Genomic DNA, 69,158 nt, shown 5'->3' with positions numbered 1-69,158 from the left:
GGGGCGTTCCCAGTGCAGGGCTCTGAGAAACGGCAGTTCAGACAGGGTTTGTTTGTTAAAAGCAGTTTTAACGGCGAGGAGGGAACCCACGGGAGTATTCCCTGCGGGATGGCCGCAGTCTGACCCCGGGGCTCTCCTGGGACCCACAGAGTCACAAAGAACCGCGGGATCCCTGGAAAAGGCCTCCAGTGGCAACAATCCCAACCATTCCATCACACGGCCTTGGTTTTACAGCAGGCTGATGAGTGAAATCCCGCATTTCCCGTTCATTTCCATCTCCTAAGCCCTAAAAAAGCCCCTTGGCAAAAGCCCCAGCGGCTCCTTTTCTTGCAGAACAAAGGGCTGAGGTGAACCCAGCCCAAAACCATCCTCGGGAAAAGCAAACCTGCCAGGGCTGAGGTGAACCCAGCCCAAAACCATCCTCGGGAAAAGCAAACCTGCCAGGGCTGACACGTGTGCTGCGGGAGCACGCCGCCCACCGTCCTCAAACGCTCTCATGAAAGTAAACACAGAACCGGAGAGGGGCAGACCTGGGTGGTTCGAAGAAAGCAAACCCCGCTGCGTTTGTGTCACAGAGAGGGAGGGCTGGCCCCGGCTGTTGGTTTGTGAATTTTCCCATTATCGGCAAAAATTGGCCTTCCCCTTCTCATCTCCCGCAGAAAGTGAGGCAGGAGCGCTCAGTGAAACGGGAAAGAGCAAAACCAACCTGCAAACCAACCTGGAGGGGTTTGGCAGTGGAAAAGGCCAGGGGATCCCAAACAATTCCAGGATGTTTCCAAAGCTGAGCGATCCAAGGAAACGTGGACTGCTCCGTCCCAAACATACAAAGCTACAGTTACGCTCCACTCTCTAAAGAATATCCCACACACTCACCTTAGCTGGAAAAAAATTATTACAGAATTTCCCAAAGGTCAGTTAAATAAATAAAGCTTTAGTTAAATGAAATTATTCTGATTTCATTAATGGTGGGGCTGAAGAAGACTCAGCCAGGAGAGCTGACTCCTGTTGAGCTGCGGGTCTGTGAGCACAGGGCTGAGGGTGAACGAGAGCCACAAACACTCCTGGGTTTATCCCAGGAAAACCAGGGAAAAGCGGAGCCAAGTCCCGGCCCTGTGGGAGCTTCCTCACAGCTGAATGCTCGCCTGAATTCATCACAAATCCAAGAATAATCACAAAATCATGGAATGCTTTGTGTTGGGAGGGACCTCAGAGCCCATCCAGTTCCTCTTCCCTGCTCCTCCCTCTGTCCCAGGCTGCTCCAAGCCCTGCCCAGCCTGGCCTTGGACACTTCCAGGGATCCTGGGGCAGCCACAGCTCCTCTGGATAATCAGCCTGGAAGTGTTTCAGTAAAATGTGCAATTCTCACGATTCCAGAGCCATAATTCCATCACATTCTGGGCGATGCCCACCCCCCATCCCTGCCAAAACCCCTCTTCCAGCCCAACATCCGTTTTCTGTTTGGAAAGATCAGCTCCTGCATTTGTCTCCTGGCTTGTTTACAGCTGACAGCAGCACAAGCCGAGCGCATCCAAGGAAATCAAATCCCTGGCAGTGCCCTGGTCACCCCTGCACGGCTGCAGAAATCCATTCCCGCGGCTGGGGCCGCTCCAACTGCATCAAATTCCACTTAAACTCCATCAGTCAGCAGCAGGAACACGTTCCCAGAGCTCCTGGCAGGGCTGGTGGAGCAGAGCCAGCTCCCACCTCGGCTCCAGAGGCACCTGGGGCCGGGAATTCCTCATCCACCCAAGCCAAGGCTGGGAACGTGTGCCCATCCCTCTGTCAGCCCGACAATCCAGCATGGGGCTGGGTCCCAGGGAGGCCTTCAGCCTCATCCTCATCCCCAGGGATAGCTTCATCGTCCTCATCCCCAGGGAGGATTTCATCCTTGTTCCCAGGGAGGATCTGTTGATCCTTTTTCCCAGTAAGGATTTGATCCTCACCCCAGCAAGGATTTGATCCTCATTCCAGTGAGGGTTTCATCCTCAGTCCCAGAAAGGAATTGATCCACATTCCAGTGAGGATTTGATCCTCATTCCCAGAAAGGAATTGTTCCTCACTCCAATAAAGATTTGATCCTCACTCCAGTGAAGATTTGAACCTCATTCCAGTAAGGAATTGATCCTCATTCCAGTCAGGATTTGATCCTTGTTCCCAGTAAGGATTTGATCCTTGTTCCCAGCAAGGATTTGATCCTCACTCCAGTAAGGATTTGATCCTCATTCCCAGAAAGGAATTGATCCTCACTCCAGTGAGGTTATGATCCTTGTTCCCAGCAAGGATTTGATCCTCACTCCAGTGAGGATTTGATCCTTGTTCCCAGCAAGGATTTGATCCTCACTCCATTGAGGATTTGATCCTCGCTCCAGTGGATTTGGCTCCGTGGGAGGAAGCTGTGGGTGCAGAACCCCTGAGCTGCCTCTCCCTGCGGGACCCCTCGGAGAAGACAAAGCCATTTAACCCGGTAAATGCACAAACAACGGGAGATGTTGAGTCCCTTTCCCCCCATCCCCTCTGGCTCTGTCCAGGATTGTATTTTATTCCCAGATCGGGTTGCAGGTTGCACATTGTGTTACGATTAGCAAAAGGATAATTCTATATAGATAAATAAAATTATATATTTTACTCTTTTTTATTCATTTCTAAACGAATCCCCTCGGGATGCCAGGGCACGGTGAGGATTTTCGTTTTTCAAAAACGTGGTTTACAGTGACTAAACCCAACGGATGCCTTATTCCGGAGGATGGCAGGAGGCTTTGGGAGAGGAACCAGCCCCTTCTCCCGGCTCCCTGCGGGAATGCCGGCGGGCAGGGATGCCCGAGGCAGGGAGGGGTTTCTGCCAAAGCCAACCGGGCAGCAGGGCGGGGCCAGGCAGAGGAGCTGGGCTCTGGGACGCTGTTGGATTATCTCTTTTTCTCACCTAGACACGGGGCTCTCGAGAGGTGTTTTAAAAGATTTTATTCCGTTTTCAGTCTCATTGAGAAGGGTGAGACGGTACAGGTGTCACAATTCGCGCCATCACAATCAGAAGCCAAACCCTTTCCTAATTACGATCCATCGTTAGCGTTTTCTGGCCACACAATGCTGTAAATGCTGCTAAGCCGATCATCTAAAATTCCTCTACGTGGGTCTCGGGAGAGGCAATTTCTCTCCCAACAGCATCTTCTCCATCCCGCGGCCTTTCTCAGTCGGCACACCTTATCTCAGAGTTTGCACACAGATGGACGGGACTGTGCGAGCCTTCTGCCAGGCTTTGGGAATTCCCTGTAAATCCATTTGCCACAAGAGGCACCCTGAGATCCCAGGCTTGGGCTGACATTCCCGACCCCTCCGAGCCCTCAGGGAGTGGCTGGTGCCTTTTTGGGAGGTCTCAAGGCGAGGCAGAGCGTCACAAGCCCAATGCTGCAGCACACAGAGCGTCTGTGTCCACGTCCCACAGATCTCCCTCCTCGCAATTCCATTAAAATCCTCTTGAAAACACACGGAGATTTTTCCCAAAGCCACTCCTTGACTTCTCCTCACTGCTGTACAGTGGGCAGGGAGGAAAATCCTGTCCCCAGGAGTTCTCCCTTAGGTTAAGAGCAGAACTTCTCCCAGGATTAAACCACGGTGACGTTTCCTTTCCCTCCGTTCCTTTAATTCATTTCACCCGAGGCTGACAGAGTCCAGAGTTCACTCCAGTTTCACTCCAGCCTGTAGGGATGAGTGCATTTAGTGGATCTGTTCTCTGGTCATTTACTGGATCTGTTCTCTGGCCATTTATTGAATCTGTTCTCTGGTCATTTACTGGATCTGTTCTCTGGCCATTTATTGGATCTGTTCTCTGGTCATTTACTGGATCTGTTCTCTGGCCATTTATTGAATCTGTTCTCTGGTCATTTACTGGATCTGTCCTCCGGCCATTTATTGGATCTGTCCTCCGGCCATTTATTGAATCTGTTCTCTGGTCATTTACTGGATCTGTTCTCTGGTCATTTACTGGATCTGTCCTCCAAATCCAATCCCAAAACGATCCCAAGGGAGCGGTTCCTGGTGGGGCTGGGCAGCTCCTGCAGAGCCTCCCGGTGATCCAGAGCTGTTCCCACTCCGGATCCAGGCAGGCTCCTTTGGGATAACACCTTTTCCCCTCCTGGGGTTTGTCCTGATGGCCAGGGCACCCAGCACCACTGCAGGACCGCTCTGCATGGCGAGACTTCCATCGATGCCCGTGGATCCAGAATTCCGCTGGAATTGGGGCAGCTGTGGAATCACCCCCCCAGTGGTGCTACACCCCAAAACCCCCTTGCCCTGGCATCAGGAACATCCCAGGAGGGTTTTCCTGGCAGCTGAACCCCGGGAAGAGCCGCCAGAGCCGCGCTCACCCCCGCCCCAAAGCTCCTTCTTCTAACCCCAAAAACCCGCCGACCCCAAAATCCCGCCGACCCCCAAAAGCTGGAGCGGGAGCCAGCCCGGCCCCGGCAGCAGCCCAGAGTTCAGGATGCAGCAGAGTTCCCGCAGCCACAGCCCTTGGGAGCAGCCCAGGGTGTCTCGCTTCGATGTGCTCGTGTGTGGGGTGGAGAAGGTGGCCCCGTCGTGCGTTGTTCGTGAGCTGTTCTTCCCCAGAGAGGTGTCCCATGTAAAATACGTCAGTGCAAAGTGTATATTTTATGTGAGAGGAAAAAAAAATTACATTTTAATAAAGGTAAAGCTTTGTTTAGCTGTAAAAAAAAAAAAAAATTAAAAAAAAATTTAAAAAAAATGGCAACCGTTCAAGTGTACAGTAACTTCTTACTAATGTATGAAAATCTGTGATATTTTTGATTTGATTGTATTTGTATTGCCCAAATAAAACATTTTGGCTGTATTGTTCCTAACTCTTACCTTTCCTTCTTGAGGGGGGAGCTGTGTTTCTTTCACAATGATTGACTTTATTCGGGCACAGAGGAAGAGGAATGACCAGATTTTCCGCAGTGAATTGCCAGCTGCCCTGAGTGAACATCCCTCTCGTGCTGCAATGAATTCCTGGATGGATTTTCCCGCACCTCGCTGTTTATTGGTAAGAAAGGAGCAATCCTTCAGCTCAGGCAGAGCTTGGGGAGAGCCCCGGAGGACTCTGAGGGGGGAACCCTGAGCTGTGACATCCCTGGGGACGGTGGCATTTCAGCCTTAGGACAGAAAGGGGAGAATTCCCAGTGCCGGAGGGCAGGGCTGGATGGGATTTTGGGAAGGAATCCTTCCCTGGGAGGGTGAGCAGGGGCTGGGCTGGAATTCCCAGAGGAGCCGTGGCTGCCCCTGGATCCCTGGCCGTGCCCAAGGCCGGGCTGGACAGGGTTTGGAGCAGCCTGGGACAGAGGAAAGTGGCGCCGGGTGGGATTTGATCCTCTCAACCCAGTCCGGGATCCTGGGATCCTCCCAGGCCCGGCAGTTCTGCAGAGCTGAGCAGGAAAAGCCCAGAGGAAAATCAGAGGCGTCCTGGTGATCCATAAATCCCTGCAGGGCAGCTCCGGGGGGCAGGAGCCGCCGTCCGAAGGGAGCAGAGCCGGTGCAGGGTCTGCCGTGCCCCAAAACCCGAGCGCGGGCACAAAGACACCTCAGAGCATCCGCCGCGTTTCCACGGCAACGCCGCCGAGACAAGGCTCCGCTCGGAACGGTTCTGTGGCAGGAGAATAATCAGGGAAAAACAGGGCTCGGAAATCAGGGGAAAACAGGGCTCGGAAATCAGGGGAAAACAGGGCTCGGAAATCAGGGGAAAACAGGGCCCGGAAATCAGGGGAAAACAGGGCCCGGAAATCAGGGGAAAACAGGGCTCGGAAATCAGGGAAAAACAGGGCTCGGAAATCAGGGAAAAACAGGGCTCGGAAATCAGGGGAAAACAGGGCTCGGAAATCAGGGGAAAACAGGGCCCGGAAATCAGGGAAAAACAGGGCTCGGAAATCAGGGGAAAACAGGGCTCGGAAATCAGGGGAAAACAGGGCTCGGAAATCAGGGGAAAACAGGGCTCGGAAATCAGGGAAAAACAGGGCTCAGAAATCAGGGGAAAACAGGGCCCGGAAATCAAGGGAAAACAGGGCTCGGAAATCAGGGAAAAACAGGGCTCAGAAATCAGGGGAAAACAGGGCTCGGAAATCAGGGAAAAACAGGGCTCAGAAATCAGGGGAAAACAGGGCTCGGAAATCAAGGGAAAAACAGGGCTCAGAGAGGCGCCTCCATTTCCGAAGGGCCTGGAAACATCACAGGAACATCGGCGCCCTCCCGAACCACTTCGCCGGGGCTGTCGGGGGTGGGAGCACACGGAGCCGGGATGGGGAATATCCTGGGAATATCCCGGTGCCTCATGCTGCTGCAGCGGGAGCCGGGATCAGGAATATCCCAGGAATATCCTGGTGTCTGTGCTGCTGGGATCGGGAATATCCCGGTGCCCCTAGTGCTGCAGTGGGAGCTTGGATCAGGATGGGGAACAGAGAACCAGCTAAGATCTGGGAAAATCCCGGACCCTGAAATCTCCCAACCCCGAAAATCTGCTGAACCCCAAAAATCTGCCAACCCCAAAAATCTGCTGAATCAAAAAATCTGCTGAACCCAAAAATCTGCTGAACCCCAAAAATCTGCCGACCCCAAAAATCTGCCGACCCCAAAAATCTGCCAACCCCAAAAATCTGCTGAATCAAAAAATCTGCTGAACCCAAAAATCTGCTGAACCCCAAAAATCTGCCGACCCCAAAAATCTGCCGACCCCAAAAATCTGCTGAATCAAAAAATCTGCTGAACCCAAAAATCTGCTGAACCCCAAAAATCTGCCGACCCCAAAAATCTGCCGACCCCAAAAATCTGCTGAATCAAAAAATCTGCTGAGTCCAAAAATCTGCTGAGCCCCAAAAATCTGCTGGCTCCAAAAATTTGCTGAGCCCCAAAAATCTCCCAACCCCAGTGGGCACAGCCGTGCCTGGAACACTCCCAGTCATGGCACTGCAGCATTCCCAGGGAATTGTTCTTTTCTCTCCTCAGGTTCGTGAGTACAAACCCAAAACAAACGTTTTTAGGCAAAACCATCGAGGACATTTCTCTACACCGCCCAAATCCCTGCAGCTGCGGGATTGATTTCACCCTTCCCAGGCTGCTCATCACCAGGAGCAGCCCCAGCCCCGTGCTCCGGGCTCCAGAGGGGTGATTCCCTCCTGGAATTCCCTTCGATTTTCCCGGAGCGCAGCCTGAATTCCCTTCCCCTGCCCGTCGGAGCCTCCTCCACGAAACCCGGGGAATTTTAATCACGGGGTTCCTATTCTGGTCACCGCCGCTCCACACGGCTTTGGAGCTCCAATAAAGCCCTGAAGAGAGTCCCAGGCCGGCTCTATTTTGATGGATTGCACCTGCCCGCCCTCTCGCATTTGAAGGTGCCTCATTACCGGGCGTTGAAGGATTTGATTTCTGAGCATGTGTCATAAACCTCCTTCTCTGGCCACTTAATTGGTGCAGTGGCGCTGCCGCGCCCGGGCTGCAAAGCCAATAAAAGGCAGCAGGAAAAAGGAGAATCTGAACAGCCCTGACTTTGAGATAAGCTCAGCAGACGGGTCATGCTTTAATTAATACGTGGAGAGCAAAGCCTCAAAGAGAGATTAAAGAATTCCTCGTGGTTATTTGTTTGTTTATTGCTTGTTGTGCCCCGCTCACATTTAAGCGTCTTGCAGGATCTGCAGCTCTGAGTTCATGCACTCCGAGGAAAAGGCGCTTTGTGCATTCAGTTCTGCAGGAGTGCAAAGTGCCCAGGAACTCTTTAATCATCACCTTTATCAGAGGGTTAATTAATTATTCTTTTTATTAATTTAATCTCTTTATTAATTATCCTTACTTAGGGTTAAAGTGACCAAGAGTTACATTTATTGAGCAATTTCTCCCACCAAAGGTCTTTGCAGATGGATCTCAAAGAGAAACGGGTGGGGTTGGGTGCTCTGAGGGTCCCAGTGGGGACAACAAAAGTGAGGTTGGAGTAGCTCGGCCTGCAGGGAGTTAAATGGGGGTCATGTATAGATATTGTACACATATATTGAGAATATCATAAATTACTTTATTATATTATATTTATAATATAACAAATTATATAATAATATAATAGAATAAATTTTATTTTAAATAGATATATTATAAATATAATATAATATAATATTGTATTGTATTATATTATATTATATTATATTATATTATATTATATTATATTATATTATATTATATTATATTACCTTGAGAGTAACTTCTAGTTAGTTACTAGTTTTCTTGTTAATTATTCTATTAGTTAGTAAAAGGTGTCTTACTCGTCCGTCAAATCTAGCTATCCTTAAATTATTGACATATTTTCTTTACTAGTTCTCACGGGACAAATCCCTTGTTACTACAGGTGTATTAATTATTTTTACCCTCAGAACGGATTGTTGCGTTGAAGGAACTTCTCATTCCCAAAACAGCTTCACGTAAGAACTCACAGATTACTTGTTAACTACATTTTAAAAAGTAACAAAACAAACCAAAAACTTTAAAAAAATTAAAAAAAAAAAAAAAAGCTTTTTACCCTATTCTTACTGAGAGGGAATGGCCTCAGGCTGAGCCAGGGGAGGCTCAGGGTGGATTTTGGGGACAGTTCCTGCATGGAAAAGTTGTCCAGCCCTGGTGGCCGTGTGAGAGCTGGGGAATGGTTCGGCTCAGTGGCCTGAGGGGCTTTTCCAGCCTGAACCCCCCCCAGGATCCATCATCCCTGCCGGGAACACGCAGAGCACTGACCCTGCAGGAACAGGGTAAAGATCCAGCCTGACGTTTCTCCGAAGTGCAGCCAACAAGGAATCTGCGAGTTCCCACTGAAGCTGTTCTGAGAACGAGAAGTCCCTTTAACACAACAATCCGTTCTGGGGGTGAAAAATCTGTAACAACAAGGGATTTGCGCCATGGGAATCAGTGAAGAAACTACGTAAACGCTCCAGGAATAGAGAGATTTGATGGACAGTTAAAATGTCTTTTACCAACCAGTAGAATAATTAACAAGAAAGCCGTTAACCAATTCGGAGTTGCCCTGGAGGTTTGTAAGAACTGTATGAAAGAGAGCATGGGGCCGTAATAAAGAGTCTTCCGAACTTTTGCGGTGTCGCTCTGTGTCGTGAGGATCCCAAAAGCATGACCCCACCCCAATCTGTGCCCACTGGGGGATCCCTCACACCCCAAGCCCTCCCCTGGGGGCAGCCCCAGCTCCTCCTGTCCCTTTGCTCCCGACAAACAGCCCAGGAAAACGCATTTCCCTGATTTTCCTACCCGCAAACGCCGGCAGGAATTCCAGCAGGATCTTTTGACGGCTCAAACAAACACCGCCTCCGCTGGTTGTTATTTTTCCTGGCGCTGGGCAGAGGCAAATCCCACACCAGACTTTTGTGGCTGTGTCTAATAAACGTTGCCTGGAGGCCCGGCGCTGTCTTTAATAAGCACAAATCTCGCTGCTGTGCTGCTTTTCGTGGCCTTTCTTCCCCCAAAGCACTCACTGCTGCTGCCTCACGCTCCCCATCCTGCCTTTGCTGGCAGACAGGATCCTTTCTCCCAAGGTTCTCCACGGAGGTTGTTTTCTACACTCAAAAAATAAAATTTAAAAAAAGGACCAAAACGACACCAAAAAATCCCCCTTTGTCTTTATTTGCTGCCTCTTTCCTCAGGAAAAGGAAAAGCCAGCGAGATTTGGAGTGCTGGGGAAGCCCAGAAGCATTCTGTGCACGTGTGGAAGAAGGAAATGCATCCCCATGTTGGCTGCAATCACCTCCCGCCCTCCCTGAACCTCCTTTATGCTCTTTTTATAAAACCTTTTTTTTTTTTTTTGCCCAAAGCCCAAAATTCGAGCCCAAGGTCACCCAGGCAGCTCTGTCTCTGTGAGAGCTACACCAGGAAAACCTGATTCAGTCATTGATGGGCACTCGTAAACCAAAGTCCGGCTTGTGGATGCAGCGTTGTTTATTTATGGCGCTGGGGCGTCACTGCTCACAGCCATAAATCCAGCACGGGGCCCTGGGGAACGATGGAGAGGCAGTCAATCCTCAGGAGCAGCAGGTGGGAATGATTCTGCCTTTCCTGGAATCCCCACTGGCCGTGCTGAGCTGCAGGGACCCACCGGGATCCAGGACCATCTCCCGGCCCCGCACAGACGCCCAACAGCCCCACCCCGTGCTGGGAGCCGTGTCCAAACCCTCCTGCAGCAGGGACTCTCGGAGCACCTTTTGTCATTTCTGGGTGCGGGCAGCTCCTCTGCCTCTCCCCCTCGTGGCATTTTTATAGGATCCAGGCAGTTTTCCCGGATTTCGGGCCGGATGGTGCTGCCCAGGCAGGCTCTGGGTGAGCAGGATCCCGGGAAAAGGCGCCCGTGGTGCGTTCCCGGTGAGCCGTGAGCAGGGGAACGGTTCCCCCTGCTGCCCCGAGCAGACAAACCCTCCCGGGCCGCGGGGACATCCCGGGAATGGCCCTGCCCTGGGAATGGCCCTGCCCTGGGAATGGCCCTGCCCTGGGAATGGCCCTGCCCCGGGAATGTCCCTGCCCCGGGAATGGCCCTGCCCTGGGAATGGCCCTGCCATGGGAATGGCCCTGCCCTGGGAATGGCCCTGCCATGGGAATGGCCCTGCAATGGGAATGGCCCTGCAATGGGAATGGCCCTGCCCTGGGAATGGCCCTGCCCATGGGAATGGCCCTGCCCTGGGAATGGCCCTGCCATGGGAATGGCCCTGCCCTGGGAATGGCCCTGCCATGGGAATGTCCCTGCCCTGGGAATGGCCCTGCCCTGGGAATGGCCCTGCCCATGGGAATGTCCCTGCCCTGGGAATGGCCCTGCCCTGGGAATGGCCCTGCCCTGGGAATGGCCCTGCCCATGGGAATGGCCCTGCCCTGGGAATGGCCCTGCCCTGGGAATGGCCCTGCCCTGGGAATGGCCCTGCAATGGGAATGGCCCTGCCCTGGGAATGGCCCTGCCCTGGGAATGGCCCTGCCTTGGGAATGGCCCTGCCCTGGGAATGGCCCTGCCATGGGAATGTCCCTGCCCTGGGAATGGCCCTGCAATGGGAATGTCCCTGCCCCGGGAATGGCCCTGCGCTCACCCGAGCAGTCCCAGGGAATGTCCCTGCCCCGGGAATGGCCCTGCGCTCACCCGAGCAGTCCCAGGGAATGTCCCTGCCCCGGGAATGTCCCTGCGCTCACCCGAGCAGTCCCAGGGAATGTCCCTGCCCCGGGAATGTCCCTGCGCTCACCCGAGCAGTCCCAGGGAATGTCCCTGCCCCGGGAATGTCCCTGCGCTCACCCGAGCAGTCCCAGCCGCAGGCGCTGGCCCCTGGGCAGTCCCCCCTGCAGCTCCCTCGGCGCTGCCCTTGTCACAGACTGCGGTGACAGGAACAGCCCTGCTGGCTTTGGCCGTGCCTTGGGTTTCCTCTTTAACCCCTCGGGCCCTTTTCCCTCCGGTTTCCCCAGTAAATCCCATTTGTCCCCAGTCCCAGGCCCCTGCCGGGAATGCCTCACGAACAGGAGCTGATTCACCCGCCCTGACCAAGCACAGCAAACGCGGATCCTGCAAACAACCAACCTGGGCTCCTCAAAAACCCAGAACTTCCCCAACTGGGGCACAGAGCCCCAAATACCCCCCAGCACTTCCCAGCAGGACAATCAGACAGTGCCCAGGAATTCCAGGAGCCCCAGTGGGGCCGTGTCCTGTCCCCAAACCCAGCAGAGCCATTCCCAGCCTGTCCTTGCGTCCCTTGAACCTTCCCATTTGTCTGACTGGGAAAGAAACCCCCAGGAAACCACCCCCAAGCCCTTCTCCCCTGGGATACTGAGGATCAAGCCTGGAAAGCAGGAGAGGGGAAGAGCCCAGGGCAGGCTCTGCCTCAGGCAGAGATTCCTCCCCTGGGGCAGACCCTGCTCTGATCGATCCGGGAGTTTCCAGCCCCTTCCCTGCCCCGGGGTGATCCCACATTCCCCCGGCAGTGGCAGCCAGCTTCCAGCAGGGAATGCAGCTGCGCTCCCAGGAAGGGGCAGGGAGCGCCTTGGGTCCAGACAGGTGAAGGTTCTGGGGTCCAAATAAAAGTTCATTGTTTAAAATCAGCTTTGAGAGCTCCAAGGGGGGAAAAAAAAAAATGGAATTTTGTTCCTTCTCCCTCCTGCAGAGGATTAAGTTTTACAGAAATTGTCCAAGGATCAGCCAAACACAAATACAGGATTTCTGACTGCACTGAGTCTCTCCAGGAAACACCTCCCACAATTAAATATTCCCATTTTCCGTCTGGCTCCTGGCTTTGGAGCGTCCTTTCAGAGCCTGGGGAGGTGCTTTCCTCCCCCCCCCCATTATTTTTTTCCCTTCCTTCTTTTATCAATACATTTCTCTTTGGCAGTCTGAAATCTCTATTTTTATCTGCCCAAGCCAGCCTTGCCGGGACGTGCCGGGCTGGGAGTGGAAGCGATAAACCCACGGAAACCAGAGATAACAGCAAAATTCTCCTCCCGTATTTTTATTCTTCTCCCTCTGCCAAGTCGGAAATGCAAATGGCAGGGACCTGTGGTGTGGCGCTTAAAGCCGAACAAATGCAGCTTCGAGTCAAAAAAAACCAACTTGTAAAGAGCCAGAAGAGGCTCCGAGGATTTCCAGGCTGGAAATGCCACGGGAGGCACATTTCACCTGGAATGTGACGTGTCAGGACAACCCAGGCAGCAAATTCATTCCCGGGCTGGTTCGGTGACGTTTATCTCGGTGCCCGCTTGCTCACTGGCACTTTCTGCCCCTCCTTGTTGTCCCCTGCTCAGCCCTGATAAAATCCCCGCTGGTTGTCGTGTCCTGCCTCTGCTTTTGTCTCGGCCACCAGGAATTCCCATCAGTGGTTGTTTTTCCCGAGGTTCCAGGGGAACGGGAGCCCTCCCCTCGCTCCCCCAGGCACATCCTCCGCTCTGGGAGAGGGGACAGGAACCTCCCGGGGCTGGGGACGCAGCGGGGGGGACACTTCTCCTGCCAAAACTTGGATGGCTTGGCTCCAGAGGAGCCTTTGGAGCTGGTTTATCCAGGTTCATCCATTGCTGAAGGATTCCCTGGCCAGGGCAGTGCTGGGACATCTCCAGTCCTGGGGCACAGCTGGGATCTTCAGGACAAGGGAGACCCCGAGGGGCTGGAGCGTGTCCAGGGCAGGGAACGGAGCTGGGAAGGGGCTGGAGAATCCCTGAGGGAGCTGGGAAGGGTTTGGAGCCCCAGGAGAGGCTGAGGGGGCTGGGGAAGGGGCTGAGCCTGGAGAAATGGGGATCAGGGGGGACCTGGTGGCTCTGCACAACTCCCTGCCAGGAGGGGACAGCCGGGGGGGATTTGGGATCTGCTCCCAGGGAACAGGGACAGGAGGACAGGGAACGGCCCCAGGCTGGCCCAGGGGAGGCTCAGGGTGGGCAGCAGCAGGAATTTCCCCATGGAAAGGGTGGGCAGGGATTGGCAGTGCCCAGGGGGGTTTGGATCCCCATCCCTGGAGGTGGCCCTGAGGGCTCTGGGGTCAGGGTGGGGATGGGGCACGGCTGCACTCGGTGATCCTGGAAGGATTTTCCAGAGGGTTCAGTGGCTCTGGGGCTCTGCCCAGGGCAGGGCTGCAGCCCGTCCCCGTGGAGATCCTGTACCTGCTGCTGCCAGCGCCAGGCACCAGCGCCAGGCAGGGACACCAAAATCCACCTCTGGCTTCTAATCCCCGATTCTGTGCCAGAACTGCGATAACACAAAGGTCAGAAGCCAGAGCTGTGATCTCCAGCTGCCCCCTGTGTTCCTTTGGAGATGGAAGCGTTCAGCCCTTAAGCTTCCCCCATACCTCTGTGGTTCCATCTCCCTTTTCCGAGGATTGTTCAATAATCACAAATCCGATTTCTCCTCGGCAGCTGGCGACGTTCTGCTTCTTAGAAATGCTTAAGAAGAAAGGAATCATAAAATATTGAACACATCACACAAGAGCTGCGTGTAGGACTCCACTCACTCCGAAATAGACTGATTTTTTATTTTTTTTTTTCCTCGTGAACAGGAACTCATAGTAAGGAACAAGAACATAAAAGGAGCAATAACAGATAACACGGAGCTGAAAAATTGTTTCGCTGAATATTAGAGGAACGTGCTTATGATAAATGATCCTTCCCTGGTATTGTGTGCCCCAGAAAGGTCCACCCAGTTAAATCTCGGCCTTTTCTGAGGATGGAGCAGAGCTGGCTGTGGACGGGGCAGGGGCTGCTGTGCTCTGGGCACTGCCAGGGCTCTGCTGGTGCCCTGGGGTGGGATTCTCCAGGGAAAACTGGATGGAAATGCAGCAGAGGGAGATGTTGGAACCCCCAGGCTGCCTCAGGCTGGGCATGGCCACAGGACAGGTGTGACGGGTGTCCCAGTGTGGGTTTTTATCTTCTTTTCTTCTCTAAGAACTGGGATTAAATGCTCAAGAGACAGAGTTTGTGCTCGGGCTCAGATGTTTATTCATTCTTGTCTATAGAACAGCCTCACAAGCTGTGAGTTCTGGCTAACAAAGTACAAAATGTCTCTGTCTCCATCTCTTTCCAAGGCCTTTTAAACACAAACTGTCCGATTATGAAATGACACCTCAACTATTTTTACTTTTAACCCAATAACCAACCACCCGTGGCCCGAAATGAGGATTTTTCTACCCAATTACAAAATCCCACCCAGAGCCATGAAGGAGAAGAAGGTGAAAGGAAGACTCAGCCTCTGCTCTAAATCCTCCACCTTGCCTTATCTATATATTACTACATTCTAAACCCTTCAACTCTGTGTTTTCCCCCCTGTGCTATCCCACACTTCTGTCCAAACCCCGCACCCACAATCCCAGAGCTGTCACTCAATTTTGGGAGCCTTTTCCACGGCCTCAGGTCAATGCAGAGTTTGCCTGGGGGTCAGTGCCTGTGAGCGCAGAGAGTCTGGAATTCCCAGTGCCCGGGGTTCCAACATCACGGCACAGGTGTGAGGGGTGTCACTGTCCCAGCACAGGTGTGAGGGGGTCACTGTCCCAGCACAGGTGTGAGGGGGTCACTGTCCCAGGACAGGTGTGAGGGGGGTCACTGTCCCAGGACAGGTGTGAGGGGGGTCACTGTCCCAGCACAGGTGTGAGGGGGGTCACTGTCCCAGGACAGGTGTGAGGGGGGTCACTGTCCCAGCACAGGTGTGAGGGGGGTCACTGTCCCAGCACAGGTGTGAGGGGGGTCACTGTCCCAGGACAGGTGTGAGGGGTGTCACTGTCCCAGCACAGGTGTGAGGGGGGTCACTGTCCCAGGACAGGTGTGAGGGGTGTCACTGTCCCAGCACAGGTGTGAGGGGGGTCACTGTCCCAGCACAGGTGTGAGGGGGGTCACTGTCACAGCACAGGTGTGAGGGGGGTCACTGTCCCAGGACAGGTGTGAGGGGGTCACTGTCCCAGCACAGGTGTGAGGGTGTCCCAGGACAGTGACACACCTGCCTGGCAGAGCAGTGACAGCTCAGGGACACCCAGCAGCCCAAAAAATCCAGGAGTGGAACCACGTGGAATGACAGAATTGTTCAGGTTGGAAAAACCCTCTAAGGCTGAGCCCAACCATCCCCAGCCCTGCCAGGCCCACCCCTGCCCCGTGTCCCCAAGTGCCACATCCACAGGGCAGTTACATCCCACGGGGATGGGGACTCAGCACTGTGCCAGGGCTGGACAACCTTTCCAGGATGGAATTTTCCCCTTTTCTCCAGGCTGAGCTCCTTTCCCAGCTCCCTCAGCCTCTCCTGGGGCTCCAGACCCTTCCCAGCTCCCTTCCCTGCCCTGGACACGCTCCAGCCCCTCCACACCTCTTCTCCTGAGGGGCCCAAAAGTGGCCCCAAAAATTGAACCCCATCAGCACCTCCTGGAGCAGCCACATGTTCAGATTTCCCCAATCCCAGCGCAAGAGCAGCGGCACGGAGGTCACCAAGAGGTGCAAATTCCTCTCCGGCAGCAACGTGAGCCCAGGGGGGGAAGAAGCAAAAATGCATCCGACTCCAGATGAAGAAGAAACAGCGTTAAAAAGATCATCCAACTCTTCCTCCTCTCCTTCCCTTACTTCATAAATCATTTTGTTTATGTAAGGCAGAACAATAAAGCAGGCCAGATTTAGAAAACATTTTTTCCTGTCAACGAGCAGGATGATTGATGCTGTGCAAAACCAGCTTCTAAGTAGGGGGGAAAAAAAAGCTTTCAGGGATGATTTACTGAAACCCAGCGAACAATTGGATTTGGATGCCGAAAAATAGCGACTCCTGAGACTAAATTAATTAATGAAATATTTGGGAATGGCCTTGAGTAGTTAGAACAAAAGGAAGGGGGGAAAAAAGGTGTAAGATTGTCTTCAGTTCCAACCTACTCTCCACAGCAGAAAGGAAATGATTTAATAACAACGGAGCCCAAATATGTGGAGACAGGGGAGGAGCCTCGGACAGGGGAGCCTGAGCAGGAGGGCTTGGTGGCTGTGTGACAAGTGAGGGTGGCTCTGGGGTGACAATCCCCTTGTGGCTCTGGGGTGACAATCCCCTGGGTGGCTGTGTGACAAGTGAGGGTGGCTCTGGGGTGACAGTCCCCTTGGTGGCTGTGTGACAAGTGAGGGTGCCTCTGGGGTGACAATCCCCTTGGTGGCTGTGTGACAAGTGAGGGTGGCTCTGGGGTGACAATCCCCTTGGTGGCTGTGTGACAAGTGAGGGTGGCTCTGGGGTGACAGTCCCCTTGGTGGCTGTGTGACAGTCTGTGGGTGGCCCTGGGGTGACAATCCCCTTGGTAGCCCTGGGGTGACAATCCCCTCGGTGGCTCTGGGGTGATACTGTGTGAGCGTGGCTCTGGGGTGACAATTTCCTGGGTGACACTGTGTGACATCAGGACCTGCTGGGGTCACACAGGGATCCAGCTGTCCCTGCACTGTCATTCCTGGGACTGGGAATTCAGGGTGGGTTCTCTGTGGGCACAGGGCTCCAAGGAACGGGCCGGAGGGGCCGCCAGGGTGACAGGACGGGGACATTCCCTCAGCCAGGGAAGGGGACAGGGCAATTTCCCTCTCCTGGGGTGCCTGGGAATGCTGGATATTTGGGATATTTGTCCTGGCCAGTGCCGGTATCTATAGAAACACGAGCCTGCCCACTTGGCTGGGAATATTTCGGGAGCTGCCTGGCCCCAGATGATTTTTCTTCTCCGTGCTCAGCTCGGCAGCCTTGGCAACACACACACACTGCATTGATTCCTTTCGGCTCCTGCCTGGCTGAAAATCTGTTCCACGGGATAAACATCAACAGGCTGAGAGCTGCCAGCTCCTGACTGTGACCCAAACCCTCCTGGGACTGTCCTGGGCTGCAGGGCACGATGTCACCAGGGCTGTGGGTCCCACTGTCATCGGCTGAAACCGGCTGGGGACGAGTCAATGGGCAGCTGTTAAACCAGCTGGGGCAGAGTTCTTATCCCTTCCAGGACCCGTCCCTCATCACTCTGGGGGATCTCTGCTGTTAAACCAGCTGGGGCAGAGTTCTTTATCCCTTCCAGGACCTGTCCCTCATCACTCTGGGGGGATATCTGCTGTTAAACCAGCTGGGGCAGAGTTCTTTATCCCTTCCAGGACCTGTCCCTCATCACTCTGGGGGATCTCTGCTGTTAAACCAGCTGGGGCAGAGTTCTTTATCCCTTCCAGGACCCGTCCCTCATCACTCTGGGGGGATATCTGCTGTTAAACCAGCTGGGGCAGAGTTCTTTATCCCTTCCAGGACCTGTCCCTCATCACTCTGGGGGATCTCTGCTGTTAAACCAGCCGGGGCAGAGTTCTTTATCCCTTCCAGGACCTGTCCCTCATCACTCTGGGGGATCTCTGCTGTTAAACCAGCTGGGGCAGAGTTCTTTATCCCTTCCAGGACCCATCCCTCATCACTCTGGGGGGATCTCTGCTGTTAAACCAGCTGGGGCAGAGTTCTTTATCCCTTCCAGGACCCATCCCTCATCACTCTGGGGGGATATCTGTTGTTAAATCAGCTGGGGCAGAGTTCTTTATCCCTTCCAGGACCCATCCCTCATCACTCTGGGGGGATCTCTGCTGTTAAACCAGCTGGGGCAGAGTTCTTTATCCCTTCCAGGACCTGTCCCTCATCACTCTGGGGGGATCTCTGCTGTTAAACCAGCTGGGGCAGAGTTCTTTATCCCTTCCAGGACCCGTCCTCCCCCCAGGGGATATCTGCTGTTCATGGGCCATCCAGGCTCACTGCAGGGCTGATACAATCCCATCATCCCACGGGGAGAGGCTCCGCCCAGGGGGAGGAGCCCAGCATTCCCGCCTGGATCACCGCTGGCATTCCGAACAGCAGCACAGCCTGTGTGCGCTGGATTCCCCGAGGGAGCCCGGACCCATCCCAGCCCCGCCGGGCCCTTCCCCGGGATCATCTCTGCTCCCGCAGAGCCACAGCTGGCACGGCTGGAGGAGTTATCGGGACCAACAGGGGTCAGGTCCTGTTCTGGCTCCGGCAGGGTTTCTAGGAGTTTTTTTGTTTCCTTGTTTATTTTGCACTGCTACGTTTGTATTTTTGGTATTCCTGGTAAAGAACAGTCATTCCTATTCCCATACCTTTGCCTGAGAGCCCCTTAATTTCAGAATTACAGTAATTCAAAGGGAGGGGGTTTTACATCCTCCATTCCATTTACATCCCCATTCGTTTGTCACCCGGCTCACGGAGACTGCCGGGCTTTTATCCCCTCACTGAGGCTCTCAGAGAAGGATTTTGTTCCGTTTTCCACAAGATTTATACCAAACCTCCATCTCTTCCAGGTAAAGAGAAATCACTTTGCTTTTCCCGTTCTGGCTGGATGTGGATATCAATCTCCAGGAGTCTCCACACCGAGTCCATCACCTGCAGGTACCAGCCCTGAACACCGAGCGGTGGCTCAGAAGTGGCTGAAATCAAACCACGCCGACAATAATCCCCTTTTCCCTCTCATCCCTCCCGGCTCTCCCAGCTCCGAGCTCTTGCAGGCGTTCCATGCCCTGCCTCTGAGCAGAGATTTATTTTTTTGTCTCCTACAGATCTCCAGTTTTCAGATTCGCTCTCCTGACGTGGCTGAGAATGAAGCTTGAAATACAGAGATTTCTTCAAGGCAGGATTTATGTGAGTTTAACTAAGACCTGAAGAATAATATCTACAGTTTCTGGAGGACAAATGATTTTTAACTTCAATATTTTTTTTGTCTGGCTATGTCTGAAGAACGTGAAACGCTTCCCAGAAAACCGTTCTCACGGAGAAGTGCCACGCCCAGCAGAGATCTCTGGGTTTTTGCTGGAAAACGTTCCTGTTTCACTGCCCCAGATACCCGGGCAGCTGTGGGGGAAAATCCACCTGCGGCTGGAGCTGCTGAAATGGGACTGACACCCACCCACTGGGCAGGGGAAATGAAAAACAGCTGATCCTGGGATTGAGGGGATGTAGATGATGTGCATTTTTATGGGGAAAAAATTATATATATTTTTTTATTATTTTTTTTTTTTTATGTAAACATATAAAATCAAACAGCAGGAATGCAGGGCACGCAAAGAGACTTAATGGGCGTCCTGGGACATGCCCAAAGCAGAGGGTTCAGGCTGGAAGGTGGATTTCGGGCTGGTGGTTTGCTCCAGACCCCAGAACCCCAGAACCCCAGACTGGTCTGGGTTGGGAGGGACCTTAAATCCCATCCCGTTCCCACCCCTGCCATGGCAGGGACACCTCCCACTGCCCCAGGCTGCTCCAAGCCCCGATGTCCCTGGATGCTTCCAGGGATCCAGGGGCAGCCACAGCTTCTTTGGGAATTCCACTCCAGGGCCTCCCCACCCTTCCAGCCAGGAATTCCTTCCCAAGAAATTCGTCTTGTATTTCTCACCCCCTGGATCCCAACGCCCTTGGTTTATGACAAACGTCAATGCATTAATTAAAACCAGATCCATTATTCATTTTAACTCCTTTCCACACATCCCTGGGACTTTTTTTTTTTTTTTAATTAATTACTAAGCCTCTCTCCCTGTACGACTGCAGTTCTGCTTGCACCTGGAGCTCACCCACACCACAGTCTCCACGAGCAGCTCACACAGGGAAAGTGGATTTTCTGTGCTGTGTTGGAGGGAGGGTTGGGAAGAGGGATTTGCCAGGTTTTAGGGAAATCAGGAGCCTGGGCTCCGTGCATTCCCACACACACGCACCGTGCCAAGGCTCTCCCCACAGATCCTTTATCAGCCACACGGCCCATAAACCCGACAATTTATTTATCCATTCCCACCAGCGATGCTCAGGACCTCCTGGAAACAACATTTATTCCCTTATTTTTTTTTTTTAGCAGTTTCTCGGCAATATAACATTTCCCAGCGTTACCACCAGCGGCAGCAGCAGTAAATGCTGCTGAGGAGCCAGAGTTCAGCCCCTCATTTATTTCCCTGTTCTCCTCAGCCCATCCCTGTCCTGCCCAGAACCACGGAGTTAATGGATTAGCAGGGCAGGAACAGCTAATTACTGCAACATCAATATCTCCATGCTTTGCAGGATCAGAGGTCGCAGGGAAATAGATGTGGGTTTAAATCAAGGCTTTGATTGTGAGCTCATCCTAAAGAGTAATTATCAGTGAGTGTTAGTGCATGTAATAACTGTTAATTACGGGCTGGGGGGCAAAACTTCTGTTCCAGCAGGAAACTTCAGCCTTGAGAGTGAGATCAGCTGATTTTACGGGATCACAGGATTATTCAGGTTGGAAAATTCCCTGAGCTCATCCAGGACTGCCAGGGCCACCCCTGCCCCGTGTTCCCAAGTGCCACATCCACAGGGCCTTTAAACCCCCCCAGGGACGGGGACTCAGCCCTGCCCTGGGCAGCTGTGCCAGGGATGGGTCAGGTTCTGTATTCGGGAAAATTCCTTCCTGGGAAGGGTTGTGCCTCCCTGGCACTTCCCTCTCTTCCTGTCCCTCTTCCCTGAGGGCAGAGCCCGACCCCCCCGGCTGTCCCCTCCTGGCAGGGAGTTGTGCAGAGCCACCAGGTCCCCCCTGAGCCTCCTTTTCTCCAGGCTCAGCCCCTTCCCCAGCTCCCTCAGCCTCTCCCGGGGCTCCAGAACATTCCCAGCTCTGTCCCCTGCCCTGGACACGCTCCAGCCCCTCCTCAGGGTTTCTCTTCTCAGGTGACACGGTGGCAGGGATTTGCTGCTTCCACAACAGGGACATATTCAAAATATTGGTGGGAAGTGCCTGTAACACCATTGCTACAAAAAATTACCGAAATGCCAGCCCAGCTTTTCCAGACCCCATGGAATCAGATTCTCAGGATGGTTCGGGGTTGGGAGGGACCTCAAAGACCACCCAGTGCCACCCCTGCCCTGGCAGGGACACCTCCCACTGTCCCAGGGACACCTCCCACTGTCCCAAGCTGCTCCAAGTGTCCAGCCTGGCCTGGGACACTCCAGGGATCCAGGGGCAGCCACAGTTTCTCTGGGAATTCCATCCCAGGGCCTCTCCTGCTTCCAGCAAAGAATTCCTCCCTGCTGGCCACGATCCCTGTGCCCGAGCAGTGGGATCTGGGTGGGATGGGCTGAGCCCAGGGCTGGGAACACTCCTGGGTGCCCCCCCCCCCCCCGTGCTGGGACAGCCCCCCCAGCCCTTCCCGCAGGGAATATTCAGGGAATATTCAGAGATGTAAAGCAGCAGGTGCAGGCAGGCTCTGCCGAGGACGTGTTCAACGGGAGAAGGGCTCAAACAACGCCCTGTGAAAACTCCATCTGTAGCTTTTCATGGGATGCTGAGGGGTTTTTGTTTGTTTTTTTTTTAATTAAAAGCACGATTTCTTTTAAAAAGTACAGATCCTCTCGTAAAGGGTGGCTTTATACAATTAAATCTCTATTCTGTGCATCCACAATAACATACATATGTATATTATGGCTTCATGCAATTAAATGGCAAAGTGCATTAATGCCATTGATAAAAATGTGAGGATCTGAGTAATTTCAGGTTTCATCTGAGTATGCTCAGAGCAAAAAGCTCGTCCTGTGCAGTTCTGCATGTTCCAGTTCCGATGGGAGTGCTCTTGCTCACAATCACTCTGTTTCTTTCGGCCTGCTCCTCCTTTGTTCCCATTTCCCCTCTCCTTTCCCGCAGCTCCTACAGCTCCCTGTGCTGCCCCAGCAGCTCCTGGTGCTCCAGGGGCTCGCTGCACCTCTCCCCAGAGCCGAGGGGCTGAGCTCCCAGCAGGGCAGGCCGCTGGAAACCAGTGCCTGCCCTTTCCATTTCCTTCCCCAAAATGCCTTCACAGCCCCGCAGCGCCCACCTCGCCTCTCGTTAGCGGCTGTTTGTGGAGCGCTGACATTTACATGGGAAAATTCCAATATCTGGATCGATCTGCACTCCGCAGATCGGATTCATTCACCGACGGGATCAATGGATGCCTCGACTTGTGCCAGACACTTCCAGCTGCCCAGAGCTTCCTCCAAAGGAATCTTCCACGGGAGCCGGGGCTGCCCCTGGAGTGTCCCAGGTTGGACACCGGGCTTGGAGCAGCCTGGGACAGGGGGAGGTGTTCCTGGGACAGGGGGAGGTGTCCCTGCCAGGGCAGGGGTGGGGCTGGGTGGGATTTTTTGGGATCCCTTCCCACCCAAACCAGCCACCACTCTCTGATTTTATGAACTCCACCGTGACCCTGAGAGATCTCAGCCTGCTGGCAGCTGCTCACCTTTTCCCAAGGAAAAGTTTCTCAGGAAAGCTCCTTCTCCAAACAATCCTGGCCAACAACTCTCTTTTCCCAGAACGATCTTTCCCCAGGCGGTGTTTCGCTGTTTCTCTGGTTTAACCTGTGGGATCGGAGAGGCGTCGTTCCTATTCCCCAGCCACGTCAAGTCTGTGTGGGAACACCTGATAAAAGGCAGTGAGAATTTGACAATAAAACCTTTTTTTTTTTCCTATACTTTTGCCTTCTGAAATATTTGGAGTCTTTTGTGTCCTACAGCAACACTCCACCACCTTGGCCTTCACTTGGAATTCTATCAATTTATTTATTTAATTTTTTTTTAGTAAGAGATAAAAGCCGAGCTCACTGAGACCCCACAGTGTGTGTATGGAGGGGCTCAGGGCAAGCCCTGTCACACGGGTGGTGCCTCTGCTGGGAGGCCACCCCGACCAAAACCAAACCTCCACGAGGCCATTTATTACAAATCCCGACGAAAGGACAGACGGGGATCTGTTTTCTTTCTTCCTCCTGAGCATATGTAGGATTTTAACGGGAGCGTTTTATTAAAACTCAGAGTTATGAATCATTCATGGCCAACAAGTGACTCCCACTCGCTGGCAGATTGACCCGAGCTTGGCTTTTCACTGACAACAAATAAAGCAGCACTTAATGAACCCAGGCAGGCTGTGCTGAAGGCACCAGGGAGGCAAAATCAGGTGGATTTTTGGGATTCAAAAAAAATTTGTATATTTTGTCAGCACCTCACTGGGTTTGGGTTGGTTTTTCTTTTTCCTTTTTTTGAATAATGAATGGAGTTGTTTCGAGGCAGAGTTAATGCCGGCTGAGGGATTCGATGGAGAGGCTGTCCCGGGGCTCTGGTGCTTCACTGACTGGGGTTGTCACGTCCCTGGGACACCTGATGGGGACACCCCGAGCTGGGAGATGGAATTGTCACCCTGCATCGCCTGGAACCAGCAATTATCGGGCAATTAATGACCCCCAGGGGGACGGGGAGGGGAGGGGAGGGGAGGGGAGGGGAGGGGAGGGGAGGGGAGGGGAGGGGAGGGGAGGGAAAGGGAAAAGGGAAAGGGAAAGGGAAAGGGAAAGGAAAAGGAAAAGGAAAAGGAAAAGGAAAAGGAAAAGGAAAAGGAAAAGGAAAAGGAAAAGGAAAAAAAGGAAACCGCTGGGCTGTGGAGGGTGTCCCTGCCCGTGTCCCTGCCGTGGAACCGGAGGAGCCGGGTCCCTCCTGGAGGTGATCCCGATGGAAGTTTCGGCTGCCGGTGGATTTGCCGTTCCCAGAGCCGGCGGTGGCACTGCCCCGCCGTCCCACCCGTGTGCTCCTGGGGACAGCTCAGGTGTCCCTGGGTCCGTCCCCTTCCTCTGGGGCTGTGGGAAGGGCTCTGCCACAACCACGGCAACGTGCCGGGTGCGCAGGGCGCTGCCCATCCCTGCCGGCAGCGGGGCTGTGACGCCAGGAGGGACCGGAGCCACAGCCCGCCCGGGCTTGGCAGCGACCCCCGGGGGCTGGGGGGCTCGGGGAGGGCGGGAGGGGATGCCCGGGGGGGGGTCAGACAGAGCCGAGTGACCTCATCCCACTCTGGGGATAGAACTGCCTCACCTGGACACCTCCTGCCTCACCTGGACACCCCCTGCACCCACCTCTGCCTCACCTGGACACCTCCCAGGATCCTCTTGCCTCAACTGGACACCTCGAGGATCCCAAGTGTCTCACCTGGACACCACTGCACCCACCTCTGCCTCACCTGGACACCTCCTGCCTCACCTGGACACCCCCTGCACCCACCTCTGCCTCACCTGGACACCTCCCAGGACCCTCCTGCCTCACCTGGACACCTCCTGCCTCATCTGGACACCTCCTGCACCCACCTCTGCCTCACCTGGACACCTCCCAGGATCCCAAGTGCCTCACCTGGACACTCCCAGGACCCTCCTGCCTCACCTGGACACTCCCAGGACCCTCCTGCCTCACCTGGACACCTCCCTTGGTCCCCTGGACCTCCTTTGGCTGGGAGTCACACGGTGCTCCCAGCACGACGTGAACTGAAGCTGCGGTTCGAACTGCTCGTTCTGTTCAGAACGAGGGAAAACAAAGTTTACCAGGTGTGAGAAACGAGGTTCCCTTTCTCGGCGAAATTTAAAAAGTTTCATGAAAAGACAGTTAGGGGACAGAATGAAGCAAAATACGGGCGGGTGCTTGGCATTCAGTTTCCCTCTCAGAAACATTTCTTTAAATGCACCGGAATTCTACATATTCATAGATCTCCCTGCATTGTTCAAACATCCCTTTGCTTTGTTTCAGCCCCCAACCTGCCCCATCCCATTTCCCCTCGTGCCTCCAGCTGTCCCCACGCTCCCTGATAAGGGACAGGCAATGAATTCTTCCTTTGCAGTTCTGGGCTCTGTCCCTGTTATCTTCATCCAGATAGGAGAATGTGAAGAATTTCCTGATTGTCTTTGCCATTCTCTTGAGTTAGCTACAAAAAAAAAAAAAAAACATTTTTACGACACTCAGTTTCTATTTTAATATTACGCAATAGCCTAAGAAATATATATTGGTCACACTAGTATTTCTAAGTTTTGTTAATAGCAGAAATAAAAGAAACTGTGTTAAAACGGCAAAGTTTTCCGACAGTGTACATACAGAATTCATATTTAATATTTGAGAAAAGCCAATAATATGTACTTATAACGCTCAGAATTGCTCTGGGTGCTGGTGCCACTGTAACAGGGAGCCCTGCAGGAGCAGGGACTGATTTCCCTGCATTTACAGGCCTGGAAATTGAGAATTCCCTGTAAAATCCAGCACAAGGAGTCCCTTCTGCTGGTGGCCGAAGCGTGGGATTCCCAAATTCTCCGGGAGCCAAGGAACCCTGGCGGATCTCCCCGGACATGCAGAGGGTCAGGTCACCTCCAGGAGTGACCCAGCAAACCACGGCGGACCCTCGGGGCTGCCCAGCTCCTTCAGCCAAACTCCTCCTCGTTGTTTGGCCGGTTGGGTTGTTGTTTTATTTTGTTAGAACGCCATTTGGAGACGGAGCCGAGTATTTCCTGCCGGCGAGAGGCAAGGAGCAGAGAGCAGCAGGCGTGAGGAGTCGCCTCAGCGCCCAGAGGAGCCAAGTTCTGCCCTCAGAGCTTGGTGCAGCTCGAGGCCTTCAACAGGAGCAGGGCTCGGAGCAATGATATTTTAGTTAAAATTAATGAAAAAAAAAACCCCACACTTGTCGGCGCGGTTTCTTTTGGAATTGTTCCTTTACCCTTTAAATGTTGCGCTGGCGCGTTCCCACGGGCTGGGATCCGTGTGAACAGACTGCAGCGCCCGTTAATGGGGGCAGATTGCCAGAGGGAGAGATGCTCTGGCAAATACATTTCGTTTACTACGAGAGCAGAGCGGAAAATCGTGGTTCGAACCGGCTGCGGCGAAGGGGTTAATTATTTCCGAGTTACGCCTGGTCGGCTTCGCACCGAATTCCAAGGAGCAAACTTGGAACTGGCAGGAGGGACTGGGTGTGCAGAGCCTCGCAGGGAGCACTGCAAGGGCGGGAGGGGGAAAGCCGGAGGTGAGGGAGGTCGGGAAGCAAAGAAACCTCCCCAGGAGGAGCTGCAGCCTCCGGGGAGGGGCAGGAGGTGCTCAGGGGATGGACATTCCTGCGGAGGATGAGCCAGGAATCCCAAGAATTCCTGGTTAGTGGCGGTGTGAGGAGAGCCGGTTAATCACGTCTCGTTTTCCTCGACAACCGCTCCCCTAAATGATGAACCTTTTCCAACCTGGCTTTTGCAAATATATAAATTCGATCTTCTTCATGCCTGCCTCACCTTTACTCCCACACTTGCCCAGTAAACGCTTCTGCTCCAAGGAAATTGTGATCAAAATCGAGTCCTTGGAAGCACAGTAATCAACGCTGTCACTGGGGCCATTATTTATCCCGCATCTCACCTCCGAGGCCCAAACACACCTTCGAAATTTATAAACATTGGCCTTTTGAATGTCCTGTTTCTCTGGAACTCATCCCTTCCCTTCGAGGAGCACGTTTGGAGAGCAGGATTCCTGCTTTTCCTGCTGGGAGTGCCACTCCTGGAGCACCACAGAGCCCTGCAGCGTCATCCCCAACATCCCAGAGGTGCCCCCCCTGCTCCCTGCCAGGCTGCAGTGCTGGAAAAGCCTTCTTGTGTTCTCCGGAGACACTGGAACACCCGAGGAGGAGGAGGAGGAGGAGGAGGAGGCTTTGCCGTCCTCACTGAGTGATCTGCACACTGGAAAAGGAAGAAAATACAAGAGTCTGTGGTTTTTCTCTTGTCTGACAGGATCCTCTGATTCCAGGGGGGAATCCTGCAGGCCTTTCCTGAAAGGCATCCCAGAGGAGGGGAACAGAAGGAGAAGGGAAAGGAAAACAGCGATGAGCAACCACAGAGCAGGTTTTTTTCGGATAAACACAGAATCACAGGCTCGGGAGAGGCCTCACAGGTGACTTCCCCTGAGCAACGGGGAAAACTCGGCTTCATTTCTCTCCTGCTCTGAAGACTGAGCTTAAAACCCTAAACCCGACCTCCTGTGGCTCCAGGAGGCTCCTGAGCTGAGCTGCCAAGGCCGAGGGAATTGAGGGCAAGCACGGGTTCGGATGTCCCTGTCAGAGGAGCGAAAAGCATCCCGAGGCTGATCCCCGAGCAGCTGCCTGCCAGGAGGGATTTGCTGGAGAAAATCCCACATCTCCATCAAACGGAGCCCGCAGGAAAGGCTCTGTCAGCGCTGCCCTCACGGGGAGGACGCTCTGCTGTTGTCTGGGAGCAAAGATGGGATGAGGTGTGACCCATTCCCACCTCCCCTGCCCGTGGGAGCGGTGAAATCCCGTGTTGTCCCGGGAAAGCTCAGAGCACAGCACAAGGTGGGGTGGGAAGGTCCCTCCTCCCAAAGGTGAGGCACCTGCTGTGGGAGCCTCCGTGGACGGCGGGGAGAGGGAACTCGGCAAACCCGAGACGCTTAGAGAAACACGAGGTTTTATTGCAAGGGCGGTGGGGGAAGGGGTTTTGCCTACAGCCACCGGCCTCGGCTGAAGGGAGGCCCCAAGGAGAGAGATAAGAGGTAAGAGCTAAGAGAGGTGAGTGTGGAGAGGTAAGAGCAAGAGAGAAGGATAAGAGGGCAAAAAGCAAAGGGGGGCAAGGGAGCAAGAGAGAGCGAGAGGACTTCATTACAACACATTGTATCTCCTCCAGTGTTGAATATTCTGATTTACAGGGACCAACCGGCGGGAGATACAAACCCTACAGAATTTACACACAGCCTATGAGAACTGCTGTGTTACCATGTCATTCTGTATCTAAACTCCAAAGACTACTTCTCCTTATCTACCTTTCCCCTGATACCTCGGGGGCCACTCCCCGGAGCCCCTTTGTTTGCTCTCACCCAACTCATCACCAGTGAATCACTCTCTTCCTGCCTGCCCTGCCCACTTCTCAAAGCCGGCTTTCATTCCAATTTCCCTCACAGGTTTTATATTTTCAGCATTTCTCGCCAGGCAATCGTATTTGTGGGCTTTCCCTGCCTCACCTTTTCCAACAACCTGCACAGCCCCCACATCCCTGCTGATCCCGGGAGCAGGAGAGGCTGAGCCCGGAGCAGCCGAGCCCCCCCGGGCCATTCCCCAGCAGCCAGATCGCCCTGCTGGAAGCACCGCGCTCCTTTAACTCCCAGAGCTGAAATTATTGTTATTATTGTGTCTCGGAAGGCATCAACAGCGCATTAAGTGCTTTAAAGTGATGCTTAAAAAACCTGGGAGCCCCGAGCCGCTGAGTGAAGAGCGCGGCACGAAGGCAGCGCCCCGGGAAGGGCTGGGAAGGGCTGCGGGCACAACCTGCCTTTAATTACCTGCCTTTGATCTCCCTGGCCTTTGTAGCGTTTAGTTTTCCTTCGGGAAGCTGATTTCCAGGGCTCGTGGGTAGGGTAGGAGTTGGCTGTCTAGAGCCGCGCCAATTAAACAGTTTTCTGCACATTGATTCGTTCTCAGCCGCTCGCTTCCATTAGGGCGAAATGATGGCTGGTGTATTTCTCATTTACCGGGTTATTATCAATTCCTCGCCCCTCGTCTGAAGGCCAAATGTGCCGCGAGAGAAACAGGATTCCAATAAAAGCGTTCACAAGCTGTTGGGATGCAGGGGGGGGTATTTGAACGGAGCTCTGTGGGAGGAACGCGGGGAGAAGAGCAGCACGGCAGAAATCCGTGTAACGGGAATATCCCGGGCAGCCACAGGGTTGGTGCTGGACTGTGCCTGCGGACTCCAGCCCCCCCCTTGTCCGCCTGCGCTTTGCTTTAGTCGTAAATTAAAGGTTTGGGGCTATTTTTTCAGTTCCCAGTTGGCTTTTTAAACTCTTAACCATAGCTGTGGCTGCCCCTGGATCCCTGGCAGTGCCCAAGGCCGGGTTGGACACTGGGCTGGAGCAGTCTGGGACAGAGGGAGGTGTCCCTGGGACAGTGGGAATGTCCCTGCCACGGCAGGGCTGGGAATGGGATGGGATTTAATGTCCTGCCCAACCCAAACCAGTCTGGGATTCCGTTACATTCCCTAAATATTAAATGAGCAGGGTTGAGCACACAGATTTCCCTCCGACGCTCCAGCCAATATTTTTTGACACACAGAGGAGGGACATCGCAGCAGAATAATCCCTTCCACCACTCGTCAGTTTACTCCCGGATGGTTTTCTGCCCCTGACACGGCCCTTTCTGGTGGATATTCCCGATTTTATGAAAGGCTTTTCCCTAAAGGCACCCGGGGATCAATCAGCTCGGGGTCGTCCCCTCCCTGGAAGCCTCGGGAGCAGCGGGTGGTGCCTGTTGGTCAGGGAATACTGGGAATACTGGGAATACCGGGAATATCCCGCTGCTGCTCCTGCTGCATCCAACAGCTCCTGCGCCAGGAGCAGCCCGAGGACAATCGCCGCTCGGGTCCCACACACGGTGACACTGGTGGCATTTCTTATCGACACGTTGATATTTCAGACATTCCACGGAAAAGCAGTGCGGGATTTTTTGGTCTTGGGTTTCTTTTGGTTTGTTTTTTTTTTCCCATGGAAAACGCGTTCCTCAAGTGCCACCTGCTGTACTGGCGGCACCAGGACAGGGCAGCGGGGAATCCTTCCAGCAGCCTCTGTCATCCCGAATTCCTGCCCAGCCCTTCCCCGGCAGCAGGAAAACACAGCCTTGTCCTCCCCGACTGTCAGGGACATTCCCTAGGGGGGGATTTGCACATCCCCCCGAGCAGAGCGGCTGCCTCAGCAGGGCTTTACGCTTTATTTATAAATAAACACCAGCAGCACCGTCATCTCCTCGTCACCCTGCAGGGCAGGGAGGAAAACCAGCTCCAGAAGCACATCCCGGATGATGTTTTTCCACAGGATGTGGCTGCAAGGAGGAGAGAGAGAGCATAAAAACGGCCGGGAAGGTGACATGTGCTATAAACAAACAAAAATTCAGGAGCGCTGGGCCACCGTCAGCGCTGCAGGTCCTGGCAGACGGAAAGAGCCCAAAGAAAAGCGGGGCGGGGGGATCAGACGTGGCTGGAAAGGAGCTGCAGGGGACACTGAGGATGGCACAGCTGTGGCACCCGGGGGACACCCAGGGGACAGAGGGCAATGCCCCAGTGCTGGCACAGCCCACCCACAAACCGCGGCACGGGTCATTCATCCAAGTTAAATGTATGGGCTGGCTGCGAAAGGAGATTGAATGCCACCCAGTGCCACCCTGCCATGGCAGGGACACCTCCCACTGTCACAGGCTGCTCCAAGCCCCTTTCCCTTTCCCCTTTCCCCTTTTCCCATTCCCTTTTCCCATCCCCTTCCCCTTTCCCTTTTCTCTTTCTCCTTTTCCCCTTTCCCTTTCCCCTTTTCCCCTTTCCCTTTTCCCTTTCCCCTTTCCCCTTTCCCTTTTCCCTTTCCCCTTTCCCCTTTCCCCTTTTCCCCTTTCCCTTTTCCCTTTCCCCTTTCCCATTCCCTTTTCACTTTTCCCTTTCCCCTTTCCCTTTTCCCCTTTCCCCATTCCCTTTTCCCATTCCCTTTCCCCTTTCCCTTTTCCCATTCTCCTTTCCCATTCCCTTTCCCCATTCCCTTTCCCCTTTCCCATTCCCATTCCCTTTCCCCTTTCCCTTTTCCCATTCCCATTCCCTTTCCCCATTCCCTTTCCCCTTTCCCATTCCCATTCCCTTTCCCCTTTCCCTTTTCCCATTCCCATTCCCTTTCCCCATTCCCTTTCCCCTTTCCCATTCCCATTCCCTTTTCCCATTCCCTTTCCCCATTCCCTTTCCCCTTTCCCATTCCCATTCCCTTTCCCTTTCCCCTTTCCCATTCCCTTTCCCCATTCCCTTTCCCCATTCCCTTTCCCATTCCCATTCCCATTCCCTTTCCCCATTCCCTTTCCCATTCCCATTCCCATTCCCTTTTCCCTTTCCCCTTTTCCCGGTTCCCCTCGGGCTCTCCTCCCTCCGCCAGGGGGCGCTCGCTCCCGGCTCCCGTTCCCGCCCTGGGGGCTGAGGTGTCCGCGGCGCTGCCTGCTCGGAGGGCGGGCGGGCAGGGCGCAGGCGCGCGGCGGGGCGGCCCGCGCGGCGCAGGGCCCGGGGTCCTGCGTGTGGCGGCGGCGCTCGGCCCGGCCCGGCTCGGCCCGAGATGGCGACCAAGAACTTCCGCGTCAGCGACGGCGACTGGATCTGCCCCGACAAGAAGTGAGGGGCGCGGCCGGGAGCGCGAAGGGAGCGGGGCGGGGAGCGCAGCGCACCGGCCGTGTGGACGGGGAGCGAGGCGGGGGCCGGGGCGGGAGCGGGACGGGCGCGGGGGCAGCGGGAGCCGCGGGCGGCTCGGGGGTGGCTCGGCCCCGGCGCCGGGCCCGGCTCGGCCTCAGGGAGTTGGCTTTTGGCGTGGGGCAGAGCGGGGTTGGGCCGGGGCGCGTTCCGGCCCTCGGTAACCCCGGCCCTCGTGCTCTGCTCCGTGCCCAGGTGCGGGAACGTGAACTTCGCCAGGAGGACGAGCTGCAACAGATGCGGCAGAGGTGAGTCCCCACCGGCGCACGCCTTGTCCCCCCGTCTCCTTTTGCAGCAGTAAAAATTCCTATCGAACCCGCAGCTGTTCGAGAACTCCGCGTGGTTTTGTTCAGAAGACCCTTACACGGCCCCGGTGAGTTCTGGGGCCGCCGTTTCAGGCGCTCGCGTGTCTCTCCCCGCAGAGAAAACCACGGAGGCCAAGATGATGAAGGCGGGCGGCACGGAGATCGGGAAGACGCTGGCCGAGAAGAGCCGCGGGCTGTTCAGCGCCAACGACTGGCAGTGCAAAACGTAGGCTCCCAACGCGCGGCTCCTGCTTTCCCTGGGAATTCCCGGTGCTGCCGGGACGGCGGGGTCGGGGCACAGCCCCGGGCGTGCTCTGGGCTCGGCACGTTAATTAATACAGGGCGTTATTTAACAGCGCAGCAGGAAGGTTTGAAAAGGCAGCAGAAAGGGCAGGGTTCTTAAGATGGGGCATTTCCCGAGGTTTGGGGGGAATGGGAAAGTGGAAGTGCCACCCCATGGCAGGGGAGGCCCTGGAGCCCTGCAGTGCCCCAGGCCAGGCTGGACACCGGGCTTGGAGCAGCCTGGGACAGGGGGAGGTGTCCCTGGGACCGAGGGAGGTGTCCTTGCCGTGGCAGGGCTGGCACTGGAGGGGATTTTTTGGGATCCCTTCCCTCCCAGACCAGCCATGACTGTGATACGGCAATTCCAGCAAGCCCCTGGTCTGGCAGCAGCAGTTCTTCCCTTCCAGGGATGGGAAAAGAGCTGGGAAAGGGCTGGAGCCTCAGGAGGGGCTGAGGGAGCTGGGAAAGGGCCCTTCCTGTGCAGCTGTGCTCCTGTCCCTGCTCCTGCCCCTTGGGCTGACATCTTCCCCACATTTGTCCTTCCCCAACTGTCACCTTCCCCAGTGCTGCGTCCCCAGCCTTTTATGCCCAGTCTGAAAGATAAGGTTTTATTCTCAGTCAGGGGAACAATGTTTTATTCCCAGCCTGGAGGATAATGTTTTATTCCTAATTTGGAGGATAATGTTTTATTGTCAGTCTGGAGGACAATGTTTTATTCTAAGTGTGTAGGACAAGGTTTTATTCCCAGTCTGAAGGTTAATGTTTTGTTCCCAGTCTAAAGAATAATGTTTTATTCCTAGTCTGTAGGATAATATTCTATTCCCAGTGTGAGGGAAAATGTTTTATTTCTGATCTGGAGAATAAGGTTTCATTCCCACTGTGTAGGATAGTGTTTTATTCCCAGTGTTCAGGACAGTGTTCCATTCCCAGTCTGTAGGATGATACTCTGTTCCCAGTCAGTAGGACAATGTTCCATTCCCAATGTTCAGGACAACGTTTCACTCCCAGTCTGTAGGGTAACGTTCTGTTCCCAGGCTGTAGGGTACCGTTCTGTTCCCAGTCTGTAGGGTAACGTTCTGTTCCCAGTCTGTAGGATACCGTTCTGTTCCCAGTCTGTAGGGTACCGTTCTGTTCCCAGTCTGTAGGGTAACGTTCTGTTCCCAGGCTGTAGGATACCGTTCTGTTCCCAGTCTGTAGGGTAACGTTCTGTTCCCAGTCTGTAGGGTAACGTTCTGTTCCCAGTCTGTAGGGTAACATTCTGTTCTCAGGCTGTAGGATACCGTTCTGTTCCCAGGCTGTAGGATACCGTTCTGTTCCCAGTCTGTAGGATACCGTTCTGTTCCCAGGCTGTAGGATACCGTTCTGTTCCCAGTCTGTAGGATACCGTTCTGTTCCCAGGCTGTAGGATACCGTTCTGTTCCCAGTCTGTAGGGTAACGTTCTGTTCCCAGGCTGTAGGATACCGTTCTGTTCCCAGGCTGTAGGATACCGTTCTGTTCCCAGTCTGTAGGGTAACGTTCTGTTCCCAGTCTGTAGGGTAACGTTCTGTTCCCAGGCTGTAGGATACCGTTCTGTTCCCAGGCTGTAGGATACCGTTCTGTTCCCAGTCTGTAGGGTAACGTTCTGTTCCCAGTCTGTAGGGTAACGTTCTGTTCCCAGTCTGTAGGGTAACGTTCTGTTCCCAGTCTGTAGGGTAACATTCTGTTCTCAGGCTGTAGGGTACCGTTCTGTTCCCAGGCTGTAGGGTACCGTTCTGTTCCCAGTCTGTAGGGTAACGTTCTGTTCCCAGTCTGTAGGATACCGTTCTGTTCCCAGTCTGTAGGATACCGTTCTGTTCCCAGTCTGTAGGGTAACGTTCTGTTCCCAGTCTGTAGGATACCGTTCTGTTCCCAGTCTGTAGGGTAACGTTCTGTTCCCAGTCTGTAGGGTAACGTTCTGTTCCCAGGCTGTAGGGTACCATTCTGTTCCCAGGCTGTAGGACAGATTTGTTCCCAGTGTTCAGGACACCGTTTCCGTGTCTCTTTTCCCCCCAGCTGTGGCAACGTGAACTGGGCGCGGCGCTCCGAGTGTAACATGTGCAACACCCCCAAGTACGCCAAGCTGGAGGAGAGGACAGGTGAGCTGGGCTGCCCCAGGGCTGCCTCTGCTGCCACGAGGGGCTCTGGGAGTCCCCGTGGGCATTCCCTGTTTTCCCAGGACTGGCACAGTCCCTGCAAGGGGCGAGTCCTTCAGGGAGTTTTGGTGCCGTGGGAAGTGGTGGCTCCGTGTGGGAAACCAGGGAACGTTCAGCCTGGGCCGATTTTGGTGTCAGGCCTCTGGGAGCAGTGTTTGATTAACCCGGAGAGGCCTCCTGTGGGCTGTCCGCGGGCGCAGGGCCGTGCAGATAAGGCTGTTATCTGCTCAGGTTCAGCTCTCCTGAGGGAACTGGGGCAGGATCTCCTTACAGCTCCTGCACTCTCCCCTCTGCACCTGGCATCAGGCAGGGAATCCTGAGCAGGGCAGGGAATTTGGAGCACAGAAATAAAGGAATCTGGAGAAGAGCACAGAGCTTGTTGTTCGAACGGAAAAAACAGTATTTCAATGTTGAATGTTGTGAAAATGGTCAAGGATGTTACATAATATATTTCATATAATTATAATTGCAGATAACATATTCACGTATTTATTATTTAAATAATCTGTAGAAGTGCTCAGTAATTATTTGAGTTAATAGATACTTCGAGTGGTCCTAATCCATTGTTTTAATTGGATTTCTGAGGAGCCGCATTTAATAAACGCGTGTGGGGAACAATTCACGTTCCTCCTGAGATCCCATCAGGGCCTTATGGCAGATTGGCAATCCACGAGGGTTCCCAGAGCCCCGTGGAGGTGTGTGTGCCCAGGGCAGCTGAAGGGACTGTGTTGTTCTGCCCCTTTCCCAAGGCTATGGAGGAGGATTCAATGAACGGGAGAACGTGGAGTACATAGAGCGGGAGGAGTCCGACGGGGAGTATGATGAGGTAAGGGAGGGGCAGGGGCTGCTCTGCAGGGACTCTTGTTGTGGTTTTTAAGGACAAAAATGGAAATGCAGAATGCTCAGATCCCCACTCCTCCCTGTGGAGTCTCGTTGTCCCCAGGACGAGCATCTCTTTGAAAGTTCCTTGTTGCTAATTAGTGTCCCACATTGCTCCCCTTTCCCTCGGGGCAAGATCTGATTTAAAAACCATGATTATTTCTTCCCTTATGGAAGCGTTACCAAAAATACAAGCTGGTGATTTGGTTTTGATCAAACCCTGTTCTAACCCTGGCACAAAATTCCTCAGTTTGGGCGCAAAAAGAAAAAGTACCGGGGGAAGCCGGTGGGGCCCGCCTCCATCCTGAAGGAAGTGGAAGATAAGGAGTCCGAGGGGGAGGATGAGGAGGATGAGGATGAAGATCTCTCCAAGTATAAATTGGATGAGGTAGGATGGTTTGTTGTTTTTCATCGCGATTGCAGTGCTGCCCAGGGGCAGGGGAAGGGCTGGTCAGTGGTTTCAGCTGTGTTTAGAGCTGCTGGGGGAGATGTGCCCAAGCTCTGCTTTGCACATATTTTATTTCCTAAATACCTGCACTCAAAAATGAGCGGTTTCTTAAAATCATAAATTATAAACTTACCTGAGAACCCAAAACTCCAAGGTCTTTATCTGGAACCTGGATGTGTGGTTACCATGTATAGCCAGTGCTCTTGAGTTTTCTTCCTAGGCTTTTAAAACCACATCACATTTATTTTTTATAAAATGAAATAAAATATTCTGAGGGGGGTTTTTCATCTTTTCTGAACTATATGAGCAGCTCTTACTGGATTTTCCACACCTTTGGGCAGCAGCCCTGCAGAGACATGTGCAGATGGTTGTGTTTTACACAGCAGTCACCAAACTTGGCATGTGACATCTGTCTCTGCAGAGCTGGGCTTTGCTCAGAGATTCTGAGGGTGAAAATTCATTTAAAGTAAGTGGTAAAAACATGTCTGTGTGCTCATTAACTTCATTAAATAGCAGAGGTGGGGGGATTGCAGGGGTTTTATTACTTTGGTTGGAAACACCAATTTTCAGTCACTCTTTACTGCTTAAAATTGTGGGGTCTGGTTAAACCCTGTTCAGTTTTCAAAAGCTGGGAAGGAGCACGAGGTAAACGCTAGAGTAAGTGAAAACTGAAGGGGAGCTAAAAGCATTCCCTGGGTTTGCTGTGTTGTGCCTGTCCCAGTGTTATAAATACATATTATAAAGTTGGCTTTTTGCAAATATTAAAATAAATGCTGTGTGTATAAGGTTAAAATAACTTGGCTTTTAGTTCTGTTATTAACAAAAACGTAAACGTGGCAGCAGTAGTAGCTAATGTAAGTGAGCTGTCTGTTTGGTCAAGATAACATCCAGTGAACATGTGATAAAACCCCTCCTATTAATATGCCAACTATCAGCATCTGCTGCCTAAAGAAAATACAGACCACAGCCCAGACTAAAAGTAATAATGAAACCACAGCCAGAAAACATGTGTGCTCTAAAAAAGCAGACCCGAAGAGAAACTCTGCTAAACGTGGTTTAGTATCATTTATTCTTTAAAAATACTGTTATTATTTATCATTTAAAAATATGAATATGCATGGTAGTCTATAAATATGCAACAAGCTAGTGCAATAAAAAAGTATTTAAAGAATTTCTTCAAGATAGTAAATGAGCTCTGAGCTAAATGCGCTCGGCTGTTTCAACCCTCTGCTTTATTTCTGTCTCCTATTGTCTTTTCGTTAAAATTTTTCAATTTTCCCCAAAAAATTAACTTGTTGACGTGTTTTTTTCCCCCCCAGGACGAGGATGAAGACGATGCTGACCTGTCCAAGTACAACCTGGATGCCAGTGAGGAGGAGGACGGCAGCAAGAAGAAGAAGGCGCCGAGGCGCAGCCGCTCCAAGTCCCGCTCCTCCCACTCGCGCTCGTCCTCGCGCTCATCCTCTCACTCGAGCTCGAGGTCTAGGTCCAGGTAAACGGGTGCAGGTCCAGGGTAACGCCAGGCAAAATGTCAGTATCTGACTTCCTTATTTCCTTTGTCTTGATTGCCTTGCAGTTGTGTAGTGATGTGAATAATTCTCCCTTTGCAGAGGTGGGGATGGTCTCTGCCTGAGCTGCGGCGGGGAGGATTCCCTGGGGCTTGGTTTAGTGGTTTAAGTTGATGTTTGGTGAAATCCTTCCAAGAAGTTGTATAATGTAATTTGTTTCCAGGTTTTCAGGCTCGCTGGCCGTGTGTGGCTCTGCTGTTGAACAGAGGGGGGCACTGCTGCAGTGGGAGGAGGTGGCAGAAGAGGCAGTGACCAGGCAGATTCAGGGAAAGGACACAGTGGGAATATCCTGGGAATAAAGAAACCTGAACTTGAGTTAATGGCAAGTGGCAAAGCTTTAAATGCAGTGGCAATGTTGTCAGAACATTCCCGTCGTTATTGTCAGAGCCTTCCCGTCCCTGGGACTGTGCAGGGGCAGGCTGGACAGGGCTTGGAGCAGCCTGGGCTGGGGAAAGGTGTCCCTGCCCATGGCACAGTGGAATGAGATGAGCCTTAAGGTCCCTCCCAGCCCAGACCAGTCTGGAATTCTCTAATAGCACTGGAGGTTTATATGGGACCTCGCAAAGGTCTGCTGGGCAGGCTCAAGCTCTCTCATTACCATTTAAATTCAGTAATAAATGAACAATTCGGTCAATGCTTTGAAACTGAGTACTGTCATTAATAATGGAGCTTTTGAGCCGCCTTACAGCTCATTCAAGGAGGACCCTGATTAATCAGAACAAACTCCCAGGGTCATTTAGTACATTCACATCTATAAAGTTCAAGTTTCTTCTCGTCTTCCCAGCTTCATCATTGCCCCTCTGTGCTCTCAGTGCTGTCACTGCCCAGGTCCTGCAGCCCCTCGTGGTGACCAGGGGCCAGCCCCAGTCTCTGGCTTCTCCCCATCCCTGCTGGATCTTGCTCCTGCTGCCTCTTCTGCTCCTCAGCCTCCCCTGGAGCAGTTTGGGTGCACTGCTTGGCTGGGAGGCTCCAAGGACACTCCACAACCTCCCCTGCCCAAAGCTTTGGTCCTTAATTCACAAATACTAACAGTGAAGTAGGAAGTGACTTGTCCTAACTGAGATTTCAACTTCCTCTCAAACATTTTTTTGCTTCTAGCTACAGATAATTGGAAATGTCAGTTGCCATTTGTGGATGCTTTTTTTTATTTTGTGGGTTTTAAAAAGGTTGAAATGTATTTCCTACCTAGGAAATGTTCACACTACTGTGTCCTGCCCAGTAAAATGAGGAAGTTGTGGTAACAGTATAAACTGAGAGGCTTACAGCAAGTGGAATGTATTTTACCTGAAAATATTATTAGAATTTGTTTCCAGTGCTTTTGTTTCCAGCAGTTGCTGGAGCCTGCTGCTGCCATTGTTAAAATTTCTCTTGTGGTTTGTGCTTTAGAGAAAATCCATCGGTGAAAAATGGGGAAATGATTTTGGCCAGTCACAAGTTGTGTTGGATATGGCTGTATTTTAGCCCCAGATTAACCACTTGCAATGCAAGGGAGAATCCTTATGAAAATTTGAAGCTGATTACCAAGTGCTTGTGAGAACTGGCTGGGGAGAAACGGAGCTGAGCAATCCTGATGCTCTCATCTGCTCTGCCTTTCAAGGAGACTGATGGGTTTCCAGTTAAGGCACAAATTAAAGCATTGATTTCATGATACAGTGAATAGATAGGAAGTTATTTCTTGTTGCCAGGTAACAGCAATCCTGTTTAATTGTTGTGCTTTGTTTTAGGAACCACAATCTAAAGCTGGCTTTGTTTTCAATGCAGGATCTTGCTGTGTAAAAGTGTCTGGTTCAAAATGTGCTGATGCTGGGGGGGCAGGAGGGGACTGGCATTTCAGGGCTCACACTGTGTTGCTGCCTCGTGTCTGCTGCTCTCAGGAGCAGTAGCTCTGCTAGATGCAAGTCAGGCACTGGACAAAGATCTCCCGTGTTGTTGCAGGTCCCATTCCAGGAGTTCTTCCAGCTCCAGATCGAGGTCCCGCTCCAGCTCCAGGGAACAGTCGCGGTCCCGCGGGTCCAAATCCAGGTGAATGAGGTACCAGCCTGTCCCTGCACACACTCAGGGCACAGGTCCAGCTGCACAGGTGCCACCCTAAGGCTGTGCTGCTCAGACAAACATTAACTGCTTTTTATCTTGGAAGTCAGAGCCACAGATGTGTTCACTGAGGAGCAGAGGTTTTGGTGCGAGAGGTTAAGTCCGGCCTAAGCCGGGCGAGCGGACGCCACCGAGCTGCAGTGGAGGAAGAAGGATTTGAGTGCATGGTTCCCTGCTGCAGGCATTTGGGTGCTTTTCCTCTTTCCACTGGGGCTGCTCGGGCTGGAGGGACGTTAGAAACGCCACTGTGCTTCTGGGTTTGTGTTCAGTGAGGGTTCTGCATCTTCCACGAGGCAGGAATTTTCCTAGGGAAGTGTCGGTAACAAATGGTGGGAGAGGCTGAGAGCAGTCCCAGTGATTTGTGCAGAGCATCACTGAGCTGGGCAGGGCACAGGAGCAAAGGCACCTTTGAGGTGTCCTTGCGTAGGCATTCCATTGGCAGAGCATCCCCTCTGTGATGGAATGGCGGGCTGTCCCTTCTCCATCCGTGCAGAGAATCCCAAAATTCTAAATAAGGAAGCTTGGGTTGGGAAGAGCCATCACAGATGGTGCCACCACCCCTTGGGGGCAGGGATGTGATGTGGATTATCCCGTGAGGGTCAGCACAAGATGGAATCTGTGCTTTTGGGAAGAGGAAAGGTGTCTCTGTGCCCCACCAGAGAGACACTGTATTCCAAGAGATGTTTTTAAACACTCTGACTCTATTCTGAGAGGCTCTTCGCAGTATTTTGGTTGAGTCTCTTCACAAATTTAGTTTGAGACCTGCCAATGTAACAGCTGGATTTGTGACTGTTTGGTCAGATAAGCATGCAGTGTGAGATGCCCACTGGGATAAAGTGATAAAGTGAACCATGGGAAATCAGCTCTAGATCTCTGGATTCCAGGTTATTCTGATTGTGTGAATTTAGGAAGGTCCTTCCAGGGGCAACTTCCCAGCAGTCTCCCAGTGCTTTTTTTTTTTTTTTTTTTTTTTTTTTTTTTTTTTTTTTTGCCGAAATGGCTCTTTTGGTGAATGCTGGGAAGAGCTTTCCAAACCACTGGTGATCCATTTATCAGGAAGCAGAATTTCTTAGGAAAGCTGCCCTGGCAGTAAGGCAGAGTAAGTATGGAAGCCCCTCGTGGTGATTCCGCAGAGCCCTGGAGTAAAGAGAGTAGCCAGTGTTGATGCAAACTGTCTCTGCTTGTTCTGTCTTTGTGCCTTCTCCACGAGCCCAGAATTAAATGTGATTTATTTCTCAATCAATAAAGATCCAGCTCCAGGTCCTACAGGGGGTCTTCCACCCCAAGGAAAAGATCTTACTCCAGCTCCCGCTCCTCGTCTTCCCCCGAGAGAGGCAAGAAGCGGAGCCGCTCTAGATCCTCTTCCTCTGGTGATCGCAAAAAAAGGCGCTCGAGATCACGGTCACCCGAAAGGTTTGGGTTTATGTAGAATAACAATGGCTGTATTGACATGTGTGATGGTTTACTGTAGTTATCCAAGGACTGAGGTTCACTGGGAGACAACTCGATCTCAGCAGTTATTCTCGTAGTGAAAGTAGTTTTCCTCACGTGCCCTACTCTGTTACTTTTGTTAACCCCTCTGTAATTGCTGGTTTTTTAATAATTCCCCCCTCCCCCTTCCAATGAAATTCCACCTGGTAGGAGCATGTTCCGTAGAAAGAACCTGGCTCACCCTTCTCTCAGTGTGTGACAGTGTTTAATGTGTTCATTACTGAATTATTTCCTTAAGTAAATACTGCATTGAAATAGAAACTGGACTCTACTCTCAGTATTAAACTTAAACTTCTAGTATTAAATTAGTGGCTTAAAGTTACTTGTATATATTCTTGTAAGGCCCCCCCATGAGCTATACTTGGCTTCCAGCTATGGTAGGATGCTGCTCAAAGTGGGTGCCAGGATGAACCTGAGCTCATTGCTGTGCATGCTTTCTCCATTTGTATCTTGCAGACGCCGCAGATCTTCCTCCGGATCCTCCCATTCTGGTTCCCGTACGAGTTCTAAAAAGAAATAATGTATAAAAAGCTCACACTTAACAAAAAAAAAAAACAAAAAAACCCACCAAAATTCCAGTCAGTGCATGAGACATTTTTAAGAAGTTGGTGTCTTACTTGGTCAGAAGTGCTCAATCTGCTAGTAGAGGTGCATGTCTGTCCTGGCTTTCTGGCAAACGGCAGCTTTGTTCATCCATCACCCAAACCCGCAGCAGCATTTTAAGCCATAAACTCCCCGGCACAGGGGGAAGTTCTGTGGTTTGGGGGGAGAGGGGGGTTTATTGTTTTTCCTGATCAGTTCCTCCGTTCCTGGCTCCCTCAGCTGGAGGAGCAGGCTGGGAATGTCCTGGCACAGCTCTTTGTGTGAGGAGGAAGTTTTCCAGAGCAGGATGGAGCTGTGTGGGACCACAGCAGGGGCAGGGCTGGGGGCACCCGGGGCCAGCAGTGGGGCCTTGGGCTGAGCAGTTTTTATTTTGCCACGTAGCAGTGCCAGTGCAGATGGACACCCCTCTCTAGCAGCTCAAACGCCCCCACTCCATCATGATTCCAGAGGGAATTAGCTTCATTCCTGGCGAGGGAGGACGTTTGCAGCCAGCACAGTGCTGTGGCTGTGATGGTTTCCAGAGCCCGGACTCCAGGATCCCTCCTTACACACGGATCACTTGGGATCTGCTCTGGGGCTGGAGGAGTGTGGAACTGGCTCCTTGGAATCAAGGGAAGCTTCTGCAGGCCGCCTGTAAAATTTCCATTGGGGCTGACTAAAATTTTCAAGGTATCTTCCATTTTTTTTTTCTTTAAAAATGAGAATGATTAAACTGTGTAGAGAGGTCTGGCATCTTCAACATCTTCTTCATCGATCATTCTTTTTTCCCTTCAACATAATTTATGGCTTAAAATGCTTTATGGAATAATCCATTTGAGTATAAAACTTGGTCTCTCTTGAGCTCCGTTTGGTTAAGAAAAGTTTAAGTTTCTTCAGTGCCATCACAAGGTAAGTATGGTAAGGAAAAGTTGTCTTTTTTAAGCAAGCAAAGAGCAATATACCTTCATTTATTTCAGTAATAAAACTGCCAGGTTGGCTGCTTGTTTTGATAAACTGCACAGAAACAAACGGAGCAAAATCGGAAAACTCCATTCTGCTTTTCTTTCTCTATTTTTTTTTCTATTTTTTGAGCCACGTCTTAACGGACTGGTCTAGAAGCAAAAATGGTTTTGGTGTAGAAGTATTTTGATAAATCTCTTTGCAGAAAAAAAATGCAGTTCCTTCTTTAATGCTTTCTTTTCTCTCTAATTTCCATGCTAAATGTGTGTAGGTTGCACAAGAGCAGGTTAGTCTGTAACTGTGCCTCTGACTTCAACGTCCAACTAAACTGTAAAACCAGATCAAGTAGACGCTCTGTTGTTAGCCTTGGGTTTTCTTGTGCTTTGTATTCCAATTGTTGCTGTACTTAACAGATGAGAGGTTTTAAATTTAGCAACTGATAGGCCACAGGCGAAGGACGAGGATGGTTCATTTGGCTTAGAGAACGTGTGAGGCAAAATGATGCTGTAGACAAGTGTAAATAAAACCTGTGAGTCAACTGTGCCCGAGTGCTTTGTCTTGGGGACACTCAGACTTCCCTGTCCCCTGCAGTGACCCCGATTCCTTGTCCCCTGCAGTGACCCTGATCCTGTGTGTCAGCTCACCTGGCCCACGGAGCCCGCGTGTTCACATCGTTTCAGTCCTTTAAGTTCTAAAAGGAATTTTTAATTTCATCAGCAGATGAGCTTTTACAAAACTTCAAGGTGTTTTTATAGAATCATGGAATACCTTGGGCTGGATGGGAACCACAGGGATCATTGATCCAGACCCCCCCGCAATCCCACCCTGGGCATCCCTGGGAGCGGGATCCAAAGGCTCCTGGAGCTCTGGCAGCCTCGGGGCCGTGCCCGTTCCCTGGGGAGCCTGGGCAGTGCCCAGCACCCTCTGGGGGAAGATCCTTTCCCAAAATCCACCCTGAGCCTCCCCTGGCCCAGCCTGAGGCCGTTCCCTCTCCTCCTCTCCCTGTTCCCTGGGAGCAGATCCCAAATCCCCCCCGGCTGTCCCCTCCTGGCAGGGAGTTGTGTAGAGCCACCAGGTCCCCCCTGAGCCTCCTTTTCTCCAGGCTCAGCCCCTTCCCCAGCTCCCTCAGCCTCTCCTGGGGCTCCAGCCCCTTCCCCAGCTCCCTCAGGGATTCTCCCGGGGCTCCAGCCCCTTCCCAGCCCCCTCAGGGATTCTCCCGGGGCTCCAGCCCCTTCCCAGCCCCCTCAGGGATTCTCCCGGGGCTCCAGCCCCTTCCCAGCCCCCTCAGGGATTCTCCCGCGGGGCTCCGTTCCGAGCCCGCCGCCGTCCCCTGGGCCCGTGCCGCTCTCCTCCCGTCCCGCCTCTCCCGGCCCCGGGGCGGGTCCTGCCCGTCCCTCACATAAAGCGGCCGCTCGGCGCTGCCGGGGCGCTGCCGGCCCGAGCCGGCTCCGCGCTCGCCGGTGTCCGCTGGGCGCCCGCTCCGTGCGGGATCCCCCGGCGCCGGGATGAGCCCCTGGCAGCAGCGCCCGCCCAACGGCAGCGCGGCCGGCGGGCCGGGCCCGCGGGGGAACGGCACGGGCCGGGCGGCCGAGCGCGGCAGCGCCGTGGCCATCCCGCTGACCATGATGCTGGCGGGCGTCGTGGGCAATGCCCTGGCCATGCTGCTCGTGTCCCGCAGCTACCGCGCCAAGGGCAGCCGCAGGAAGCGCTCCTTCCTGCTGTGCATCGGCTCCCTGGCGCTCACCGACATGCTGGGCCAGCTGCTCACCAGCCCCATCGTCATCTCCGCCTACCTGTCCGGCCGGCCCTGGGCCGCCATGGACCCCTCGGGCCGCCTCTGCGACTTCTTCGGCTTCAGCATGACGGCGTTCGGGCTGTGCCCGCTGCTGATCGCCAGCGCCATGGCCGCGGAGCGGGCCCTGGCCATCCGCGCCCCGCACTGGTACGCCAGCCACATGAGCCCGCGGGCCACCGAGCGCGGCCTGCTCGCCATCTGGGCGGCCGGCGTGGCCTTGGCGCTGCTGCCGCTGGCCGGCCTGGGCCGCTACTCGCTGCAGTGGCCCGGCACCTGGTGCTTCATCAGCACGGCCGGGGGCAGCGCCTTCGCCGCCGCCTTCGCCGCGCTGGGGCTGCTGTCGCTGGCGGTGACCGGCGCCTGTAACCTGGCCACCGTGCAGGCGCTGGTGTCCCGCTGCCGCGCCAAGGCCGGCGGGGCTCAGCCCGGCTCGCGGTGGGGCCGCATCGCCACCGAGACGCTGCTGCAGCTGCTGGGCATCACGTGCGTGCTGGCGGCCTGCTGGTCACCGCTGCTGGTAAGGCGGGGGAGCTCCGCGGGACCCGGGTCACACCCGCCTGCTGCTGCTGCCCCGGCGGGACGCAGGGCGTGGCATCCCCGAGGGCACGGAGGGACGGGAGATCGGGCAGGGATTGTTCCCTGGCAGCGCGGGCAGGCCCCGGCACAGCGTGCCCAGAGCAGCTCTGGCTGCCCCTGCATCCCTGGAAGTGTCCCAGGCCAGGCTGGACATTGGGGCTGGGCCGTCCATGGGCATCCCCTGCAGGACAGCAGGGACAGGGACAGGGACAGGGACAGGGACAGGGACAGGGACAAGGGGGGCCGAGGGTGCAGAGGTTGTAGAGGAGGAGCTGGGAGACATCCCAGAAGAGAGCCGAGCACGGGGGAATCAGCGGCTGCAACCCGAGCTGAAAGGAAGGAGAAGAAGGTTCTCGTGCAGAGGAGAAAAGCGGGATGTGAGGAGTGGCTGTGGGAGCACAACGCCGCGGCCAGACGGGATTTAGGGGGTTTCATTTGCTCCCACCTTGCAGCCAAACTCCTTTCAGTGTTCTACGGGAGAACGCACAACCCGTGACTGTGAGTGGCTTGTGGCTGGCAGCCCGCCGGGGTTGATTTCCAGCAGCCTTCTGGGCTGGTCCACTCTGGGTTTCTTTTATTATTCCTTCCTTAAGAACCCCTCCTCATGATGTAGGAGTGGGGGAAGGCAGAATCCAAGTCTTTGGGACCAGGGCACACCCGGGGGTCTGGAATCCTGCCCCAAAAGGTTGGGTTGTTCTGTCAAGGACTAGTAGGACTTTTGGCAATTTTGTGCTGGGGATCTCTGAGCAGGATGGGCTGAAGCTGGCTGAGGAAATGCTGCGGTTATGTGAAAGGTTCCTGCTGGCTGGAGAAGGGTTCTCCTTCTCGCCCTCTCACCCCTGAGGGTTTCACCAGATCCCTGAGAAGATGGGGGAAGCGTTTCCTCCTCCCTCCTACCCAGGGCTCTCAGATAACTGGGGGAGGAAGCAGGGATCCCGCTTGGTGGTTTGGTGCCCCGGGCATTTCTGTGGTTTCAGAGGCACAAGTCAACCCACAGGCACGAGGGAATTCATCAGCACTTCCCTTCCCTCGGCACCAGCAGCACTTGGAAGTGTGGAACTTCTTCTGTGGGGTTCTCGAAATCCAGACTCGTGGCTGCAGGGGGATTTTTATTAATAATAACCCCTCCATTTTTAATACATAAACCTCGATTTTCATCCATGCACCCCAGCTGGTTCTGTACCACCCTGAAGTGCAGGTCAGGACTCAGAGCCCAGATTTTTGGAGCAGTAACCACGGAGAATGCAAATGCCTTTTTCAGGGAAAGCCAGCTCGTAGCAATCATTTAACCTGCAGCACCCAGCAGCTGTAACGAACGGAGCTGAAATAGAAATCCAGGGCTTTACAGAGGAGGTTTTTTGTTTTGTTTTGTTTCTGTGAGGTTTGTTTTTTTTTTTCCAAAGACATCTGAGTTTTGTAACCGAGAACTAATGGATGCTGGCAGCTGCTGCTGTGAGGTAAACAACACCCTCGCCACGCGCGGTATTTTTAGTGCCGGTCTGTTGATGTAAACGACAAAATCAGATGTGATTTAGCAGCAGAGGGAGAGCTCTGACAGCGTGGCCGTGCTCTGCAGGGCTCCTTGCAGTGTCCTGCGCGTCTGGCTCTGTGCTGGCCGGGGAGGGAGGGGAGCGGCCAGTGCAGGGATCGTTTCCTTTCATCCGAGCGCATTCCAGGAGCTTGTTGGACTCAGCAGGGCGCACCTGGGAGAACGCCCCGCTGCAGCGGGGTGGTGCCGGCTTGCGCTTCACACGGATCTGTGCTTTATTGAGATTTTTTAAAATTTATTTTGATTTAGAGGACGGGAATGGATGGGAGATTGGGAAGGAATTGTTCCCTGGGAGGGTGGGCAGGGGCTGGGATGGAATTCCCAGAGTAGCTGTGGCTGCCCCTGGATCCCTGGCAGTGCCCAAGGCCAGGCTGGACAATGGGCTTGGAGCAGCCTGGGACAGGGGGAGGTGTCCCTGGGACAGGGGGAGGTGTCCCTGCCATGGCTGGGGTGGCTCTGGATGGGATTTGAGGTCCCTCCCAGCCCAAACCAGTCTGGGATTCCGGGATAACCCTGAGCCGAAGGCAGCAGTGGATTCCGAGGAGAAATGGAGGGAGCTGTTCCTTGGCTGCACAGAAACATCGCTGCAGCACGAGCTGCAATTCTCACCATTATCATTTGGGGGTTCTGGGCTATAAAATGATCCCTTCTCAGAGTTGTTTCAAAGTTATTTAAAGCCAAAATGCTCAGGAATTCTGCTGCTCTTCCTGTTAAAATACTTCTGCTCCTTATCCCTCCTGGCAGACAGAAATTAAGGATGTATAAAACCACAGTCGTGGTAACAGTAAAGTTTTTAGCCGCTTTTGTTGAATAAATCCAATCATCAGGCATATTTCTACATGCATTTTGAGCCAGACTTTTAATGGCATAAATTGTGTTGACTTTATTCCACCTGATGCAGTTCCTCTGCCTTGTGCAGCCTTTTAATCCACTTAGAAGAGCAATACAGGCCATGATAAACAACCCCTAACGATATCAAACAAACAGAATTTCCAGTGGAGCAGCTGTTGGCCCAACAACTACTCCAATAAAAGGGCTATTACGTAATAAACCCAGAAATGAGCAGCAGTTGTGTGCTTGGGAAGTGTATTTTATGAGCCTGGCGGGTTTGGAGCTCCATCTAAAAAAGAGATGGCAGAGTCTGGACACGGACAGGGTCTGTATCCCTGTTTTTACAAAGCTCTGTATCCGTGTTTTCACAAGGCTCTACCCGTGGCCACTGATGTCAGCGAAATGTCGTGGGTAGAGTCCTCAGCTGCTTCTGTTTGAAGGAACAAAAACAATCCTCCTGTGCTGTCCTGCCCTGCAGAGTCCGCCCTGAGGCTTCCCAAGGTCAGCACAGGGGTACTGAACATCCCTGTGCACCCAGAACATCCCTGTGAAGGGAAAAATCCTCCCTGGAGCCTCTGCTCCCTCGGGCTCTTCCCGGCAGCTCTGGGACTGGCTCCCTGTTTACCCAGGGGCTGGAAGGGATGCCTTGGGAAGGCTGAGCTGGAGCAGAGACTGCACAGAGCTCAGAGAATAGAGATTTATTGAAAGGCCTTTAAGGATCCACCTTGGGCAGGACAGGAGCCTGGCCAGGGCTACACCCGAGGTGGACCCAAAATGGTCACAAAATGGTCACAAAATGGTCACAAAAGGGTCACAAAATGGACAGACGGTCACAAGGTCTCACACTTTGATAAGTTTTGGTCCATTTGCACATTGGGGTTGAATTGTCCAGTCCCAGCTCCAGGCTGTGAGGTCCCATCCTTCGTGTCCCTCCCTCCAGCCCACCCTTGTTTGTGCTGTTGGGGCTGAGAGTTGTCCTCGGTGTGCAGCAGGAGAAGGATTTGTTTTGTGTCCCTGCTGTGTGCGGAGCCCAGTGACACTGACTGTGAGCTCAGAGCTGCACCCCTGGGCACCGCACAACCTGAGATACAGGAGAGATAAAACCTGGCCCATCAGAAGTGCTGGAGGTGCTGAGCTGTGCCGGGACAGAGCTGCAGGTGCCTCAGGGCAGTGCTGGCTGTGCATCCATCTCCGTGGCACTGGGAGCAGCCCCAATCCCACAGGGACTCCAGCACAGCTGGGGCCTCCAAGTCACGCCCAAGAAAGATTTGTGAGCAAAAAAAAAAAAAGGATCTGCTCAGGGAAATGAGATGTTCGCAGAATCCCAGACTGGCTGGGGTTGGGGGGGACCTCAAGGCTCATCCAGTTCCATGGAGCAGCTTCCAGCATCCCAGGCTGCTCCAGGCCCTGCCTGGGACGCTCGCGGGGATGTCTGGGCGACGGTGGCACAGCAGCGGTGGCACCCCCTGACGCCGTGTCCCTTGTCCCTGCGCAGGTCACCATGCTGAGGATGGTGTCGGAGCACGGGGCCGGGCCGTGCCGGGGGACGCCGGGCGGGTCCCAGCGCTGGGAGCTGCGCAGGGAGTGTCACCTGTCGCTGACGGCCGTGCGCCTGGCGTCCCTCAACCAGATCCTGGACCCCTGGGTGTACCTGCTGCTGCGCCGGATCCTGCTGCGCCGCGTCCGCCAGGCCGCCAGCGCCGTCTCCAAGTGCTCCAGCGCCGAGTGCAGGGACAGGGACAGGGACAGGGACAGGTCCTTCACCCTGTCCGAGGAGATCCGCCGCACCGCCGCCTGAGGGACACGGCCTGGGGACATCCACGGCGGCCTGGGGGACATGGCCTGGGGACATCCACAGCGACCTGGGGACATGGCCTGGGGACATCCACAGCGACCTGGGGACATGGCCTGAGGGGACATTCCCACAGCTCCGGGAGCCGCAGGTGCCTGGAAATCCTCCTGGGAATGTGCTCCGTGCTGGCACCTCCCTCACGGTGTCACTGCCGGGCACAGAGTGCCACATCCCTCCTGCAGGGTGCCGGGAGTGCGGGGACACAGCAGGACAGGACAGGACAGGACACGCCGCGGCCATCGGTGCCTGAGCCGCGCAACGGGATGGGGACGTTCCATGAGGACTGCGGGACGGGATGGGGACATTCCATGGGCACTGCAGGGCGGGATGGGGACATTCCTTGAGGACTGCGGGACGGGATGGGGACATTCCTTGAGGACTGCAGGGCGGGATGGGGACATTCCATGAGGACTGCGGGATGGGATGGGGACATTCCGTGGGCACTGCAGGGCGGGATGGGGATATTCCTTGAGGACTGCGGGACGGGATGGGGACATTCCTTGAGGACTGCAGGGCGGGATGGGGACATTCCATGAGGACTGCGGGATGGGATGGGGACATTCCGTGGGCACTGCAGGGCGGGATGGGGACATTCCATGGGGACATTCCATGGGCACTGCAGAGCACAATGGGGACATTCCATGGACACTGCACGACGGGATGGAGACATTCCATGGGGTCATTCCATGGGCACTGCAGAACACGATGGGGACATTCCATGGGCACTGCCACTCATGGCTGAGATGCAGAATTGGGATGGGGACATTCCGTGGGCACTGCCCCTCATGGCTGAGCTGCACAGTGAGAGGTCTTGTGTGCCTAAAGTAAGCCTGAGGGGGCTTCTCCTGCTTTAAGGTGGGGAAAAAAATTTGTCCTGACAGCCAGCAGATTGCTCCGATGGGGTTACTGAAGGGACTCACTCCTGAGAAGGTTCCGTGCTAACGTTGTCTCCTTCAGAGAGTCCTTCCTCCATTTTTCTGGAGGGGCAAGGGGAGAAAAACCACAGGAGTAAGGAAAAAAAAACAATGAAATTTGATTAGATTTCAGTCTCTTTAACCTGAGCAGGGGTGGTGGCAGTGATGGAACTTCCGTCTCTCACAGGAACCGCGGGCAGCACGAGTCTCCTGATAAACTCACAGACGTGTCCAGATAAACGCTCATCCCACGTGGCAGCTGAAGGGGGCTTGGGGAGGGCGCAGCGCCGGGGCAAGGGGACGAATCCCTGGTTTCCCTGGCAGCCTCTGGAATGCCCAGGCTGGCTGGAACTGGGGGCAGAGGGAGAAATGGGCTGGAAAAGGGACTCGGGCTCTTCCTCCTGGCAAGGGCTTGCGGAGCCTGACCCGCTGCTCCCACCGGAGCTGTTTTCCTGGGAAGGAGGAGCTGTTTTCCTGGGAAGGAGGAGCTGTTTTCCTGGAAGTGCTGTGCCCATGAGCAGCTCCGGGAGGAACAGGGCTGGCACTCGGGACGTCCTCATTCCCACAGAGCGGCCGGAGCACCATCCCAGTTCAGCTCTTCCTCCACAAACACGAACGGGGCAGCTCTGGGGGTTTTTAGACTGCAGCAGACTGGAAGCGGTGGGTGGAAGTGTGTGAATTTGTCTGGTCTTTTCCCAAAGAAACTTCCGTGGTTTAGTTACAAACTCAGTTCCAAACCGTTTGTGCCATGTCTGAGGCTTGTTTTTTAAAAAGCTGTGTCTTGAGGCGTTTTCTTCACCCTTTAGGGGCTGACAGCCTCTCGTGTCTCCTGGTTTGTGGCCTTTGGGGTGAAATTAAATGCAAATACAATGAAACACAGCTGATATTCCACTGTGGAATTCAGGGGTCTTACAGGCAAATGAACCCCTGCATCTGCGAGGAATTTCTTGCACAAAACCTTTACTTTTACTCTTTTTAATTTGTTTATTAAAGTAATTCCTCGGCAAAGAAATCTGTGCCTTCACTTTGGTTCTCCGTTGCCTGAATCTTGTCCACGTGAATCTGATTTTATCCAGGTGATGTCTGAGTCCAGCCCAAAAGCCAAGGTTTAGCTTAAACTGGAGACCCAGCCTAAATTTAATGGATTTAAACGCCTTTTCCAGTTTGAGCTGCTGGGCCCTGCTCTGAGCTGAGCTACTCCTGGGTGTAACAACTACAGATCCACCGGTGCCTCGGTGCCTGGGCGCTGCTCTGAGGGGGAAAATGGGCTCTTGGCTTTAAAAAGCGCCTTGCAGGAGTCAGAGCCTGCTTTGCTGGGATTGTGTGGGACTGGAAAAGGCCCCGTCGTGTGCAGAGGATCCCTTTTGTTCCCTCTGTGTACTTTTCCTTTGGGAAAGAGCTCCGCGGAGCCGCTCGCTTGTGAAATATGTCGGGATGACCTCAGCTGCCCGGAGCAGCCCTGGCCAGCACATTCCTGGCTCCCGGCTTGTCTGGGATCACGGCTGGGATGGAGGGAAGGAGGAGGGAATCCACCCCTTGTCTGCTCCCCTGTCTGCGAGCGCCCTCCATCCCGCGTGGAAAACTGGGAATGCGGCGTTGGGAAGGGTCCTCCGGCAGATCGGGGGCAGCTGAATCCTCATATCGGGGTGGTTTCACCCCACTTCACACAAAACAATGGATTTGTCATGAGTGTGCAGAGTTTGGGGTGGGCACGTCTGTCCCTCTGTGCTGGGGGAAAATGACCAAGCTGCTTCGTCACAATGGGAAAGAATGGGGAAAAGGAGAAAGAGTGGGTGCTTTGTCCAAGTGGGAAGGAATGGGAGCTTTATCCAAATGGGAAGGAATGGGAGCTTTATCCAAAGGGAAAGGAGTGGGAGCTTTATCCAGATGGAGAAGGAATGGGAAAAAGGGGAAGGAGTGGGAGCCTTATCCAAATGGAATGGGACCTTCCCGTGTGTTTACAGGAGAGCAGGAGTGGGAGGAGTGGGAGCTCTGCGAGGGGCTGCACGTCCTAAACCTGATCCAGGAGCTGAAGTGTGTGCCTGGGGGCGTTCATCCCCATTCTCCTGCCATGGGAAGCTGTGTTGGAGTCGTGTTTCTTTCACGGTGCCTTTTCAGCCTGCTCTTTCCGTGTTGTCCCTCTGCCCGAGGCGTTTTGGGAGCTGTGGGGCACGGAAAATCCACCTGGAGGTGGTGGTTAGCCTGCAGACCACCCGTGTGTGTCCCCAACCCGTGTGTGTCCCCAACCCATGTGTGTCCCCAACCCGTGTGTGTCCCCAACCCGTGTGTGTCCCAAACCTGTGCCTGCTGCAGCAGCGAGAATAAAAACCCGGAGTGTGACCCTGGTTTCTGCAGGAGCTGATTTTATCTGCCCGGTGATCCGGGGACTGCCTGTGGGAGCTGCTCTGCTGGGAATTCCAGCCCGGGTGTCCCCTGGGGAGCACAGCACCTGCACCCCAAACCCCAAACCAGCCCACGTGTCCCCTGGGGAGCACAGCACCTGCACCCCACACCAGCTCAGGTGTCCCCTGGGGAGCAGATGGGACTGAGACACCCCAATCCCAAACCAGCCCAGGCTCTGGGGTGTCCCAGCAGAGGTGAATCGTCTGCAGCCCCCTGCCAATGCTGTTCCTATGCTCCTATGTTCCTATGCCAATGCTGTTCCTATGCTTTTATCCCGTTATTTTCCTGGGTTTTGTGCATCTTGGAATTTTAACAGGAACTTTTTGAGCTCCTCAGGGATTGACACAGGGGAGCAGCGCTGGGACGGGCAGCCCCAACCCAGGCCAGCAGAAATGGGAAATCCCTGATGGCCACTGGGTGTGAACTGACACAGGAGTTCCAGGCAGGCAAATCCCGGAATCCCTGAGGTTGGAAAAGCCCCCCCAGACCACCGAGTCCAAGCTGTCACCAGCCCAAAGCTCTGGGTGCCACCTCCAGCGGTGGAGACTCCGCGAAATCCCAGCTGAAATTTCCCAGGCGATGGCAGGAACACCTCGGGGCCAGCCCCAGCCCCCACTGAAGAGCTGGGCCGGAGTTTCCCTTTATCAGTTTGATCTCAGTTTTTAAAAAAACCAAACCGAGCCAAAACACGAAAGGCGACGCAGAAGCCGGGTTTGAAAAGGAGCCGAGCGCAGGAGGAGCTGTGAAGGCAGACAAACAGAGCGGGGACCACAAAAGGCAAATCTCTCTGATCTGCGGCAGCAGCAGGAAGAGCCTCATCTGCTGATAGCTTTGGTCGCCCAGAGACAGCACAAAGCTCCCCAAAATTGTGCTGACGGGACAAACTGCTCCGAGATGCAGCAGCCTCTGCCCGGGGTTAGAGCCCGGGAGGGATCCCACAGAATCCCAGACTGGGTTGGGAGCTCAAATTCCACCCCCTGCCGTAGCAGGGACACCTCCCACTGTGCCAGGCTGCTCCAGCCTGGCCTGGGACACTGCGGCGGCTGCTCTGGGCACCCTGTGCCAGGGCCTCACACCCTCCTTCCCAGGGAACAATTCCTGCCCAATATCCCATCCCTCCCTGTGTCACAAGTGTGTTTTCCAGATCACAGCCTCCTCCCGATCCTTGGTGGAGTTTTCACCCCCCTGCAGCCCCTTTCCTGGCTGCTGAGCTCGGGCACATTTCCCTGGAGTGGCCAGGTGTGTCCAGGCCGAGCCCTGCAGCTCCCCGGGGCGTCCTGGGGCCGCAGCGTCCCAGCAGCTCCCGCAACATTCCAGGAACTGCAGCTTTTCCCTGCACGGCGCGGCTTACAGATTAACTCTGAACTCTGCTGCTGCTGCTGCGGCGTGGCCGGGCTGGCCCTGGGCAGGAGGAAGCGTGGGCAGCACCTGGGAAACACCTGGGAAACACCTGGGAAACACCTGGACGCCACCTGGGCACTGCCTGGGCTCTGCTGGGGAGGGTCCGTGCTGCTCCTGCTGCTGCCGCTCCATCCCAGCCCTGCATCCCAAGGACTTGCCCTGCTCCCCGTGGGTAACTCTGCCCTTCCCAGCCCCGCTGCCATCCCCAGGGAGCCCTGGGTGTCACCCTGGGTGTCACCCTGGCTGTCACTATGGATGTCACCCTGGATGTCACCCTGGCTGTCACCCTGTTTCCTGCTGCACGTGCTGGGTGTCCTTAGTCAGCACCCCCAGCCTCCTGTGCCTCCCTGTGCCTGTAATTCTCGGGAAGCACAGGAGGAGTTTTCCATCCAGCTGCTGCTGGGGCTTTGGGAAGGGACTTCAGGGTTATCCCAAGACAGTGAAGGGAAGAGCCCGAGCACTGGGGAGGCCCCAGGGGCTCTGCCCCCCACTCCAGCACCCTGCCTGCTGGCCTCCTGCCTTTCCCCAGCGTTCCCTGGGAAAACAGGGAGCAGCAGGAACGCCCTGGGCGCCCTGGGCAGCGCTCCGGGCTGGCCCTGGCTCCCTCCAGCTCTGCCTTCCCGCGGAGCAGTTGGGATTTTTCAGGGATGAAGTCAAAAGGAGAATTAATCCCCAGCTTGTCGGCAAGGCAGAGCAGCCCCAGCAGTGCGGGGGGCGCAGCAGCCGAGCCCCCCCTGCACCAAGGAGCTGCTGTGAATACGAAACGTGTCAAATGTGCCCAAACGCATTTTGGAAAAGACAACGTATTTATGTTCGGGGCTGCTTTGTTTGAAGAATCTCATCGTGGCCAGGGATAGAAGCCCCAGTTATTTTGACTTTTCTGTAAACACAGTGGTTGGACAGACCTTGCCCCCGCCCTCCCCACACGGGCTGCTCGCCCCGAGGGGCCACAGTTCTTCCACGCATCCATCAGGACTAATAAATCCGGCGTTTCTGACGGCTCTGGGGCTGGCAGATGAAAGGAGAAGTGTTCATCCCCACTTGGAATGGCCCTTCAGTGCAGGGTGTCGCTCCCAGCAGCTGGAGGTTGATGTGACACGTTGGAGTCGGGCGGATTTTGGATTTTGCCTGACGTGTCTGTAGTTCCCTGGCTCTGAACGTGAACAGGCCTCGAGGAACAGAGACAAGAACGGGCCTGGAAACCCTGTGGCCACATTTGGGCACGGCTTTGTCCCGTCCTGGCCTCGGGGAGGTCAGAGCCCGGCGGTGCCACCGCAGAGCTGAGCCCAGCCCCACCCCGGGGGAGCTGCGTGTCACAGCGGGGCCAGCGCTGGGTCCTGGGACACCTGCCAGCCCAGAGGGGGTTCACTGGGGCAGGACAGAGCCAGGGGGTGCAGCTGCAGGGGATTGGGCTGGGAGTGTCCTGGCACAGAGCCCAACCAGCCCAGGGCACCACCCCGGGACGGGAACGCTCCAAACCCCACCTGGATCCCCCCTCCCTCCCCAGGACAGGCACTGGGGCCTCTCTTCTGTTCCCTGCGGCTGAGGGGCATCTGCAGTGCCACACCTTGAAACATCCAAACGCGAAGGAATGCTCTGGGGACAAGGCGGGGATGGGCCAAAGCTTGGGCTCGGTGATCCTGGAGGTCTCTTCCCGCCTAGATGGCCCTGTGGATGTGTGGAGCGTGAAATGTGCCGTGGCACACAGGGACAGGGCCGGGCCAGCTCTGCAGGACAGCTGCTGTGGCTGAGTGAAACCCCGCAGGGCTCGGCGGCCCAGAGCACGAGCAGCCCCCGCTGCCCAGTTCCAGCCCCGGGGCTGTTTACGCTGTCACGGCCAAGAACGGCCTGTCCCTGTGTCCCCTGCCGCTGGTGTCAAGCGGGGACACGCTCGGTGCACACGCAGCAGGACACGGTGGTGGCAGTGCCACCTGCCAGGGCTGCCCGAGGCTGGCAGGGACAGGTTCCCTCCAAGGACACCCAGGTGACACCTTGGCAGGGTGCTCCTGGTGGCTCTGTCCCACCCCTCCGGAGGGGATGTCACCCGCAGTGTGACCACGGCGTGTCCCACTCCATGTTCAGGGTACACAGGCATCCTCAGGACAGCCTGACGGCGACCTCCACAAAGAGTCAAACCCGGTTAACACCACAGTTAAAATTAGGATTTTCTCTAAATATATAATGGGAAAAAAAAAACCCACAAAAAACCCAGAGCATAAAGATCCACCCAAACCTGAATTCCTTCAGGTCAGATAAACTCACATCCCTCCCGGTGTCTGTCCCGGGCCGGGTTTAACAAGGCCGGACAGCCGGATCAGACACCCGGCGGCTCCCATCAGTTCAATTGTGCAAACGCCGAGCCAGACCCCGGCGTCCAGCCCCAGTGTGGCTGTTTGTCCGCGTTCCCCGGTGGCCCCGGCACAGCCCCGTCCCCGGGCGGTGTGTCCCCATCCCCGGGCGGTGTGTTCCCATCCCCGGCCGTGTGTCCCCATCCCCGGGCCGTGTGTCCCCGTCCCCGGCCGTGTCCCCATCCCCGGCCGTGTGTCCCCATCCCCGGCCGTGTGTCCCCATCCCCGGCCGTGTGTCCCCGTCCCCGTCCCAGTGTTGACACAGGTCCCGGTGCTGGGAAAGGAGCGATCCGGGCGCTCCGTCAACAAGCGGAGCCGTTTCCCGACAATGGCGCCGTTAATCATTGAGCGGCACCCGGGACATTCACCGCCGGCACCGCCCGCCAAGGACACCGCTGTGCCCAGTGTCCCCAACGTCCCCAGTGTCCCCGGTGCCCCAGTGTCCCCACTGTCCCAGTGTCCCCGGTGCCCCAGTGTCCCCTGTGTCCCCGGTGTCCCCACTGTCCCCACTGTCCCTGGTGTCCCCAGTGTCCCCTGTGTCCCCAGTGTCCCCACTGTCCCCATTGTCCCTGGTGACCCCTGTGTCCCCGGTGTCCCCACTGTCCCCACTGTTCCTGGTGTCCCCAGTGTCCCCACTGTCCCCACTGTCCCTGGTGTCCCCAGTGTCCCCACTGTCCCCATTGTCCCTGGTGTCCCCTGTGTCCCCAGTGTCCCCAAGGTCCGCAGTGTTCCTGGTGTCCCCAGTGTCCCCAGTGTCCCTGGTGTCCCCACTGTCCCCACTGTCCCCATTGTCCCTGGTGTCCCCGATGTCCCCGGTGTCCCTGGTGTCCCCCTGGACTGGCAGCCAGCTGTGTCCCAGGGCTGAGTGCAGAGCAGGTGCTGTGGGACACCGAGGTGTCCCCTCCCTTTGTGTTTCTCACCCCAAACAGACACAAACGGAGGTGACTCCAAAGGCTCCCGTGTCCCCAGCGGTGACACTGAAGTGTCCCAGCCCAGCCTGGCGGTCTGAAATGCTCTGAGGAGAGAGGGCCGGGCCTGTCTGGGAATGTCCCTGCTCAGGGGGACAGTGTCACTGCACCCGCGGTGATGGTGTCACTGCACCCGCGGTGTCCCCACGTGTCCCCTCTGCCCTGTGCTGGGCCCCGCAGCCACCCGGCTCACCCCAGGCAGATGCCCGTGGCCAGGAGGGCGTTTCAATTCCTTGATCCGCAGCTCCCCATCCCGCCTGGCCGTGCGTTAACTTTGGCTTATGCCACCCTGGAGAGAAAATCCGGAATTGAATCCCTCAGTGCCGCGGCTGATCTCGTGCTGTGACCCCGCCATCTTCTCCAGCCCTATTTAGAAACACCGGGGACCAATATATTTTTTAATTTTAAGAATAATTTTAATTAGCAGCTTAAAATAAATGTCTGAACATCAGCCCGTCACCTGCCTTCAACTGCGTTTACAACGCCCTTTTCCCGTCCCTAAGCTCCCAACCTGGGATCGCCAGGGAGCGTCCCAGGGGTGTCCAGGCAGGTGCTGCACACCCTGGAGAGCTCCCTGCCTGCACCCCGAGCTCCGTCCTGCCCGGGGGTGGGGCTGTCACCGCCAGAGCTGCTCCTCGGTGCTGCAAATCCAGAGAGCTCTGCTGGGTTTGAAGGGAAAACGTGGCGGGAGCTGCACCGCCTCTGGAAAACCGGCTGCTCTCTCGTGACAAAACAGGCATTTAGCAATGCCTGGCACCCTTTTCCTTCCCAAAATAACCCCAAAACTGAAAGCTGTCCTCCCACATCAGAGGGGTTTGTGCAAGGGTGACCCCGGATTTCAGGGCGGCAGCAGACACGGGGTGCCCAGGGGACATTCCCACTCTGCTTCCCAGCACCGCCCCTCTGGAGACTCCCCTGGATCCACGCCACGGGTGACCTTTCCCAGAGTGGGAGCTGCCAGCCTTGGGAAAGGCTGGTGAGAGTGCAAGGGCCGCTGCTCCAGGGCTGCTGCTCCAGGGGCTGGCATTCCGAGGATTGCTGTTCCAAGGGTTGCTGTTCCAAGGGTTGCTGTTCCAAGGGTTGATGTTCCAAGGGCTGGTGTTCCAAGGGTTGGTGTTCCAGAGGCTGCTGCTCCAAGATGCAGATCCCTGCTCCAGGGGCTGCTGTTCCAGGGGCTTCCATTCCAAGGAGCAGAGCTTTGGGCAGAGCTTTGGGCAGGAGCAGAGCTTTGGGCAGAGCTTTGGGCAGAGCTCTGGGCAGAGCTTTGGGCAGAGCTCTGGGCAGAGCTTTGGGCAGAGCTCTGGGCAGAGCTTTGGGCAGAGCTCTGGGCAGAGCTTTGGGCAGAGCTCTGGGCAGAGCTCTGGGCAGGTTTCCAAAGGCATCTCCCGGCCCATCCTGCGGGGGTGGAGTGTCTGTCTGGCCAGGGGCAGCGTCCCGCCTGCAGCGCCCGGGGCTGAGAGGGGCGGCGGCGCTCCGGGAGCGGCAGGACGAGGCACAGAGGCAGAAATGCCCCGGAGGGTTCCCCTCCGACAGGGAACGCCGAGGAATGCCGACGGCCACAACGCCGGAGCGGAGCGGGAGCTGCTGCCAAACTCTCCCAGGGGAGGAGGCTGAGCCCCAGGGAAGGGGCGCCTCGCCCAGGGGCATCCACAGCAGCACTGGGAGCACTGGGAGCGGCAGGAATGGGGACAGACAGCGCTTGGACCCCTCTGTGCCCACCGCATCCCTCAGCCCTGGCTCCTGGAGAGCCCCTCACTCACACCTGAGCCGCAGGGGAGCAGCTGGGGCTGCCCCTGGAGCCCTGGAGTGTCCCAGGCCGGGCTGGACATGGGGGCTGGAGCAGCCTGGGACAGTGAGTGTCCCTGCCATGGCAGGGGGGCTCTGGGCGGGATTTGAGGTCCCTCCCAACCCAAACCAGTCTGGGATTCCGGGATTCCGTGATCTTCCACCTTTTGATTTCACCGCTCATTCCCAGGGTTTCCACACCCCCCCATGGGTGGAGTCCTGTGGGTGGGCTCGGGCTGCCTGGAGGGCTCTGCTGGCTCTGGCGTTGGGGTTCCAGATGGATTTTGGGGGTCACCAGGACCTCTGGGGTCAGCGGGGCTGGAGCACAGGGCAGGGGACAGGGCTGGGCTCCCCTTGCGTGGCCTCCGCTGTTGCTGACCCCACAGAGCTCTGGGGACACCCCAGACACTGCAGTGGGAATGGGAATGACGATTCCTGCCCGTCCCCGTCACGTTTTCAGGCACGACTTCAGCAGCGATTCCCGTTTTCCGCTGTGAGCTCCAGTGCCGCTCCCCACACGTTGTCCTGGAAGCCGGGACGGGGGGCAGCAGATCCTCAGGGCTGCACCTTGCATTTCCCAGCAGGAGCACTGTAAATTAAGCACAAGAGCCACGAGATTTATTCCTTTTTTGGGAAGCTTTTTTTGTCTCCTCCAAAACATCCCCGCTGCAAATCCTCCCCCTCCGAAGGCAGAGGGGAACCCAGCCCACGAGGGCTGAGCCCGAGGCCGCAGAGATTTTATTTGTGCTTTGCTCACTGTTTATGGGGGGTTTTAATTAAGTTTCCTCGTGTCACTTAACACCCAAGTACGTTTAATTTCCTTGAGTCTCCCAGTGAGGCTCTCCAAGGCGGAGCAGCCCAGTGGTTCCCCGCTGGATCTGTTTTACTGTTTTACCTTTAAATTAACCCTACTTCACCTTTTTCTCCCCAAATCCCATCTCCTCGTTAACAAACAAAATTCAGTAAACACTAAAACCACCGCACGAATAGTGCATTAACCGAAAAACTCAGACCAAAACCACCGCGTTAATTAACAGCCACAAAACGCCCTTCTCTGCTGAATTCTGTGTCCATGCTGAAAAAAAAATCTGAAAAAGGATGGGTTTGTGCCAATCTCACCTGGTTCTTTCCTTTTTCCCCCTCAGTCTCAAGCTGGCTCCTCCTGTCGGGACCTCAGGAGGCCGCAGGGCTCCACTGAGGAGAGGAAGGGTGAGCACAGCCTGGAGGAGGAGGGGAAAAACAACTTTAAAAATAAACATAAAATTTAAAAAGCAGAAAATCAACTTCTGTCACAGCGCTGTCCAACTTCCAACCCCACTCCCAGTTCCAAGTTTTGGGTTTACACCCCCGCAGTCACGGGAAAAGGGGAAATGCTGAGCCCCGGAGGGGCATTTTCCCGGGAAGCCGAGGGGTGACCCCAGACACTCCGTGGCGGAAGGGGAATCACGGTGACGTCACGGTGACGTCACGGTGACGTCACCGTGATGTCACAGTGAGTCATGGCAAAGGCCAGCGCAGCCTTTACCTTCAGCACCTGCCCGCGTGGAATGCAGGTGTCCCCTCCAGCACCTCTTCCCAACACCCTGTGGGGTTTGGTCCCAACTTGGGATTGGTTTCTTGTTGGATTTTATTTCAGTTTGGTTCGATTTCCGTTTAGTTTCCATTTGGGCTTGGTTTCCAGTTGGACTTGATTTCAGTTTGGTTTGTTTCAGTTTGGTTTCCGGTTGAGTTTGGTTTCCATTTGGGTTCTGTTTCTATGCTGGGTTTGGTTTCCATGTTTGGTTTGGTTTCTAAGCTGAGTCTGGTTTCATTGTTGGCTCTGGTTTCCATTTGAGTTTGGTTTCCATGTTTGGTTTGATTTCCATTTGAGTTTGGTTTCCATGTTTGGTTTGGTTTCCATGCTGGGCCTGATTTCCAGTTGGGTCTGGTTTCCAGTTGGATTTGGTCTCAATGTTGGGTTTGGTTCCCATGCTGGGTTTGGTTCCCAGTTGGGTCTGGTTTCCAGTTGGGTTTCATTTCCGTGTTTGGTTCCCAGTTGGGTTTGGTTTGGGTTTGGTTCCCACTTGGGTTTGGTTTCCATGCTGGATCCGAGCGTCCCCTGGATTTTGTGGGGCACGACCCAATCAATGACATTTTATGTCTTTCCCTTGCTCTCCTGATCTTTCACAGACATTTTTCTCCAGGGATTTCTGGACAGGGGGTTTGGGAAAGGCTGCAGCTCCCGAGGGCTGGAGCCTCTCTGGGGCAGCACTCGGCGCTCCGGCCTGGAGTGATGCTCCCAGGGCTGGGATGGGCCCTGGGATGTGCCCACGGGACTCTGCAGGCTCTGGGAGATGGGGCAGGTGGCCCTGCAGGGGAAAGGGGTCGGAATGTTTCCCATTTCCCAACAGGAAGGGCAATTCGGGGAAATTCAGCCCCCGCTCCGCTGAATTATTCCACTGGCAGCACACAAATAACACATTTACCCCTGTAAAGACATCAATAATTCCACAGGCTGGGAGTCTGAAAGGTGTTTCTTTTATTCTGAGTGTTTGCAGAGTGAAATAAACTGCTGCAAGCACCGAGGAAAGGCAATTTATTTTTGTTTCCATTTCCCCTCTCAGCCGTGGCATTAAATATTAACTGCGGCGTATTTTACACATCGATTCGTTTCCTGTGGGGGCAGGACCAAACGGCCTCCACAGGAGCTCTGGTGGCCTGAATGAAACCCTGAACTAATCGGAGCGCTGGAGCAGACCCTGAGCAGTGACCACGGGTGGGAACAGCCCCCCAGCACCCGGATTTCCCCGGAGCTGCTCTTCTGCCTCCTCAAATCCTCATTCCTCGGCTGTACCCTGGGCTTTGAGCGTCCCTCCGGACACCAGCGGGGACATGAGCCACTCCTCCGCCCCTTGGGGTCAGCCAAGGTTGGAACCCGGGTTCCTGTTGGAACCCTGGGGGCCGAAAATTTCAGTATTTCTCTGCTAAAAGGTGCTGGCCCTCGGACGTTTGATGACCCCAAGTCATTTCACTTGAGGCCTTGGGACGGGCTCCCAAAACTGAGCGGCGGCACTGGGGCTGTGGGTGTGTGGTTTGGATGGAACTGTGTGATCTCACAGGGGGAAAAACTTAGATTTGAGATTTGAGTGTACAGTAATGCCTGTGAGCCAAGAGAGAAGATTTAAGGTGTTGTCTGAGTCCTCCTTCTTCACCACATTCTTCCTTCTGCTTCATGGGTTTGGGTGGTTTTCTGTAATTGGGTGGAAAAGGTCCGCATTCCAGGCTGGATTGTTGAACCAAAGCATGAACAGCAGGAAAAGGAAAAGGAAAAGAAAAAGAAAAAGGAAAAGAAAAAGAAAAAGAAAAAGAAAAAGAAAAAGAAAAAGAAAAAGAAAAAGAAAAAGAAAAAGAAAAAGAAAAAGAAAAAGAAAAAGAAAAAGAAAAAGAAAAAGAAAAAGAAAAAGAAAAAGAAAAAGAAGAAATAAAAAAACCCACACCAAAAACATTCAAACAAACAAAAAAAAAAAACTAAAAAAAAAACCAAAACCCCCCAGTGTTCCATCTGTCAGGCTTTTTTTTTTTGCTTTTTTTTTTTTTCTTTTTTCCTTTTTTTTTTTCCAACCTTCCACGGGGCTATAAAATCACAGAACAGTTTGGGCTGGAAAGGACCTTTGGGGTTCCTCTAATCCAACCCCAAAATAGATGAAACCGGGGCGGAGGTTGGTTTTGCTTTCCCGGCAGAGACGCGCGTGGCTTGTCTGTCATTAACTTATCCTTTAAACGACTCCTCTCCTCGCAGAAAGCCGACTCGGGGTGCTCTCGAGCACGACAACTTCCCTCCTTCAAAGGAACCGCAGACCTTTGAATAAAACCAAGCCGCAAACCACTTCCTTTCCTCTGAAGTGAAAGCTCCTGGAACAGCCGTGTCAGGCGGCTCGTGTGGGGCTCGGGGAGTGCTCCTGACAAAGCTCCTGCCCCTGCTCCTGCTCCTGCTCCTGCTCCTGCTCCTGCTCCTGCTCCTGCTCCTGCTCCTGCTCCTGCTCCTGCCCCTGCCCCTGCCCCTGCCCCTGCCCCTGCCCCTGCTCCTGCTCCTGCTCCTGCTCCTGCTCCTGCTCCTGCTCCTGCTCCTGCTCCTGCTCCTTATCCTGCTCCTGCTCCTGCTCCTGCTCCTGCTCCTGCTCCTGCTCCTTATCCTGCTCCTGCTCCTGCTCCTGCTCCTGCTCCTGCCCCTGCCCCTGCCCCTGCCCCTGCCCCTGCCCCTGCTCCTGCTCCTGCTCCTGCTCCTGCTCCTGCTCCTGCTCCTGCTCCTGCTCCTTATCCTGCTCCTGCTCCTGCTCCTGCTCCTGCTCCTGCTCCTGCTCCTGATCCTGATCCTGATCCTGATCCTTTTCCAGCTCCTGCTGCTGCTGCTGTTCCTGCTTCTTTTCTTCTTTCTGCTCCTGCTCCTGATCCTTCTCCAGCTTCTGCTCCTGTTCCTGCTCCTGCCCCTGATCCTGTTCCTGCCCCTGCCCCTGCTGCTCCTGCCCCTGCTCCTGCTCCTGCCCCAGCTCCTGTTCCTGCTCCTCTTCCAGCTCGTGTTCCTGCCCCTGCTCCAGCTCCAGCTCCTTCTCCAGCTCCTGTTTCTGCCCCTGCTTCTGCTCCTGCTGCTCCTCCTCATGCTCCTGCTCCTGCTGCTGTTCCTGCTCCAGCTCCTGGCTGCAACCTCAGAAGTGGCCATACTGAAGCCCCGAAGAGCATCTGCTGAGGGGTTGGTGCGGATGTGTCAGCCTGAGCCGCACCGCTGCAGCCCCACAGGTGTGGGAAAGAACCAGAGAAGAGCCAGAGAAGAACCAGAGAAGAAGCAGAGAAGAGCCAGAGAAGAGCCGGACTGAGCCGATCGCGGCTCCCTGCGGCTCCTTCCTCGGCCCGCACGGCAGCGCTTTAACCCGGGGACGGCAGGAGCGGGCGCTGCTCCCCCGCATCCCGCCGCTGCTGCCGTCTCTGTGTTCCCATCCGTTTATCTATCGATCCTTTGGCACCAGCAGTCGCCATGGCACCCAACACGGTGCCAGTGCTCCCCCGGCTCATAAATACCAATTACGGCAGAGCAGCTCCGGCTTTTCCATCCGGGTGATCCCATCCGGCTTCTCCCCGTCTCCTCTCCACGGCCAGGCTTTGCCCTCTGATCAGGATTTCCCTTTTCAAACTCCTTTATTCCCGTTTCTCTCGGTCCCCGGGCGGGGGTGGGGCCATCCCGTGGTGTGAATTCCAGCAGGACCCAGAGCCAGGAGCTGCCTTCAACCCTCCACTGGAGCCTGGGGAGGGAATCCGGGCGGGTGGGGAAGGGAACGGGGCTGGAAGTGGAGCTGAAGCAGCAAAGCTGCCGAAAGCTCTTGGCCATTTCCAAGAAGAGGGAATTACCCAGAATCGGGGAATCCCAGACTGGTTTGGGTTGGGAGGGGCGTTAAAATCATCCCATCCCACGGGCAGGGACACCTCCCGCTGCCCCGGGCTGCTCCAAACGGCGTCCAGCCCAGCCTGCGACACCGCGGGGATCCAGGGACACCGCGGGGATCCAGGGACACCTCCAGGGATCCAGGGACACCTCCAGGGAACCAGGGACACCTCCAGGGATCCAGGGACACTGCGGGGATCCAGGGACACCGTGGGGATCCAGGGACACCTCCAGGGATACAGGGACACCTCCAGGGATACAGGGACACCGCGGGGATCCAGGGACACCTCCAGGGATCCAGGGACACCTCCAGGGATACAGGGACACCTCCAGGGATCCAGGGACACCTCCAGGGAACCAGGGACACCTCCAGGGATCCAGGGACACCGCGGGGATCCAGGGACACCGCGGGGATCCAGGGACACCTCCAGGGATACAGGGACACCTCCAGGGATCCAGGGACACCTCCAGGGATCCAGGGACACCTCCAGGGAACCAGGGACACCTCCAGGGATCCAGGGACACCACGGGGATCCAGGGACACCGCGGGGATCCAGGGACACCGCGGGGATCCAGGGACACCTCCAGGGATCCAGGGACACCGCGGGGATCCAGGGACACCTCCAGGGATCCAGGGACACCGCGGGGATCCAGGGACACCTCCAGGGATCCAGGGACACCGCGGGGATCCAGGGACACCTCCAGGGATCCAGGGACACCGCGGGGATCCAGGGACACCGTGGGGATCCAGGGACACCGCAGGGATCCAGGGACACCTCCAGGGATCCAGGGACACCGCGGGGATCCAGGGACACCGTGGGGATCCAGGGACACCGTGGGGATCCAGGGACACCTCCAGGGATCCAGGGACACCTGCAGGGATCCAGGGACAGCCTGGGAGCAGCTGCAGAGTGCCAGGAGCACAGGGAAAGGGGCAGGAGGCGAATTTGGGAGCGGGATCTGCAGCAGCCCCTCAGCGCACAGCCAGAGCTTCGAGGTCATCCAGGCTGAGCTCAGAGCCCGGCCTAACCCTGCCAGGCTCTGCAGAGCCCAGCCCAGCCCAGCCCAGCCCAGCCCAGCCCGGCTCTGCAGAGCCCAGCCCAGCCCAGCCCAGCCCAGCCCGGCTCTGCAGAGCCCAGCCCAGCCCAGCCCAGCCCAGCCCAGCCCGGCTCTGCAGAGCCCAGCCCAGCCCAGCCCAGCCCAGCCCAGAAAATCACATTGGTGCTGGTCTCCATCAACAACATCCCCCCAAAAAACCTCCTGCACCTTTCCAGCTCAAACCCCTGGGAAATGGCCGGATTTAAACCCAGAATCCTGATCCAGCCCGGGGAGTTTATTCCCTCTGGCCAGCCTGGAAGGTTGCTGCTTCTAATTTTGCGAGATGCAGGATGGAGGAGGCCGCAGAGGGCAGGGCAGTGGTCTAAAAACTCCTCCAGAGCCGGGTTCTGGGGAGATTCTGGGGAGATTCTGGGGAGATTCTGGGGATTGAAGCACCAGGAGATTGTTTCTTGTCCCTGGAAAGCAACAACGGAGTGTTTGGCTCAGCAGGATCTGTGTACAGCACCGGGGATGGAAAGCAGCAGAGGAAGTTGTTTCGAATAAATAAATAAAAAGAAAACACAAGGTTTGTTTGGTTTTTTTGTTTTGTTTCGGTTTTTTTCTCCCCTGCTAAGGGAGCCAGGGTTTGTTCTCCTGGCTCTCCTGCCAAGATCCACGAGATGTGACAGTGCCGGGAGTGCAGCAGCCCCAGCAGCGAGCTGCGGGTGGCCTCGGTGTCACGGGGCAGGGGACGCTCCTGGGCTGCTGGGGGTGGCTTGGGGGGGTCACACCCCACATCTGGGGCTCTCCCTGCCACATCTGGTGCTCTCCCTGCCACATCTGGGCCTGTCCCTGCCACATCTGGGGCTCACGTGCCAGGAGCCAGCCCGGGGGAAGCCAGCGGGGCGGGAGTGGGATGGGAACGGGAGCGGGGCGAGTTTTCCCGGCCCTGTTTCCCCAAACCGCGGCCCACCAAGGCCGGGTTTATCCCCCCGGGCGCTGGGCAGGGCTGTTGTACCAACCCGAGCTGGAGGATGGACGGATCCGTGCCACGGAAAACCAGCGGGCTCGGGGACGGCGGGAGCGCAACCGACCCCAAACCACGGGGATTTACGGAAAATCGGCCCCAAAGCCGCATCGCCGCTGTGGTTTTCGGTGTCTGCTGGCCTTTCCTTGCGGATTTAGGTGGTCTGGCGGCAGGAGGGTTTGTGCCGCCCAGCCCCGGCTCCCCAAAGCCCGGACCAACATCCCAGGCCGGGAGCGCGGCTCGTTAAAGCGCGTCCTTGAGCAGCGAGCTTAAAGAGCAACTTCAAACCAGCGCAGGCAAATTACAGGGGAGGGAGCGGGACAGGGATCCACGGCTGGATCCAGGAGGTTCCCGGCACTGGAGGGGACACCGGGGACAGCGACAGCCCCGCCAGGGGACACCGGGGGACACCCGTGCCCCCAGGGGTGCCCTGAGACCCCCGGGCATCACCCCAGAGCCCCCCAAAGCCCCATCAGCGTGGGCTGCTCATTGACAGAAACCAGATCACCCCTAATGAGGATCACTCCTAATGAGGGTCATCCTTAATGAGGATCGCCCTTAATGCGGATCACACTTAATGAAAATCACCCATGATAAGGTTCACCCTTAATAAGGATCACCCTTAATGAGGAGCACCCCTAATGAGAATCACCTGTGATGAGGATCTTCCTTAACAAGGATCACCCCTAATGAGGATCGTCCTTAACGATGATCACCCCTAATGAGGATCACCCTTGATGAGGACCACCCCTAATGAGGCGCCTGGGCCACGCCCACCGAGGCTCGTTCCCTTTGCCAAACTCCGCCGAGGAGGTGCCAACGTTTGCTCAGTGTTGATAAAACAAACCCCCTGAAGTGGAAGGTACATTACTGCCGGTGCTCTATGGACATGTTTTAATTAAAAATAAACCAAAATCAGTCCAGAGGAGGCTCTGGAGCCGGGCTGGGAGAGCTGGGGGCGCTCACCTGGAGAGGAGAAGCTCCAGGGAGAGCTCCGAGCCCCTGGCAGGGCCTGAAGGGGCTCCAGGAGAGCTGCACAGGGACTGGGGACAAGGGATGGAGGGACAGGACACAGGGAATGGCTTCCCAGAGGGCAGGGCTGGATGGGAGACTGGGCGGGAATTCGTGGCTCGGAGGGTGATGAGTGGCTGGGATGGAATTCCCAGAGCAGCTGTGGCTGCCCCTGGATCCCTGGAATGTCCCAGGCCAGGCTGGACACTGGGGCTTGGAGCAGCCTGGGACAGGGGGAGGTGTCCCTGGGACAGGGGGAGGTGTCCCTGCCAGGGCAGGGCTGGGAATGGGACGAGCTTTACGGAGCGTTTTCCAGGGGAATGGAAATGATGTAAATTAGAGACGTGGAGCAGCTCTTTAAGGAGGGAATTTGATGGATAACAGCTCCTCGGAGCAGGGGAGCAGCCGGAATTCAGGGGAGAGGAAATTCTTTCCTGCCGAGGGGAGGTGCAGGGGGGGATGAAGAGCAGGGATAAAACACTCCCAGGCACAGGGGGGATTGTTGGGGGGTCTGTGCAGGGCAGGAGTGGGATCAGCGACCCCCGTGGACATTCCATGACCCCGGGATGAAACCCCACAACATCCATAAGTGCAGGGGGACCCCTCAAACCAGCCCCATCCAAGGTGGGATTGAATTCCTGCCTTTGCCTCCTCGGCGCCGGGAATTCCTGAGCGCTCCCCCCCGGCTTTGGGGGCACGGGCTGTCCCAAAGGAACGGCGTCATCTCCGCTGGGAGACGCGAGCGCGGCGGGGCAGCCCATAAATCTCCATTACTGCTCCCTGGAAAACAGGGATGCCTGTCTGCAGGAATCCGCACGTGCCCTGGGCCAGGAGCAGCGCTCAGGGAATTATTTGGGGCACGGCCGGAATGTCTCTGCCCTCGCTCCATCCCTTTCACCCTTGTCCTGGTCTTTAGGAGCCTTCAGAAGCAAGGGCTGGGGTTGGAGAGCAGAGGAATTTCCAGCACAGCTACGAGGAAAGGTGGAGGACCAAGAGGCTGATTGTGGGGATGAGGATCTGTGGTCGGCACTGAGAGATTTAACCCCCCAAAGGAACGTGTGGGGCCGTAATTAACGAGGCCGTAACCGCGTCCCCTTTAATGCCATCGTTATCCCACGGCAGCGCAAACGGGCTGTCTGGGCTGCTGGAATCTCATGGATTTCGGGTATCGGGAGCGTCATCCCAGGATCTCCTCCGCTTCCAAACAAGGCCTGGAGAAAGCACACCCATAATCTCCTCACCCCGGGGCTCTCCAGCTCGGGAATTCCCGGGTGTGGGACACTCCTGGGGACGCCCAGCGGTGCTGGCAGGAGAGCTGAGCCCACCCGGAGCCCACACACGGAGGGTTCCGGCTGCAAAGGAACTCTGACACCCCAAAACCCCTCGTGTGACCTCTGGGGACCCTCAGCAGAGCAGGGACCACGTGGGGCAGGTTTGGGACACCCAAAGGGGCAGGTTTGGGGCACACAATGGGGCAGGTTTGGGCACCCATTTGGAAGGTTTGGGGCACCCACATGGGGCAGGTTTGTGACACCCAATGGGGCAGTTTGGGGCATCCAGTGGGGCAAGTTTGGACACACAGTGGGGCAGCTTTGGGGCACCCAGTGGGGCAGGTTTGGACACACAGTGGGGCAGCTTTGGGGCACCCAGTGGGGCAGGTTTGGACACCCAGTGGGGCAGGTTTGGGACACCCAAAGGGGCAGGTTTGGGGCACACAATGGGGCAGGTTTGGGGCACTCATGTGGGGCAGGTTTGGACACCCAGTGGGGCAGCTTTGGGGCACACAATGGGGCAGGTTTGGGCACCCATTTGGAAGGTTTGGGGCACACAGTGGGGCAGGTTTGGACACACAGTGGGGCAGGTTTGGACACACAGTGGGGCAGGTTTGGGGCACCCAGTGGGGCAGCTTTGGGGCACCCAGTGGGGCAGGTTTGGACACACAGTGGGGCAGGTTTGGGGCACACAGTGGGGCAGCTTTGGGGCATCCAGG

At 55.2% G+C, this 69,158-nt stretch overlaps 2 protein-coding genes across 3 annotated transcripts; both read left to right on the top strand.

The window, feature by feature from the left end:
- The first annotated feature begins 31,299 nt into the window (after positions 1-31,299).
- ZRANB2 (zinc finger RANBP2-type containing 2) lies at positions 31,300-42,800 on the top strand. 2 transcript variants are annotated; one of them, XM_066193030.1, is made up of 10 exons: positions 31,300-31,404; positions 31,675-31,727; positions 31,902-32,010; positions 34,099-34,181; positions 34,988-35,064; positions 35,368-35,505; positions 36,885-37,057; positions 39,069-39,155; positions 40,473-40,637; positions 41,172-42,800. In XM_066193030.1, the coding sequence occupies exons 1-10, from the start codon at positions 31,349-31,351 to the stop codon at positions 41,233-41,235; spliced, it is 1,005 nt and encodes a 334-aa protein (XP_066049127.1). In that variant the 5' UTR covers positions 31,300-31,348; the 3' UTR covers positions 41,236-42,800. The 2 variants fall into 2 exon arrangements, with proteins under 2 accessions (XP_066049127.1, XP_066049128.1); XM_066193031.1 differs by lacking the exon at positions 31,675-31,727 and having other exon boundaries at positions 31,335-31,404.
- Positions 42,801-43,705: 905 nt separating this feature from the next.
- Positions 43,706-49,205, top strand: PTGER3 (prostaglandin E receptor 3). Its single transcript, XM_066191961.1, has 2 exons — positions 43,706-44,569; positions 48,504-49,205. Exons 1-2 carry the CDS (start codon positions 43,763-43,765, stop codon positions 48,804-48,806), a joined length of 1,110 nt encoding a protein of 369 aa, XP_066048058.1. The 5' UTR covers positions 43,706-43,762; the 3' UTR covers positions 48,807-49,205.
- The last annotated feature ends 19,953 nt before the right edge of the window (positions 49,206-69,158 follow it).

This window comes from Chamaea fasciata, unplaced genomic scaffold, assembly GCF_029207755.1.
Source record: "Chamaea fasciata isolate MVZ Bird 193981 ecotype frontalis unplaced genomic scaffold, bChaFas1.0.hap1 SCAF_10, whole genome shotgun sequence".
NCBI classification, from domain to species: domain Eukaryota; kingdom Metazoa; phylum Chordata; class Aves; order Passeriformes; family Sylviidae; genus Chamaea; species Chamaea fasciata.
This window is presented reverse-complemented; position numbering and strand designations above follow the sequence as displayed.

Bases quoted from the DNA above. Each gene is read 5' to 3' on its own strand.
- ZRANB2 (XM_066193030.1), top strand. From the start codon at position 31,349: ATGGCGACCAAGAACTTCCGCGTCAGCGACGGCGACTGGATCTGCCCC. The intron at 32,011-34,098 runs GTAGGCTCCCAA...TTTTCCCCCCAG, and splicing joins AACGACTGGCAGTGCAAAAC to CTGTGGCAACGTGAACTGGG. The intron at 40,638-41,171 runs GTTTGGGTTTAT...TGTATCTTGCAG, and splicing joins AGATCACGGTCACCCGAAAG to ACGCCGCAGATCTTCCTCCG.
- PTGER3 (XM_066191961.1), top strand. From the start codon at position 43,763: ATGAGCCCCTGGCAGCAGCGCCCGCCCAACGGCAGCGCGGCCGGCGGG. The intron at 44,570-48,503 runs GTAAGGCGGGGG...GTCCCTGCGCAG, and splicing joins CCTGCTGGTCACCGCTGCTG to GTCACCATGCTGAGGATGGT.